Genomic DNA, 72089 nt, shown 5'->3' with positions numbered 1-72089 from the left:
GGCTGGGGGTGGGGGCGGGGCTGGGGCTGGGGCTGGGGCGGGGGCGGGGCTGGGGCTGGGGCTGGGGGTGGGACTGGGGCTGGGGGCCTTCTTATTCCAAACCTAGTGCAGCATCTTGTGCCACTTGGCAGCTCCTGGCGGCTTTGTGACTCAATCAACACAAAAGGAACCTGTGGCTGATTTAGCTTCTGCTCTCCAAACCCTCCCTGGAGGAGCCCGCCGCTGTTTTCATCTCAGCGGTCAGGAGACTTTGGCCAAAAGGAGAGCTGACCTGGTCTGACTATCGGCTCCCCCTTTGGGTGACCTTCAAGGAAACTTTCACTTACCGTCTTTTTTCTTCCTGTTCTCGCCTATAAAATGGGAGCCATGGGAATACTCCCATGGAGTCGTTCTGCAGAGGAAGTGAATTAGCTGAGCGAACCCCTGACTGCTCATGGTCTCCCCTCCGGACACAAAGGCCCCCACCCCTTGGTGCTGCAGTGTGAAGTCCTAACTCCAATAAGGCTTACAAATGCTAGTGGGTTTTTTTGTTTTTTGTTTTGCTTTGTTATAATTTCAACTTTTATTTTAGATACAGGGGGTACATGTGCAGGTTTGTTACGGGAATACTGCGTGATGCTGAGGTTTGAGGTACAAATGATCCTGGCACCCAGAAAGTGAGCATGGTACCCAAGAGTTTTTCAACCCTTGTCCCCCTCTCTTCAGCCCCCCAATAGTCCCCAGTGTCTATTATTCTCATCTTTAGGTCCATGGGTACCCAATGTCTAGCTCCCACTTATAAGTGAGAACATGTGGTGTTTGGTTCGCTGTTCCTGTGTTAATTTGCTTGGGATAATGGCCTCCTGCTGCATCCATGTTGCTGCAAAGAACATGACTTTGTTCTTTTTTTTTTTTTACGGCTTTGTAATATTCCATGGTGTATATGCACCACATTTTTTTCACTTTTATTTTAAGTTCAGGGGTACAAGTGCAGGTTTATTACATAGATAATCTTGTGTCGTAGGAGTCTGTTGCACAGACTATTTCATCACCCAGGTATTAAGCCTAGTACCCATTAGTTATTTTTGCTACTCCTCTCCCTCCTCCCACCCTCCCCCCTCTGAAAGGCCCCAGCGTGTATTGTTCCCTCTATCTGTCCATGTGTTCTCATCATTTAGCTCCCACTTATAAGTGAGAACATACAGCATTTGGTTTTCCGTTCTTGTGTTAGTTTACTAGGGACAATGGCCTCCAGCTCCATCCATGTCCCTGCAAAAGACATGATCTTGTTCTTTTTTATGGTTGCATAGTATTCCATGGTGTATGTGTACCACATTTTCTTTATCCAGTCTATCTCTGATGGACACTTAGGTTGATTCCATGTCTTTGCTATTGTGAACGGTGCTACAGTGAACATGCACATGCATGTATCTTTATAATAGAATGATTTGTATTCCTTTGGGTATATACCCTGTAATGGGATTGCTGGATCAAGTGGTATTTCTGTCTTTAGGTCTTTGAGGAATCGCCACACTGTCTTCCACAGTGGCTGAACTAATGTACACTCTCACCAACAGTGTATAGTGTTCCTTTTTCTCCACAACCTTGCCAGCATCTGTTATTTTTTGACTTTTTAATAGTAGCTATTCTGACTGGTGTGAGATGATACCTCATTGTGGTTTTGATTTGCATTACTCTAATGATTAATGATGTTGAGCTTTTTCCCATACATTTGTTGGCCACATGTATATCTTCTTTTGAGAAGTGCCTGTTCATGTCTTTTGCTCACTTTTTAATGGGGCTGTTTTTTTCTTATAAATTTAAGTACCTTAAAGATGCTGGATATTAGACCTTTGTTGAATGCTTAGTTTGCAAACATTTTCTTCCATTCTGTCGGTTGTGTGTTTACTGTGTTGATAGTTTCTTTTGCTGTGCAGAAGCTCTTTAGTTTAATTAGATCCCATTTGTCAATTTTAGCTTTTGTTGCAATTGCTTTTGGCATCTTTGTCATGAAATCTTGGCCCATGCCTATGTCCTAAATGGTATTGCCTAAGTTGTCTTACAGGGTTTTTATAGTTTTGGGTTTTACATTTATGTCTTTAATCCATCTTGAGTTAATTTTTGCATATCATGTAAGGAAGGAGTCCAATTTCAGTCTTCTACATAAGGCTAGCCAGATATCCCAGCCTCATTTATTGAACAGGGAATCCTTTCCCCATTGCTTGTTTTTGTCAGGTTTGTTTAAGATCAGATAGTTTTAGGTGTGCAGTCTTATTTCTGGGTTCTCTATTCTGTTCTATTGGTCTGTGTGTCTGTCCTTGTACAAGTACCATGCTGTTTTGGTTACTATAGTACTGTAACATAGTTTGAAGTCAGGGAGTGTGATGCCTCCAGCTTTGTTCTTTTTGCTTAGGATTGCCTTGGCTATTCAGACTCTATTTTGGTTTCGAATGACTCTTAAAATAGTCTTTACTAGTTCTGTGAAGAATGTCAATGGTAGTTTAATGGAAATAGTATTGCATGTATAAATTGCTTCAGGCAGTATGGCCATTTTACTGATATTGATTCTTCCTATTTATGAGCATGGAGTGCTTTTCCATTTGTTTGTGTCATCTCTGATTTCTTTAAGCAGAGGTTTATAGCTCTTTATGCAGAGATCTTTCACCTCCCTAGTTAGCTGTATTCCTGGGTATTTTAATCTTTTTGTGACAATTGTGAATGAGAGTTCACTCCTGATTTGGCTCTTGGCTTGGTTGTTGTTGATGTATAAAAATGCTAGTGATTTTTGCACATTGATTTTGTATCCTGAGGCTTTGTTGAAGTTGTTTAATCAGCTTCAGAAGCTTTGGGGCTGAGACAATGAGTTTTTCTAGATATAGGATCATGTCATCTGCAAACAGGGATAACTTGACTTCCTCTTCCAGTACTATGTTGAACAGGAGTGGTGAAAGAGGGCATCCTTGTCTTGTGCCTGTTTTCAAGGGGGAATGCTTCCAGCTTTTGCCCATTCAGTATGATGTTGGCTGTGAGTTTGTCATAGATGGCTGTTATTATTTTGAGGTATGTTCTTTAAACATTTTGTTTACTGAAAGTTTTTAACATGAAGGGATGTTGAATTTTATTAAAAGCCTTTTCTGCACCTATTGAGATAATTATGTGGTTTTTGCCTTTAGTTCTGTTTATGCGATGATTCACATTTATTGATTTGCCTATGTTGAACCAACCTTGCATTCCAGAGATGAAGCTGACTTAATTGTGATGGATAAGCTTTTTGATTGCACCACATTTTCTTTATCCAATCTACCATTGATGAGCACTTAGGCTTATTTCATATCTTTGCTATTGTGAATAATGCCATGATGAACATATGAGTGAATGGTAGAACACTTTATTTTCTTTTGGATATATACCCAGTAATGAGATTGCTGGGTCAAATGGTATTTCTGTTTTCAGTTCTTTGAAAAATCTCCAACTGCTTTCCACAGGGGCTGAACTAATGTACATTCCCACCAGCAGCATATAAGTGTTCCCTTTTCTCCTCAACCTCATCAGCATCTGTTGTTTTTTGACTTTTTAGTAATAGCCATTCTGATGGGTGTGAGGTGGAATCTCATGGTGGTTTTGATTTGCACAAATGCTAGTGTTAAGATTGTCATCTCTGCTAGTTTCCCCACCATCCCTGCTGTTGCATGGCCATATTCTTCATTTTATAGAATATTGAATGTCATTTATTTCAGACCTGACCATTCCTTGATTGGCCTAATTGTACAGATCAGGGAAGAGGATCCCATAAAGTTGCCCAGGGCAGGCTTAACCTACAGGCAGGGCTGGGATTAGACTCCAAGGGTGGGGTTTTCCAAACAGTGCTGTGTTCTGGGGTAGCCAGTCATCTGGGTTTGCTGGGGTCTCTCACAGTGTTAACACTGAAAGTCCCTCTCTCAGAAAACCCCTTAGTCGCCAGCAAATCAGGACAGTTAGTCACCTTAAGCCTCTGGTATTTGTGAGCTTTGTCACTTTATTAATCAAAAGAGTATATTTGCTGTGCTTTTTACACAGCTTTTTACAGTGGGGAAGAAACTACCAATGCCAACCTTGCATATCGGCAATTATTTTAAGCCACTGACATCTAAAAATTCATAAAATAAACATTTTCAATTAGCCAAGCTGCTTTATTTTTAATACTTTACTTCCATGTCATATCTCATTAGTTTATTCCAAATCTAATGAGTAATCTGTTGCTGGCTGTTCAGAAGAAGGAAATGCACTTTGAAGTTGACTGAGAGTGATTTCAACACTGTTAATAAAGAAATTCCACAAAGTTCTAACTAACTTTTGGGAGTAGCTTACAATCCATCAGACTTAATCCTCTATGTTTGAAAATGTTTGGCCCTCTGGAAAACATTATGAGGAGCTTTTGTGGTAGAGCACACCGATCGAGTGGAAGTGCTATGCAAACTAAAACATCAAACGATGCATTAATCCTAACATCTTACTACAGTGCTCGTTTTTTTTTTTTTGGAAGAAAGTGGATAAATCTAAGACTTCACTTAGACTGAAATATGCAGATACTCAAGAAAAGTGATTATTGTTCCCCTTGTTTCAATCTGTAATGAATGTTTATTGCATGCTTAATAGAGGCTTGTCCCAGGTATTGACCATTGAAGTAAATTATATTGAAACAGACAGAGAATGGCTACTATCCTCATGGAGCTCCAGTCTAGTGGAAAAGAGAAAATTATATAATTACACAAATAGGGATGGCATTATAATGGTGATAAGTGCTTTAAAGCAGAGTGCTGGGTGCCCTGGGACTGTCTAGCAGGGTACCAAATCTAATCTGAGAAAAAGACATTTAAATATAAATCTCAAGGATCAGTTAACCAGGTTCAGACTTTGGAAAATGGCATTCCAGGTACAGAGACTAGCATGGATAAAGGCCCTGAGGTAGAGAAAGGGGTTGACATGTATTAAGATACTGAAAGAAGGCCATCGGGCCACTGACTTGATAGTAGCGGGAATAACATTTTAATTCTACAGCTGGAGATAACAACGACTTTGTGAACTCTACAAGCAATCAGAGCCTCTTTGGTAGTTCCACCAATGCCACACCCTTGCAGTAAGAGCTTCCAGTCAGTCCCAGTGACGTCATGGTGTTACCATTCCTGAAGACCTTGACATTATCAACTTCCTCAAGCTGTAACTGAGGCTCAACAGGGACAAGGCTTGCCAAAATGCACACAGCCAGTTAGAGGCAGTGGGAATTGTGAGTGAGGTCCCTTGATCCGAAGTTCAAAGGCCTTTCCACAGCTCCTCTATTGCCCTCATCTTAAGACAAATTTTTCTTCTGGAGTCTTCCACTCCCAGAGCCCATTTGGATTTGCCGACCAGAAGAACACCTTTTCCCTCCTTTTCTCAGTGCTCCCAGCACCATGAGAGTCTGCCATTGGTGCAGTTCCTTTGCTGCCAGAGATGCTGTCCTCCACAATTGTTACCAACACCCCAGCACCTGCAGGGGTGGTTGTGTCTCCAGTGGGAGCCTCAAAAGAATTTCTTGCAAAATCACCATCCTTGGTTCTCCTCCCAGCTAGTATTTGGAGGCTGCCATTCATTTCGCTTGTAGTAACCACGATGGGAATTGTCATAAATTCATTTGCTTTGAAAATCACTCGCCACTTCATCATCCTCTGGGGCTCTACTGCTCATCAGAGCCCAGTCTCAATGTTCCTCCTCACCCTGTTGCCATGGGTGACCCAACCACACAGTCACCATACACTGTGTTAGGATAGTCCCTTGTCATTCACTATCACAGAATGGATGGCAGGAAAACTCCACAGGCCCTCAGACATACGTCACTGGGAAAGCTTTGAGCATCAGATTAAAAAAAAATTTTTTTTTAAAAAAAGAACAATCATGCCTTTGAATGTAATGTATCCCTGCAAGGAAACCGTGGTACATGTTGTCCCACCGAGAGAGACAGGTGGAGGCCACTGCACTTTCTGGTTGGAAAGGGCTGGCTGCCAACACTTCTTAAGGATATGTGTCACTTTGTGGTATCCCTATTTCCCTCCCCAATAAAATAACAATTTGGAAGGGTTTGAGATGAAGAGAGTAAATCAATACCAGATTACAAAAGTTGCAAAAATGTTCCACCAATTCATCAAACTGCATCTGAGGGCTTGAGAACTGCCCTGGGAAAAAAGCACCCCCATACTTTGGGAAATCAATGGGCACCCCAACATTCTTGTCAAGTAACGAAAAGCCACAGAGGAGCAAGATTTGTTTTTAATCTTCAAGGTGATTATGTAAATGTTATGAAAGTAAGAATATTTCTGCAAGACTGTGCTTTTGAAATCGCTCTTTCAGCAATCTTTCAATGTTGCCATGCTGGGTCTGGAGAGTCAGGGCCCTGTTGGAGTTTCCTTATAAATCTTAGAAACAGAGGGCAAGGTGAGTAATGTCACTAACACATTCTTACTAAACTTTTAAAGTCAGAATAATTTCTAAGTGTAAGATCAATTTATCTTTAAGCCATCACTATAAACAAGTTGATTCCCATACAACATGGACCCTTATTGAAAAGAAATAATACCTCCTTTCAAGGCTGAATTTAATTTTCAAGGTAAGACAGAATCTGTGAATATAAACAACTGCTATTAAGGAATGATGCACATCCCAATTTTGAGGAATTTTATAATAATCCTTATGGAAGAGCTGAATGAGATTCGCCTTGTAGTAACATGAATACCTAGTGGGTTCATTAACTTACTATAAAGCATCTTGGAGAAAAGCAGCAAAAAATTGCTACTGGAAAGGAAATTAACTGGGCCATAGCCACACAGGGCTGTCAATGGCCACTCACAGAAAGCTGGCTTGAGAACTGACTGCATCTCCAAACCTAGGCTATCTAGCATAATGGCACATCCATCCAGAAATGTCCAACACAGTCCTATGATGCCAGTCTGAAAGAGAGATTTTCCATACCTATTCTCATTTATTTTCTTCATTCTCATTATCTGTCTTCTCCTCATTCTTCTCACCTTCAAAAAAGTTTTAGAAGTTGCTGGTTTTCTTATTGATTACTGAAAATATAAAGTGGTTCTCTGAAATAATATTTTAATATTGTACTTCACATTATTTTTAATGTTTAGCATTAGTGCATACCTTTTCTTCCAGATTAACTTTAAAATTATTTCTGCAAGTTCCTCCTCCAATGTCATGGGGTATCAATCTACTTTTATGGATATTAAGTTAAATACATAATGTAAAGTTACACATTTATTCATCTAATATATTGATATCTATTTTTTAGATGAATTAACTGAGCCTCAGAGAGTTAAAATTACTTCTTGCTAAAGATCACACAGCCAGCATTTTCAGAGCCAAAATTTAAACACAGTTCTGTCTGATGCCAATTAAAATGAGCATATAAATTATTTTTAATATAAAAATCTGAAACCATTTCATTGTTTTAGATAATTACAGAGTTCTATGTATGATTGAGTCATAAGGAAACAGATTTGTCATGACAATTACTATAATCATACCAGTAAGGCACTTAAATAATCTTTTAATTAGTAAAATAGAGAATCGTCTTGAAATATGTCACATAAAAAGGCACATTAATATATTCTGATTATGATTTTGGTGAAATAAGAAAGTACTGGCTGGGTGCAGTGGCTCATGCCTGTAATCCCAGCATTTGGGGAGGCCGAGGCGGGTGGATCACATGAGGTCAGGAGTTGGAGACCAGCCTGACCAACATGGTGAAAGCCTGTCTCTACTAAAAATACAAAAAATGAGCCAGAAGTGGTGGTGGGCACCTGTAATACCAGCTACTCAGGAGGATGGGGCAGGAGAATCACTTGAACCTGGGAGGCGGAGGTTGCAGTGAGCCAAGATCATACCATTGCTCTCCAGCCTGGGTGACAAGAGTGAGACTCTGTCTCAAAAAAAAAAAAAAAAAGTATTGAAATATTCACCAAAACTTGTTTTTAACAAAAAGTCAAAACAAAACAAATGACCAGGTAAGGCCATCTGATTTCAGCTTAGTATGTATTCACCTAGGTAAGAATATACCAAAAGGACAGTAGAGTAGAAGTGATTCTGTTATTATTGTGATTACATTAATGTTCATATTTACAGAATACTTTTATTCACATTGTTTCATTTGATTCTGTTTTACAGATAGATAGTAAAAAGACTCAAGAGAAGATTAGTTACTCCTGAAAGGTAATGGTACCAGTAAGAGGAAACTGATATCAAGACTTATACACTGATCTTACTTTAAAATTGTCTTCAAACACAGATTTTTAAAAAAAACAGACAGTATTTTTTAAAGCAGTTTTAAGTTCTGCAAAATTTAGCAGAAAGTACACAGTTCCCATATACACACATGTGCACCTTTCCCCCCTGCCCCTGCCTTCCTCCGCGCACTATCAGTATCTCTCACTAGAGTGGTACATGTGTTACAGTGGAGGAATATTCACTGACACATCACTACCCAAAGCCCATCATTTACCTGAGGGTTCACTGGTTGTATTGCACAGATTTTTAGATTTTGACAAATACATAATGGCATGCATCCACCATTGTAGTTTCACACAGAGTAATTTCACTGCCCTAAAAATCCTCAGTGCTCCACTTACTTCTTCCTCTCCTTTTTCCCTTTCCTACCCCACCCAATCACCTTGTAACCACTAATCTTTTTGCTGGCTCTATGGTTTTATCTTTTCCAGTATGTACAATCGTACAGTATGTAACCTTTTCAGACTGGCTTCTTTCACTGAGAAATATACATGTAAGTTTCCTTCATGTGTTATCATGGCTTGATAGCTCATTTCCTTTTAGCACTGAATAATATTCCATTGTATGGATGTACGACAGTTTGTTCATCTGTTCACCTATTTAAGAATGTTTTGGTTGCTTCTGATTTCTGGCAATTATGAATAAAGCTGCTATAAACATCTGTGTGCAGATTTTTGAGTGGACATAAGTTTTCAACTCATTGAATAAATACCAAAGAGCATAATTGCTGAATTTTACGTTAAGAGTATATTTAGTTTTGTAAGGAACTGCCAAACTGTTTTCCAAAGTGGCTGTACTATTTTGCATTCCCACTAGCAATAAATGAGAGTTCCTGTTGCTTCACTTCCTCACCATCATTTCATGTCAGTACTTTGGATTCCTGCCATTCTGATAGGCGTGTAGAAGTATATAATTTTTGTCTTAATTCACAATTCCCTAACAGCATATGATGTGGAACATCTTTTCATATGTTTATTTACCATCTATATATTTTCTTTGCTGTAATGTTTGTTCAGATCTTTTGCCCATTTTAAAATCAGTTTGTGTGTTTTCTTATTGTTGAGTTTTAAGGGTTCTTTGTATATTTTGGATAATAGTTCTTTATCAGATATGTCTTTTGCAAATATTTTCCCCCAGTCTGTGGCTTGCCTTCTCATTCTCTTGACAGTGTCTTTTGCAGAGCAGAAGTTTTTAATTTGAATAAAATCTAGCTTATCTGTTATTTTTTTCATGAATCATGGCTTTAGTGATGTATCTTCAAAGTCATCTTCAAACTCAGTATCATTTAGATTTTCTCCTGTTATCTTCTCAGAGCTTTATAGTTTTGTATTTTACAGTTAGATCTGTGATTTTTTTTTAGTTAATTTTCATGAAGTTTATAAGGTCTGTGTCTGGATTCTTTTTTAAAATTTTTAAATTTTTAAAATTTTTCCCCTCCTCTCCTCTATTCTTTTTTCTTTAAAAAGGATTTCCAGTTGTTCCAGCACCATTTATTAGAAAAACTATCTTTTCTGCATTGTATTGCCTTTGCTTCTTTGTCAAAGATCGGTTGAATACGTTTGTGTGGGTCTATTTCTGGGCTCTTTATTCTGTTCTATTGATTTATTTGTCTCTTCTTTCACCAGCACCACACTGTGCTGATTACTGTAACTTTACAGTAAGTTTTGATGTTTGGTAGTGTTAGTTCTCCAATTTTGTTCTCCTTCAGTATTGTGTTGTCTATTCTGGGTCTTTTTCCTCTCCATATAAACTTTAGAATTAGTTTTTTGATAGCCACAAAAAATACTTGCTGGGAGTTTGACTGGGATTGTATTAAATCTGTAGATCTAGTTGGGAAGAATCATCATCTTGATAATAGTGAGTCTTCCTATCCATGAATATGGGATATCTCTCCACTTAGTTCTTTGATTTCTTTCATCAAAGTTTTTTCTCATATAGGTAATAAATATGTTTGCTAAATTTGTACCTAAGCATTTCTTATATTTTCCTCCGTAAATTTTTGTAGTTTTTCTCATATGGACACATTTCTTTAAGCTTATTCATAGGTGCATTATATATTTTGGCTGCCACACATTCACTTTTCAAATATTCAGTAACCTACTTGGTAGCAGGCCCCCTATTGGTAGCAGGTATTGGTGATTCTATGCGAAACAAAAATAGATTTGGTAACTGCCCTTGTAACATTTACAGTCAAGTAGAGGATGCACATACTAACAAATATCACATAATGTAAAACATAACTGTGATATAAGCTGTAAAGGAGAAGTAAATGGTAATATAAGATTATATAATAAGGAAATTTGACCTGGGAAGGTCAACACAGATTTCTCTGAGGAAAGGACAATTGACCTTTGAAGGATCAGGCTTCAAAGAAGAAAGAAAGCTATATTCCAGGCAGAGGGAAGAGTTACGTGCAAAGGTGAGGTAGGAAAGCAGTACGAGTTTCTGGGGGAAAAAATGAGAGCACGTAGAATGAGAAGGAGTGTGCTACTGGTTGAACTTGGTAAGGATAGCCTAACCTTATAGGGTCTGGTTATGGGTCTTTAATCTAGGAGTGATAAGGAGCCACTGGGGGATTTTAGGCAGAGATCACTTGATAAGATTTGCTTTTCAAAAAATTTCACATTGCTGGTGGATGAAAAATCATCAGAGGTGGCATGAGTAGATGTGACAAGACACAAATGAGGCTGTGGCCTTGTATGTGCATAAATATGTACATATATATGTGTTGAATTTATCAAATCAATTAGAACGCCACCTTATTCTTTCCCACAATAGGCCCTTCAAATCTGTTCTTTTGACTTGTTTTTTCCATTGCTAGCTTAATCACAAGCGTGTCTATAGTTTTCTGGTCATTTTTTACATAATAGAAGTTCAGCCCTATATAATAAGTGCATAGCTTAAATTTGTTGTCTAATCAAAAACATGTTGATATAATTTGGGTGTTTATTTGTCCCTGCCCAAATCTGATGTTGAAATGTAATCCCCAATGTTGGAGGTAGGGCCTGGTGAGAAGTGTTTGGATCATGGGGGTGGATTCCTCATGAATAGCTTGGGCCATCCCCTGGATGATGATTGAGCTCTTGCTCTGAGTTCGCATGAGATCTGGTCATTGAAGTGTGTGCCCCACCCCCACTCACTCTCTTGCTCGTGCTCTGCTTTCTGAGGCACTGACTTTCCCTTTGGCTTCCATGAGTAAAAGCTCCCTGAGGCCTCCCCAGAAGCTGAGCAAGTTCTGTCACAATGCTCCCTGTACAGCTGACAGAACCACCAGCTTATTAAACCTCTTTTCTGTATAAATTACCCCAGCCTCAGGTATTTCTTTATGGCAATGCAAGAATGGCCTAATACACATGTCTCCTTCCCCAGTGGTTTGGAAACCTGCAGTGGAAATAGGCACTTTGGCCAACTTCTTTTCCCATGTCTGGCTCCACCAACTCACCTATTTGCAAGCTATTGTTTTAACCATCTCCAAGGTTGGGCACAGGCTAGGAGTTTAGGGGAAAATAGGAATAGAGAGGACAGCTAAAGGACAGAAAGGTCTTACCTGGCTGGTGCAGTTGTAACCTAGAATAGATGCCCTCTGCATATAGCAGACTCCTTATGAAGATGCACTCTTTTTTGGGGTGTTCCTATGAGGTCCTTAGGGTCCTCTCATCTGTAATTCTCCTTGACTATTGCTAGGATCTTTCACATATAGCTACCTTCACATAGGCAATGCTCCTCTTACTGGCTGCTAATGACTAGCACCATGAATTCCAGGAGTTTGTCTCTCTGTTAGGAGTTACACTGGTCATAGTTCCTCTCAAAATGATATAATACAGCTTCATTCTTTGGACCCAATATTTGGCCCATAGGAAATTTACACATTCTTTCCCCTTCCCAACTGAGGAAGTCAAGCTTTTCTAATCAACTTCTTCCCTTGGCTTTGTTATCTTGGAGCTCCTGGCCAGTCATAGCCTCTTACCTTTAAGCTTTTCAGGGATCAATCAGATACCAAGCCTGTCTCTCTCTAACCAGGGAACCCATGTCAAGCTTTTCAAATAGTACTCTTAAAACCCTACTTCGAAGACTCTCTCTTTTTCTTCCATGGGTGAAATACATGGCCCATTAGCCATTCTTTAAAAAGAAAAGAAAAGAAAAAAAAAAAACCTCAACACAGACCTCTTCAATTACAATGAATTCTTTGTCTTCTCTTTTATATCCTAGAGGGGAGTGATGGGCCAATTCTGGCAGAGGGTTTCACAATTTCTTAGCCTGTCCTGCATGGACAGTCTAGTGCCACCCAAGAGGTGCAGGATGTGGAGATATTAAACAACTCTTGTATTTGTTCTCAGATCTGGGGGACTTAGCTGAAACTCTGAGTCAACAGGAAAGTCCCATCTTAACATAGTATTATATATATGTCATGAGCTCCTACTGGTAGCTCTTCAGTACATTGTAATTTAAGTTATGTACCTTGGCAGAATAAATTTGGAAAACACTCTATTGTTTTGCTTTTAAATATGATGTAAGCTACTGGGTTGAGATAATTTTTTAATCATTTTCAGGGACTATTCTATATGTAATTTGTTTAACTTTTATCAGAAATGGATGTTGAATTTTGTTAAATGTCTTTTAACATTTATTAAGGTGAACATAAAGTTTCTCTCTTTTGGCCTATTGATGGAATCAATGACATTTCTAGATTTTCTAGTATTAAGTCATTCATGGTTTTCTAGAGCATTAATCCTTTAATGTGATGCTAGATTAGATTTGCTAGTGTTTTTTAAAAATGTTTTGTATCCGTAGTCATAAGCAGGCTTGGCCAAAAATGTTTTGTGCCATCTTTGTCAGGTTTCACTATATGCTAGCTTTTTAAAGAAAATGTAAGGAATTCCATATTTTATTTAAATTATAGCCCTCTTTACAATTTTTTAGTTGAAGTCATATGTATATAGAAAAGTATATATATCAACTAATTTTCACAAAGTAAACACAGCTGAGTAACAAGTATCTCCAACACTCCCTCTTTTACTACCTATCCCCCAGAAGGGTAACCACTACTCTTATTTTTAACAGCATAGGCTAATTTTATCTGTTTTTATATTTTATCTAAAGGGACTCATACATATGTATTTTTCTGTGGTTTTCTTTAACTCAATATTATGTTTGTGAGATTCAGTCTTATTATTGTGTGTGACTGTATATAACTCATTCTGTTCAAAATATAATATTCTGTTGTGTGAATATACCAGAAATTACTTCTTAATTCTGCTACTGATGGCATTTGGGTTGTTTTCAGTTTGAGGCTATTACAAATGCTGTTTTTATGAACATTCTAGTACATGTTGTTTCTTTAAATATATGCACATATCTCTGTTGGGTATATACTTAGGAGTAGAATTGCTCTTAACAAATGCATATTGGTTGTTGGTCATTTTCTGATTGTTTTGTGGAAGTCTTGTATATATTTAGGATGCAAAGTAAAAGGATGAAAAAGATATATCATAATATATCATACAATCAGTAACCATAAGAAGCTAGAGTGGCTATGCTGATATTGGAGAAGACAGACTTTAAAACAAAAATTGTCACTAGGGACAAATAAGAACATTTTACAACACTTAAAGGGTCAATTCATCAGGAAGATGTGACAATTTTAAACATACGTGCACCTAACAACAGAGCCCCCAGATATACAAAGCAAATATAGACAGAATGGATAGAAGGAAAAATAGATAATTCACAAGTAATAATTGGAGACTTATACACCCCACTTTCAGAAATAGATAGAAAAACTAGAAAGAAGATCAACAAAGAATAGATGACTTTAATATAGGAGTGAACCTTCATGACTTGAGGTTAGGCAAAACCTTCTTAATTAAGACACTAAAACCACAAGTGACAAAAAAAGGCAAATTAAGTTTCATAAAAATTTAAAACTTTATTGTTTCAAAGAAGATCATCAAGAAAGTGAAAAGATAACTCGCACAACGAGAGAAAATATTTGCAAATCGTATATCTGAAAAAGGGCTTGTATTTAGAATATATAAAGAACACCTACAACTCAATAATAAAAAGAAAAAATAACTCAGTTGAAAAATGGGCAATGAATCTGAGCAGACATCCCTTCAAAGGTGATATACAAATGGCCGTTAAATATGTGAAAAGATACTCAACATTCTTAGTCATAAGAGAAATGCAAATCAAAACCACAATGAAATAACACTTCATATCCACAGAAATGGCTATAATTAAATAAAAATATAAATAATAGCAAATGTTGACAAGGATGTAGAGAAATTAGAGCCCTTGTATATGGCTAATGATAATGAAAATAGTGCAGCCACTTTGGAAAACAGTCTGGCAGTTCCTCAAAGTGTTAAACATATAATTACCATGTAACCCAGCAATTCTACTCCTAAATACACATGCAAGAAAAATGAAAACACACATGTACATAAAAACATAAGTTTTATGTACATTGTTCATAATAGCACACAACCAAAATGGCAATCAACTGATGAATGGATAATTTGTTGTATATCTATGCAATGAAATGTTATTCAGCAATAACACAGAATGAAATACTGATACATGCTACATCATCAATGAACAAAACCTTATGTCCAGTGAAAGAAGCCAGTCACAACTGACCACATATTGTATAATCTGATTTACAGGCAATGTCCAGATTATGCAAATCCGTAGGACAGAAAGTAGATTCATGGTTGCCTGGGTTTGGGAAGTTTGAGAAGGGGAAGATGGAGAATGATTGCTAATTGCAAGATTTCTCTTATGGGTAATGAAATATTCTAAACTTGATTTTGATAATGGTTGTACAACTCTGAATACACTAAACACCATTGAATTGTACACTTCAAATGTGTGAATTGTATGATGTGTGAATTGTATGATATGTGAATTATAACCCTTTAAAGCTGCTAAAAAAGAACAATTTTGATCTTAAGCCATTCAAGCTTCCATTCTTTAAAGGATTATTATTCTTTTATATTTCCCACAGTGCTCAGAATACACTGCTAAGTGGTTAATAAATGCTACTGAACTGAGTAAAACGTTTAGTGAAACTGGACTGACTGATTCAACAGGGTGCTTTTAGATTTCTCCTGTGCACACAGAATTAGACCATCCCATGGGCTTGCTATGATGAAGAACAGAACCCTTCCCTGGGATAGATGAAAAGGAGAATCACCCCAAACAACAAGACAACCAAGCTACGAGCAGGCACGCTCCTATCTGCATGACTGATAAAGACCATCTGATGCCGCCAGTTACTCAGTGAGGCCATTCTCTCGGCAAAGTCACAATATTTATTTTAACACCAGTGACTATTGAGTGTGTGTGTATATCTATGTAGTGATAAAACACTGCTGTAATATGTACACAGGATCTGAACAAGATCAATTCTTCAGGACCATCATGCAGTCTACATATGAGAGAGGTTGTTTATGTAGTGGGTTGATAGAATACCGTGATACAAGCCACAGAAAAGCACTGTCTAATGTTCATAATGCATGCTATGTATTTCACAATATGGGCATTATGTAAATAATTAATAGCATGGACTAGAGATAGCATTGATAGGAAGGAGAGAGACAGCATGCAAGAAAGTCTGCTCAAATACGCTAATGAGTAGGATAGAAATATTTCACCAAGCACATCACACATTTTAGGGACTCTTGTTATCAAGCATTGTCTTGTGGGATGGCTGATTTTTCTTCTCAATGACTGCCAGTCCTACAGATACAATTTTGAAGTATTTTATTTGTAAATTTAAAAAGCTGTTTCCACTGTCTATGTGTATGAAAGTCAATGTGGAAAGAAATTGCCCCATGAAATACGACAATAAAATGCAACTATTTGAACTGCTTAGATGCCAGTCTTTTTCTCAGAAATGTTCTATTCAGGAATACAGTAAGCTTAATTGGCAAGATATTGACTAGCCTATATGTAATTTATCTTTCAACCATTACTCAGTGTTTCTCCAAGTACCCTGTTGTCTACCTAGAGAGGAGCACTGTACTGATGAGCTGGAGCTCAGGTCCCCAAGGATGTCTCCTTTTCCTAATACATATGTATTAATTCCCATTAACCTCATTTAGAGTAAGGAGTAATGTGGGCATGAAGAGGAGGCCAGACAGCCAGATGGCTGTGAGTGTCTGTTACGGTATATGAGTAACTCTTCCCACTATTCAGCCTTTATTTACCCAATGAATTCACATGATGAGTAACTCATTTTTGAGGACTGGTTTGCTTTCCTCCAGGATAACTGACAAAGACATGAACTCTCTCATACCCTTTCCTAGAGCTAGAAGTTACAAAAGCTGTGAAAGACACTGAAAAAAGGTAACTCTCCAAGTGAAGGCAGCCATTTACAGAGGGAAAGTGCACTGGAGGAGCATTTGTGAAAGTGCAGTCACCAGCGATAGCCCAGTGAGCTTCCCTCCCCAAACGGAGAGGACAATGAATCATGGCTGCTCCCTGTCCATCAACACCCCGCCTCACCCCCACCCACTTAGACCTTGGTGGAAATGGGAAGAAAACCAAACAGCTATTTATACATTTCTTTTTGAAGTCCTAAAACTCAGTGGTGGCATCAATTGACTTCTCTCTTCAACTCTCAACCCTTAAAGAATAAAAAAGAGGAATCAGCTGATGGCCATCTCTGAGGCTGACCCAGAGAGTTAAGGAGACTGCTGGCCTCACCTCCTCTGTCTTTAGGTGTTCAGGGAACACAGCTCTAGGGCTCCAGGATTTGCAGTGATGATTTAGGTCCTCTGATTAGAGGCAGGGTTGGAGTCTCTTCAGTAAGATCATCATGTCCGGCTTCTAGAAAAATTATTATTGCAGCCCTTTGAACAAGAAAAAAAAACCCTCTATTTTTAATTTGAACAATAAAGCAAAGAACTTGAAGGTATATCTCAAAGTGGTGTTAAGAAGCCAAGAAGTGTTAAGAAGTGGTGGTGGTGTTAAGAAGCCAAGAAGATGGTGGCCAACTGGGTCAAACGGCGCTGTGAGCACAAGGCAGATGCAGGTGGAAAAGTGTGTTTTGTGATCCTGTTGGTATGAATGATTTCTCTCCCAGAAGAGTAGCTTGGTGGATCCATCTTAGGCTGGGGGTTTCCAGGCAAGTACAATGGAGGGAGAGAAACAAGAGAGCTTTGAGGGTGCTTGTGAAGATGGAGCCAACCATTAATTAAGCCATGAATTAATTAAGCCATGAAAGGAAGGATGAGAGAACATGGGGACCTGATGAGTAATAAGAAAATTAGGGAGTTAGTGAAGTGGCCATCGTGGGTTCATTTAAACCTCAAAATAACCCCACAGTGTTACCGGGGATTAAAGAGATTAACTTGCCCAAGGTCACACAGCTAATAAAAAGCAGATTGCAGATTTCAACTTGCTTTGTCCGACATGAAATCTAGTGTGTGAGGCACCACTATACATATCCACAGACACTGTAACTTCCCTTCCGCCTCTGGGTAATGTGCCAATTCCAGTCTACCGTAACTGAAACCAGCAGGGGAGAGTTCCAAGTGTGGACTAGGCCGAACTGATCCAACTACAAGACAATCTCCCTTTGGGGTGTCCCGATCCCACTGTGAGGTATGATCCTCTCACCCAGAGCATGTCTACAGAGCATCAAGTAACAGGATGGCTGAGAAAGTCCACATTTTATATGAAGCTTTTCTGTTTTAAAAATCTTTCAGCACTGTGTGCATACAATCATTTTTCATTATAGTTTTTAGCTCCTAAAAACTATAATGCATATATATGCTTTGGGATTATAGCCATCTGTTCTAAGTCTCACAATATATTCCAGACATAAAAAACAAAACAAAACAAAATTTGAAGAAGTCAAGCCAGAGTTTGTATTTGCATAAAAAGTCTCTTAACTTGCTTGATGAATGATAGTGACTTATGGAATTATTCAACATCTTCATCCAGGTGTTTTTTTTTTTTCCGTTAATAATAGTATAGCAGCTCAGATAGTTTACCAATCTAAGATCATTTTAATGGTGATGTGTCACTTTTCTCTTGCTTTGGATATTTAAAGCAAGATTTGCAAAGTTGTTTCTTCGTTTGTTTTTGCAGTTCCATACTTTTTAGTCTTTGGGATGCCCCTCATGAGCAGAGTGTTAAAGGAAAACCCTGTTTCTCTATGTAATTGTAAATGCATAAGCTTGTAGCATCTCAGATTTAGAACCACATTGGAAATCTGGTAGGCGTCCCACGGGGTACAGGAAGCCTCCAGGAGGGGTCCCTGACAGCAGTTACCAGATCCTTCTTAGCCACTTCTGACAACAAACTGCGGAGGCTTAGCCCATCTTTTAACTGCTCTGATTACAGCTCCCAGGGAGGAGACAAACCTTTAAGAGGTCTTCCTAAACCTAGGTGTCCCCCTTGCAGGTCACTTCAGGATATAACTGAATCCAAATTATTAACTAAAGATGTAACGTGTTTTCTCTACTCCCAACTGCTCTCCAAGAAATGTCTTGACTTGCAGCTGCTACCAGAAAGAAAAAGCGAGAACGCCGGTGGCGCCTTCTCACGGACTCTATCAGAGCATGGATAGATTGTGTGCCCTGGGGGGCTGATGTGGACAGGAACACCAGGTTCTCCCTCGTTTGTTCTTTATCTGTACTTACTGCACGTTTTTCTGCCATGGACTTTTTATTATTCTAAATTGTGAGTGAGATAATAGTTGGTTTCTCAAAGTGCAAAGGCTAAACCTACTGATAAACTTCAGCCGCTACCAAAGGATAAACGCCACCCAAACTGCCAAAACAATCATGACCTCACTTCCTGCATGGAGTCTGAATGCTTCACCAGAAACTCAGAGAACCCGGCAGGCAAGGCTCTGGCACGGGTCACAGGCAGAGATCAATGAGTCATCCAAGCCGTTCCTTGGCCAATTCTTTTAAGGAAGGAAGATATGGAGCAAGTTATTTTGCTCCATCTCCCGTATCACTACTTGTGTCTCGGGAGACTTTGCTATCATCAAGCCTTTCAAAGAGATGAGTTTGATTCCCACTGTTCCTACCAGTAAAATTTACTTGTGGGATTTTCTAAAAGTCTGGGCCAAACATCAAACAACTTAGACGTTCCTATCCTCCCCAACGAATGGATTTTCAGGTCTGGTGTAAAAAACCTCCATTTGGGGCCAGGCATGGTGGCCCATGCCTGTAATCCTAGCACTTTGGGAGGCTGTGGCAGGCAGAACACCTGAGTTCAGGAGTTTGAGACCAGCCTGGCCAACATGGCAAAACCCCCGTCTCTACTAAAAATACAAAAATTAGCTGGGTGTGGTGGTGCATGACTGTAATCCCCGCTACTCAGGGGGTTGAGGAAGCAGAATTGTTTGAACCCAGGAAGCAGAGGTTGCAGTGACCGGAGATCGTACCACTGCACTCCAGCCTGGGAGACAGAGCAAGGCTCCATCAAAAAAAAAAAAAAAAACAAACAAAAAAAACAAATCCTCCATTTGGGGTGTGGTGGTGCATGCCTGTGGTCCCAGCTACTCCAGAGGCTGAGGTGGGAGGATCACTTGAGCCCAGGCGGTCAAGGCTGCAATGAGGCATGATCACGCCACTGTACTCCAGCCTGGACGACAAAGTGAGACCTTGTCTTAAAACAACAACTGAAAAAACACCTCCATTTGTATAATAGCCAGACCAGAAGAGCGTACATTTAATTTGCAATACTAATTAGAATTTTCTAAGATGAATATTTAAGACTTCCTGAAAGCATAGGCTTGGGAGTTTCTGAAGGTCTGAAAAAAAACCAGTAGCATTTGTGCGATTCTTGAAGTTCTAATGGTCCTAAAACAGATAAAACCGTTCCCAATGCCCGATAGGCTGTCAAATTGCTCCAGGGAAAGGGAACAAATATTGTTGGAAGGGCCACGATGGAACAAGTCTTGTTGGTTCTACAGACACAAAGTTACTAAGGCCTTGACCTATCCGTGATTCTCAAACACAGTGGGAAGGACTAAAAGAATGCACAGGATCCGAGGGAAGCCCAGAGGAGAGCCCTGAGCCCAGCCCCGCCTTGGAAAACAGGGTCTGGAAGGGCTTTTCACGGTGGGCACCCTGATTGGGTTTTAGAAGGCAAGTAGGAATTAATGAATCCAGCTACAGTGTAGCAGGATAAAAGGAAATTAGAAATTGAAATGAGAAGGCCTGTGTTTAAGACTTGATTATTGTTATGTACTGAACGTTTGTGTCCCTCCCTCATCACTCATATGTTGAAGCTCTAACCCCCAATGGGATGAGACCTTGGGAGGTAATGAGACCTTGGAGATGGACCTTTGGGAGGTAATGGGAGTTACATTAGGTCTTGAGGTTGGGTCCTGCATGATGGGATTTGTGACTTTATAAGGAGAGGAAGCACCCACTGAGGAAGGGTCATGTGAGGACGCAGCAAGAAGGTGGCCCTCTGCAAGCCTGGGAGAGAGCCCTCCCCAGCACCCAACCCTGCCGACATCCAGATCTCAAACTTCCAGCCCCCAGAACCATGAGAAAACAAATGTGTGTTGCATAAGCCACCCAGGCCATGGTATTTTGTTATGGTTGCCTAAACAGACTAATATAATTTTTCTCCCTTATTACCTGTGTAACCTTCTTAGAGAAAATAACTTTACATTTCTAAAACTGTTTCCACTTTATAAAATGGTGATGGGAATACCTAGTCTGCAGCATTGTTTAAAAGTTAAATGAAGTAGTATTTCCATTCCAGCCAGAAACTGTGTGCCCATGACCTGGGGATGAGAGAGACTGAAGAACTGAAATCTCACCATCCTAAAACAGATCTGTTTGCACTTTGATCATTTCTTAAATACAAATATTTCTCCCAATGACTGCATACATTTAATGTGGTAGTGTTTTCTTTCTTCTAGAAATCTGTTATTAAACATTATTGTCTCTTCAACAAATGGGATCTTAGAATCAGGGAAATATCTGGTCATGGTTTTGCCTGGAACAAGGAGCAAAGAGAGACCAGGCTGTGGCAGGAGAGGGGGCTGCAGAGGTAAGCATGGGCCATAATTCATGGGGGCAGGCAGGCTTGGAAAAGAGCAAGGACAGGATAGAGTTTATACGTTGGTAGCTGGGAAGACAGGCTGAAGGCTTGGGAGTCTTACGGAGGCAGGAAAACACGTGGTGCAAATAACTGGAGCAAGAGTCCAACAGACCCAGTGCAGACAGAAAGTGGTTATTTGAATCTGGGAATTCTCATATGGGGGAGTTTTGGGGAATGCATGGAACAAGCATAGCCAAGAGGGTGGCTGGTTGAAATGGAATCCAAGTAAAGGCCACTGGAGTCAAGGGGGTCAGGAAAATATTGTCTGGAGTGTTGGACCCATCTGTACATTGGCCTTTGATGTTCTGCAAGATGACAGGACACAAGGTGCAGAAGGCTGCTGCCAAAGCCTCCACAGCTTCTTCTCCTGAGTTGCTAACATGGGTGAGAGGTACCACTGTCTACCCAGTGATCCAAGCCAGGAACCTGGTATTCATCCTCATTTTCTCCCTCCCCTTCATCCCTCCATCCCACCAAGGAGGCCCCTCACTCACAGTGGCTACTTGTATAGCAGCTCTGCACTTCTTGCCAAAGGAGAGGCCTCACAAACACTGGCTGTGAGCTTGTGTGGTGAGGCCATGCAGGCCTTGTGGAGTCTTGGCTCTTCCTTTTGTAGCTTGGTCAATGAGGGCTGTTGACCCAAGCACTGGGCTTCATCTTCCTCACTTGTAAGAGAGGATAATAATTGTACCTGCCTCAGAGGTAGTCGTGGCGGATTATGAGATTACACAAACATGGCATTGTGTGTGCATGTTGCACAGCCTGGCATACAGGAAGTGCTCACTAATTGCTAGCTGTTGATGAGGTGGTATTAGTGGTGTTTTAGAAAGCAGGACCAAACACAGGAAAACCCAGTTCTTCTTTGGTGGTAACAGAGGAAGAATGCATATCTCAAGTCAAAACTTAAGTGTAGTAAGAAGACAGTACAAGATTGAATATAAAGAACGGTGGGAATTGAGGACTGAACAGACAGAGGGGACCTTTGAGAATTCACTGGGGGTGGGAACTGATGTCAGCCCACATGGGAACCCTAACAGATGGGAAACAGAAAGGTTTGGCCAGCAGGGCAGAAGGATGGAATTCATGTGCCCTCTGGAGACCCTGTCCAGGAAGGGTGGAGGGGGTAGTGGACCACCGCTACTGCCTAGCCTGAGCAAGCAGAGGGCCCAGAGGCAGGGTGAAGCCCAAGGGTCTTTCAGGCTTCCTCAAACCAGCTCATGTGGAGGAGTCCTGGGAAAGCTGGAACTCAAAACACTGATGCCAGCGTCCATGAAGCATTGTGGGGACTGGTGAGATGAATGGGCTCTGCACCACGAAGTTACCAGGGAATTCTCAGTGTCTACAAGCACTCACTTGGTGTTTGACATCCCGAATTTCCTCAGCTCCATCTTGTAAAATTTTCCACACATTCCTTTTCTGAAATTGGAACATGTCTTGTTGTGGTTGTTTTCTTTGTCCCCAAAATGCTATGCATTCAGTCCATAGTGCTACCATTAATGGCACCATAGACCCAAGGAAACAAAATGTCTCATGATAGTATTGGTGAATGAAATAAGAAATGCTAGTTAAACTTCTTATGTAACCTTATGGTATTTGACCTGTAAGTCACTTACTCTGATGCATGCTAGGAAAAGTAAATACTCTGACCAATGATACACAATGCAGCTCATTACCTAGGGAAACTCACGTTCAAATAAATTGATTGGGAGGTTACACACAGTCAGGAAATTGGCTCATTGGAGGTGATCATAGCTGAGGCCCACACTGCCTGGCCAGCTGGAGTGGATGTCTGACTGCTCCCAGCCCAGGGCAGCCTTTCCAGTAAGCCCTTCTGAGTATCTCCAAATTCAGTGCTCAAAAGCTTTCCACATTCATCCCGAAACCTTGACAAATGTGCCTTTGCTTACTGAAGCTTCCAAAAGAAAAGGTTACATGAAATCTGAGTGGAATACAAATAGTTCTTCCTTTCAGGGACTTCATTCTCTGGGAGCTCATGTCAGAAAACGAACTTCCTCCGTGACCACTAGGGAACTCCCATTGGTGTTTGGTGTTTTAATGGCTGGAGACGTCCCTTAGGTTCCCTCTATCATTTCATGTGATTGCATCTATATTTAATCAGTTTTCACCATGTTCCTGGAAAGGCATTTAACCGGCTGCCAGCAGACTCCTCCTGCTCCCCTGCACCATGAAGTCAGTTGGCAGAGCCCTTCATTCAGCCCCAGGGCTCGGTCACCCTCCCTGCATTCTCTGCTGGACAAGCCTGGCTTCTCCTCATGTGTTAACTCCTTGTTCTGAGAGGGCTTGCTACCTTTCAAAGCTTACCTACATAAAGTCACTCATACCCTTTTCATGCATAGGCCGACCAAGCCAAATATTTAAAAAGAAAAAAAATTCACAGAGGCTAGCACCGTTCAGGAAATAGAAGACCCTGAGTAGAAATGAAGTGAAACACAATGAATCCTGGCTGAGTCTGCAAATGGGATTGTGTTGCAGCAGGGAGACGCAGCCCCACAGAAAAGGAAAATCAATTTTCATTAATGATTTTGAATGTGCTATTGGCCTTGGGTTAATTATTTATTTGCATGAGGGTTTAGATTTATCTCACGGATATGCCAGATTATTTGAAAGAGTTTTAGTGCCTTTGACCTATGCTCAATGAATCCTCTTGACCCATATTTTATTTCACATGCAAAAACAGTAGGCAGTATATTGGTCATTTGTTTTCTAGTTTATTCATGACTTCAATCAACTAATAATTAATGAGGCTCTGTACTGGACGCTATTCTAGGTTCTGTGAATAAAACTATGAACAGAGCAGACAATGTTCCTACCTTCGTGGAGCTTAATATTCTAACAGTGGGAGGGACAGTTAAGCAACGAATAAAAAATGAATGTGAACCCTTGATATGATGCAATGAAATGGCACTTTACCTCTGTGCTCTGTCTCCAAAACACCCACAGTTCCAGTCTAATCGTGAAAAAAAAGAATCAGACGAATTCCAATAGAGGAGCATCCCACTCCTCAAAAACGTCAAGGTCATCAAAAACAAAGAAAGTCTGAGAAACTGTCACAGCCAAGAGGGGCCTAAGGAGCCAAGACAAGTACATGTAATATAGTATCCTGGATGGGATTCTAGAAGAGAAAAGGACATTGGGTAAAAGTAAAGGAAATCTGAGTAAACTATGGGCTTTCATTAAATTTTTAAAAATGAATGTGTCAGATAGTGATCAATGAGGTAAGGAAAGTGAGAAGGAGGAGGTTAAGGAGCAACAGTGTCGTGGGGGGCTGTCTCGGCCAGGGAAACTCACTGAGAAGGGGACAGCTGTGGTGCAACTTGAATGTTGGGAAGGCACCAATCTGCCAAGCAGGAAACTGCATCTGAGGAATGGGAACACATGGAAAAGGCCCTGAAGGAGGAATGAACTGTTGTGTCCAAGAAGCACACAGAGGTCTTGTGTGGACAGAACCTCGCAAGCAAGTGGGAGAATGGTACCAGACGGCACCGAAGAGGTAGACAGGGGCTAAATCGTGAATGGTTTTCTAGGTCAGGCTAAGGAATTTAAATGTTATTCAAAGTCATTGGAGAGTTTTAAGCAGAGAAGTGGCATGATCTGATTTATCTTTGAAAAATATTACTCCAACTGCTGTGCTCAGAATAGATTGTATTAGTGGTTGTCTGAGGCTGGGGAGAGGAGAAAATGAGAAATGATCATTTACTGGATAGGGGGTTTTGTGGGGGTGATGATAATGTTCTGGAAGTGGATAGTGGTGATGGTTGTGGAACACTGGCAATATACTAATAACCACTGAATTATACACCTTAAAATGATTAAAATGGTAAATTTTATATTATGTAAATATTGTCTTAATTTAGAAAAAGAACTGGCTGTAGAAGTTCAGACAAGCATGAAGGGTGGTAGTTTAGCTGTGAGGCTATTGTGATACAGGAGAGAATGATGGTGGCTTGGATTTGGGTGACAGCAGTAGGGATGGGAAGAAGTATTTGGATTCAGAGATATTTTGGAAGTAGAGCTGATAGGATGACTTCAGAGATGGGTTAAAGAGAGGAGGTTATTGAGGGAAATTAAGGGTGATGTTGGGACCGTAAAAAAACATGTCTGACTTTTTCTAGTTTATTTTAAGACATTTTAATGTGGATTTTATATGCTGGGTATTAGTACACTTTGGGCTATAAATAATACAAAGCCCCAACTCAAGCTGGCTTAAATAGTTGGAAATTTATGATCTCACACAAGAATCAGTCCAGCAGTGGGCATGGGCTTTATGCTGGAGCAATCGGGAGCTTCGCATGTCATCAAGGGCCCAGGTTTGTGACATCCTCCCACTATGCCACCCTCAGTTTTGCCCTGACAACATGGTCTATGCTCATGGTTTTCAGATGGCGACAGAAGTTCTAGGTGTCACATACAAACAAAACTACGATGAAAGGAAGAAATGGCATCCCATCTAACATATCCTTCTTAGAAGTGAAGAAAGTGGAAGATCCAGATGACTTCTCAGCATGTTACATGTCTATTTCTAAATTAATAATCAGCATGGGAAATGGGTTTACCATGGTTGGCTTAAACTACCCAGGATTCATTCCCTATAGCTGAGGCTGAGGTTCAGTTTTCCCTGAAGTACACAACAATGGGAGGATGATCAGCAGTTCCATTAAGAAGGGCATAGGGATTGTATGCATGTTGGATAGGCAACTAACAGTATGTACTTCATGGTGGTGAACTAAACATTTTTTTTGGTCCAAACATTTGTTCATTATAAATAGGGAGGAGTTGAGAGAATATAAGACATATTATTATATCACCAGAATTTTGTCTGAGGGACTTTACTATCTTAGATCTTCATTAGAACTAAAGCCAGCTTGGTGACATGAGCCAGCTTTGGCTACTTGGGAGGCCAAGATGAGAGGATTGCTTGAGCCCAAGAGTTCAAGATCATCCTGAGCAACATAGTGAGACCCTGCCTCTTAAAAAAAAAAAAAAGAAAGAAAAACTAGAGAAAACACACTTTGAATACCACTGAACATTTTACAAGAACTTGAAGTGCCAAGAACCTGAAGTTCCTAGAAAGATTTAATAGAACAAGGAAAAAGTGGGAAGTCAAAGGATGGTGTTTAATAATAGCTACCATCATTGCACATTTCTTATGTGTCTAACACTTTTCTACTTAACATAAATTATATCATTTAATTCCCACGATACCTTATAATGAGGTCTTATTACGACATCTTTACTTTACAAGTGAGGAAATGGAGGTTTAGAAAGTTTAAGGCAAATTGCCAATGTCACAGACAGTAGAGCCAGGACTTGAACCCAGACAGTCTGGCTCCAAAGCGTGCAAGCCTAATCTCTATGCTTCCTACACACTGTGTTCAATCTAGACTTGAAAGTTTAAACTTTATAGCAATATTTCTCAAATCAGCAACTCCCCCTTTTGAAAAAACAAAAATGTCCTGCTATCCTCAAAGAGATTTTGATTTTGATTACTTATCTTTATGTGTGAAATCAATAGGCATTTTCTTTCCTTTTTCATATGTAAAATCGCATCATGAAATTGACTTGCATTTTCAAACTTTCCCCCTTTCCCAGATATTCTGATATGCCTAGACCCCAAAGTAAGTGATCTTCTGGAGTGCAAATCACTCTTCTGGAGCATTTGGAGGGATGCCAAAGGTTTGAGGTTCCAGTGGAATTCTGGTCCTGATGGCGTTCTGGCCCCAGTGACCTGTACTGGCTGTCTGTATAGTACGAATGCAAGCTAGATCATTGCTCAACCTTGCACGAAACTTCAGCTGAATAGGTCTGGTTTTGGGGTCAATGAACTGCTGGAGCTGACTTTCCATTGTGTAAGGGAGGTCACGCCAGTAAGATTCTCATTTGTTAAGTGGGAAAAACACATAACATGTAACATTCCCCCCAAATAAATGGGATTAATTATGGGTCAACTACCATTTGGAAATAGAGTTTTATTTCTCAGAAAATCACCCCAAAGGATAGAAAATACATTTTTATTTTCTGCAAGATGACAGGTGAGATGGAAAGAGTACTTTTGTTTGTTCCTTCTCTCTCTTTTTGCATAATTATTTCTTCAGGGCAAGGAGCACATTGCTAATAGTCAGCACTTGTGTGGAGTTGAATCATAAATACGACAGATAAGACATGCAGTACTAGATTGGTGAGTTTCCCCCACTCAGTGTAGAAGAACCACATATACCCACAGGACTGACCCCTGCCTCGAGATCAGCAGTTTTTCTGTGTCCCAGTTAAAGATCATTCAGAATTGCCATCCAGGCTGCAAATGTCATGTGGGGCAGTAAATATTAATATCATGGCTGCTCGTCAGCCTCCACAGACTGGGACTCAGCACAAGCACCTGTCAGGCAGAGATGACGCCATTGCAGTCACATATTCGAAACCCAGTGTCATCATTTCTCCCACCAGCTCCCCCAACCTCCACAGAACTGTGGATCACTGTCGGCTGTGTAGGGCTCTGGGAAGAGTCATTGTGCTAATAAAAGAATAAGGGCGGCCAGGCATGGTAGCCCACGCCTGTAATCTCAGCACTTTGGGAGGCCAAGGCGGGTGGATCACTTGAGGCCAGGAGTTCAAGACCAGACTGGCCAACATGGTGAAACCCTATCTCTACTAAAAATACAAAAAATTAGCTGAGTGTGGTGGCAGGCACCTGTAGTCCCAGCTACTCGGTGGCTGAGGCAGGAGAATAGCCTGAACCCAGGAGGTGGAGGCTGCAGTGAACCTGAGATCACACCACTGCACTCCAGCCTGGGCAACAGAGTGAGACTCTGTCCCAAAAAAAAAAAAAAAAAAAAAAAAATTACGCCAGTATCTGGAGATTGAGTTCTTGTTTCTGACAACAGTACTGCACTACATATGAATTATTGCTTCATTTTGTCACTTTAAATGCTATCTCTAAGTCAGATTATGGAGAATTAAATGAGTTGATGTAACTGTTTTGAAAGCTGCTTGGCACATATGGGCAGTATGTGAGTATCCACTGTATCGTTGCTGTTACCACCGCTATCATTAGGCCAAGAACTTGGACAGTAACACAAGACTATTTGTCAAGCATCTCTGAATGGCGCCTGTCAATGGAAGCTATTCCAGATTCTCTCTTGGCTATCGGGTCCTCTCAGGAAGCATCCGCCATTTCCTTCAGCTCTCTCCTGAGGTAAGCTGTGCACCCATGGGTATTTTAGAAGAATGATGTTTACCCAGCCTTATTGCAATAGGACTGTTCTTGTAAAAAGAAAAAATAAAATAAAATAGAAAACATATTTATCCAGCTTTGGCCACCCGAGTAAAACATTAGCTGTCACATTCCCCTTTTCCCTTCTGAGCAAAGGCAGTCTGGCTGTTTTCCTCCTTGGTCATCCTGTCTAATTGGCAAGGAATCATGGGAATTTCCGCAGTTTGCTTTGTGGAAGTTTTCCAGCTTTAATGTTTGTCAAACTATCGGCACAGGGCGAAGGCTGCCAGACTCAGCTGGAGCAGTAGCATGCGCTCTGAAGGGCCCTCACCTGGACACAGGTCCAGGCTCTTTGCTCTGGCCAAATTCGTGACCTTGAGCAAGTTGCTTCACCTCTTCTATCCTTAGTTTTATCTTCAGTTTACCCATGTAAAATGGAGGGAACAGCAATTTATAGGATTGTAGTGAGATTTAGGATAATGTCTGTAATACACGTAGGACACTAGCCTGGCAAATAGTAGGCGCTCAATAATGGAGATGTTATAATCTCTTTTCAGCTTTTATACCTTTAAGTTTCTAAAAATGTTGCATTCAGACATTCATACACACACACACACACACACACACACACACGTTAAAATATGAACAGGAAGAAAAGCAAAAGGAAAATATCAACATATTAATAATGACTAGCTTCAGATGAACCACTGTACAAACAAAAAATAAAATAAACTTTAAAAAATAACTGCAGGGTCATAATAATTTTTAGCATCCAGGTAATACCTAATAAATGTATTCATCTCATGTTCCCCTCTTCTCCTGACCAGATGTGAGCATGGTTAGGCTTTTGTTTGAAGTATTTACACCTTTGATCTTGACATTTTTATAATTCATATATATGTGCCTAAAGAAGACTGTATTGCTTTATGTGTTTCCTCTAAAAGTATTATCTCTTATGTGTCATTCTGTATCTTGCTTTTTTCATGCAACACGATGTTTTTGAAATCTCATCATGCTGCTACAAGTGTATCTAATTAATTCCTTTTAATTGTCATATTGTATTATATGAATATACCATAATTTGTTTATTCCACTTTTGATGGGCATTTAGGCGATTTTAATTTTTTCACTCTTACAAGCAATGCCACAATGAATAGTCTTGCATGTCTCTCTCCAGTGCACATCGGTGTTTTTTTCAGACAGAACTCTTAGAATCTCTTGGAAGATTGTGCATGTGTTAAGCTGTAATAAACACTATCAATTGCCCTTCAAAACGACTATCCTTGTTCTCTAGAACTTTGCTCACACTTAATTGAATCAAGCTTTAAAGTGTTCTCCAATCTGATGGATAAAGAATCATACTGCTTGAGGTTTTTTATTTTGAAATAATTATTGATTAATAGGAAGTTCAAAGATAGTACAGAGAGGTCCCTTGCCTCTTTTACTCAGTTTCTTTCAATGGCTACATCTAATATAATTATAGTACAATATCACACCAGAAAATCGACATTGGTATACAGTATGTATAGTTCTATGTCATTTTACTATACGCGCAGATCCATGGAAACATAACCATAATTAAGATATGGAACTATCTCATCCCCCCAAAGATCTCCCTCTTGCTACCCCTTGATAGGCAGACCTGCCCGTCCCCACCAACTCTAACTACTTATCTGTTCTCCATCCCTATAATTGTGTCATTTTCATATGATTATATAAACACAATCAGACAGTGTGTGACCTTTGGAGACTGGTTTTTTTCACTCAGAATAATACCCTTGAGATCCAGCTAAGGTGTTGCATTTACCGATATTTTTTTCCTCTTTATTGCTGAGTTAAATCAGCAATAAATCATGGTAGGCATTACTGCAGTTTGTCCAATCTTTCACCTATCATAGGGCATTTTGGTTGTTTCCAGTTTGAAGATATCACAAATAAAGCTGCTATGAGCACCATGTGCAGGTTTTTGTGGGAACACAAGTTTTTGTTTCTCTGGGAAATGCCAGGGGTGTAATGAGGGCTAGGTCACATCATAAGCATATGTTTAGTTTTTTAAGAAACGGGCACACCATTTTCCAGAGTGGTTGTATCATTTTATATTCCCTCCAGTGATGTGTGAGAGATCAATTTCTCCACATTTTTGCCACCATTTGGTGTTGCCACTATGTCTTATTTTAGCTGTTCTAATTAGTGTGTGGTGGTATTGTTTGCTGGTCTTAATTCACATTTCCCTAAATGCCACTGATGCTGAACAACTTTTCATGAGCTTATTTGCAATCTGTATGTCTACTTTGTAAAGTGTCTTTTCATATCTTTTGCTCATTTTATAATTGGATTGTTTGTGTTTCTTTTACAGTTGATATTTGAATGTCCTTTATAAATCTGTGTATTCTAGATATGAGTCCTTACATAGCGGGTGAGAGTTCAGGCTCCCCAACTGGTCCTGATGAAGGACATGAAAGTGGTTCATTACCACCAGGAGGGGACAAAGTCCAGACCAGACTCCTCCCTTGGCCTTCTCTGACATCACCTCGACAAGGTGTATTAGTCTGTTCTGACACTGCTAATAAAGACATACCTGAGACTGGGTAATTTATAAAGGAAAGAGGATTAATTGACTCACAGTTCAGCATTGATGGAGAGGCCTCAGGAAACTTACAATCATGGTGGAAGAGAAAGCAAACACATCCCTCTTCACATGGCAGCAGGAAGGAGAAGTGCTGAGCAAAGGGCAAAAGCCCCTTATGAAACCATCAGATCTCATGAGAACTCACTTTCACAAGAACAGCATGGGAATAACTGCCCCCATGATCCAGTCACCTCCCACTGGATCCCTCCATTGGGGACTACAGTGCAAGATGATATTTGAATGGGGACACAGCCAAACCATATCACGGGGGAAGGGTTGTGGGGAAGCAAGGGGTGTTCAGTAGAGCTTGTCCGGAGTGGAAGTTTAAGTTACCCTCTTGCACTTTGTTGGTAGAGGCGGAGTGGGCCACAGTTTTTTTCTGTGGTGTCTGCTGGGAAAGATCAGTTCATGCCTAAGAGTTTTCTGTCTTGCTAGCCTGCCCCTCTTATGGGCTTTTGACCAGAGAGACAGGCTTTCCCTGCTCTGTGTCTATGGCATTTACTGGTTGCCCACTTCTTTAGCATCTCGTCTTTGGGACAAAAATAAAACCCACGGAACTCACCGCCATATTGTTTCTTGGGTTTTGAGATCTCTAGCTGGTCTACCTTCTTCTCTCCACTGTTCAGTCTTCTCATGTTGTTTTATATCTACTGTCCAAGGTTTTTAGCTGTACTTAGCAGGAGAAATGGGGGAAATACTTCTACTTCATCTTTCCAGAAGTAGAATGCATACCCTATTGTTCTAATTTGCTTTTTTTAATTAGTGAAGTTGAGTATCATTTTATCTGTTCACTGGACATTTTATTTCCCTCCTCTAGAATTGCCTGTCTCTTCGTATATACTTTTGTCTACTGTTTCTACTCAATTAACTATATTTTTATTAATGATTTGTAGTTCTTTTGTTTTTTCTTTTGAGACAAAGTCTCGCTCTGTTGCCCAGGCTGGAGTGCAGTGGTGCAATCTCAGCTGACTGCAACCTCCACCTCCCAGGTTCAAGAGATTCTCCTGCCTCAGCCTCTTGGGTAGCTGGGATTACAAGCGTCCACCACCACACCTGGCTCATTTTTGTAATTTTAGTAGAGTCGGGGATTCACCATGTTGGTCAGGCTGGCCTTGAACTCCTGACTTCAAGTGATCCTCTTGCCTTGGCCTCCCAAGGTGCTGGGATTATAGACATGAGCCACCACACCCAGCCTAGTTCTTTATATATTCTGAATATTATTCCTTTGTCAATTTATATGTTGCATGTATTTTCCAAATCTGTTACTTATTTTGCTTATAACGGTTTTGTCACCCAGAGGCCTTTAAATTCTAATGCAGTCAGCTTGTTGTCTTTTAATAATGAAAATATAAGAACTATACAAATATGCGGGCGGAAGATGGCAAAGGGAGCTGGTGCTTGTGCAAGTTGTTGAGGTGTGCTCTGTGGAATGATCGCTATCACAGACACTGTCAAGCAGGAGGTTGCCCTGGCTGTGCACATGCTGCAAAGCATGCGTGTGGACATGATTCTGATCACGGGGGACAACCGGAAGACAGTCAGAGCCATTGCCACCCAGGTTGGCATCAACAAAGTCTTTGCAGAGGTGTTGCCTTCGCACAAGGTGGCCAAGGTTCAGGAGCTTCTGAATGAAGGGAAGAAAGTCGCCATGGTGGGGGCGGGGTCAATGATTCCCCGGTCTTGGCCCAGGAAGACTTGGGCATTGCCACTGGCACTGGCACGGATGTGGTCATCGAGGCAGCCAAAGTCATCCTCATCAAAAATGATTTGCTGGATGTGGTGGCTAGCATTCATCTTTCCAAGATGACTGTCTAGAGAATACGCATCAAACTGGTCCTGGCGCTGATTTATAACCTAGAGGGGATACCCATCGCTGCAGGAGCAAGCTTTCCAGATGAGTTGAAGATATGTGCATGGGCGGGAGATGATGACTTACTGCAGGGCAAGGCATCATCCGTGTTGAAGGAGTGCCAGTGTTTCAGAAATGGACACAGAGCAGGTAAGTTTGATGGACAGGTAAGAGAATCACTCTCTATATGCCAGCACTGTTCTAAGTGCCTTGGATCTTCTGGGGATGAGATTAGCGTTTTTCAGTTGTACATGGGACAGTTGAGGCTCATGCTAGGGAGTGGTGAGCCCTTTCCTGGAAGAAGTTAATCTAAAAAGCATAATCTGTCTCATTTGGGAGGAGCTAAATAAATATCTCTTCAATGAAGCAAAGGCCAATCCAGAACTTTTACTTGCCCCAGAATTATATAGATCGGTTTCTCCTGACTTCTTTCCCAACCTTTACCTCTGTTGGTGTTCTAATAGTTTTAGTTTTCTATAATTTCTAATAGTTTTAGTTTTAGCATTCTGTATCTTGCTAATAGTTTTAGTTTTATGTTCTGCTTTTCTCTTGCTGTGGCAAGGGGAAGGAGTAAATCTAAGATTGTGCTTAATTGCAGTTGGTGAATTTGATCTCTGATTGAGCTCTCTTCTCTGGAATTCTGTTAAAAGATGAAATGTATCTTGTTCCCTGAGAGATGCCCTCAAATTTTGGATTAGTCCTTCATGCAAGCTGGGCCACCAAGCCATTGCTTCTTTTGGGGACAACCTGCCCTCACTTTGAAAAAATATCCTGGCTCACATGCCTCCCCTAGCAGTTAATGCCACTCCAGTCTCTGCTTGAATGTAATAAAATAAAAGAAAAGTAACTATTTGGGACATGAGGTGCCCTTATTGTACACTGGGGCTTCCTATACATTTTCCATCTTCCCTTGAACCACCACTATCCTCAGCTACTTCATGCTGCTGTTCTGTTAAAGCCCTATTTGCTAGTGGAAAAATTTAACTCCTGGTGATTTTTTTTATACTAGGCCTCTTGCCTTCCTTCCAGTGAGAGAAAAATAGAATGGTAAGCCTAGTGGTTTCTTCCTTCACTGTTGAATACTATTTATCCAAGGTATCAAGGAGAAACTTCTAATCAGAAAAGACATGTATTATTTTCACAACTGGGTAGCATATCTCACTCCCAGAATGGAAGTTAGGTGGGGATTGCAAGATTAAGGAGATTTTTCTGGATTTCTGTCTATGTATCATATCCACAGAACTCTTTCTGGAGGAATTTTATGTTGAGCCAGGCATCCATTTCCACAGTCTTCCATTTCTAGATACTTCCAAAGTTATAGCACTGTTCCTAAATCATTTATTGGCTTTATTTATTAATTTATTGTTCACTTCATTTCATTAGGTTCAGTATGAAACAGGTATTGTCATCTCTTTGTGTCTACTTTGCCATCTTTCCCCAGAATAGGCCTGAATGAGATTGAAAACGTTACTTCAATTCCTTGTGTCTGACATTGCTTGTTTGTAACTAAGAAAAATAATGTTTGCTTTTGTTGAATGACTACTAATTTTTTCCATGAACCTAATAAACTAAAAAGAAAGTTGAAATAATAAAGAGTGAATAAGTATAAAAATCCATGTTGAGTCAATCTTCCTTCAGAAACTTTTTCCTCAAACTCTCTTACCAAATTTGAGGTAACACATTACCTGTGAACCGGGTTGCCAATCCTCGCCAATCGTTAATTTTCTTTTCCTTTCTTCCCTCCCTCTTTCTTTCTTTCCTTCTATGTCTCTCTCTTTCTTTTTTCAGGGGAAGTATCTCTGCATGGAGATCTCACTTCTAAAGGTGTGGAGGGATAACAGGGTGACTTTCACTAAGATACAGTTGACTTAAACCAACTGAGCTGCCTGATCTTACTAACATTCTGCATCCATTCTCTCCTCTGCAGTTTTAAAATAGCAGCCTGTGTCCACTGTATCCTTATCAAGTCCCATTCCTTCCCCCGGTTGACTTCTACTAGTCCTGAAGCTACCAGTTAAAATATCATTTGATGATTTCTCTGGGAAGCCTGTCTTACTCTCCAAGACTGGATGAGGTGCCTCCCATGTGAATCCTCTCCCATAACATACTGTCTCTACCCTTATCTGCAGTGATCAGCCTGTATGGTGATGAACTATATCTTTTTATTTCCTGTTGGATAGTAAGCCAGAAGGGCACGGACTAAGCACCCAGTTCAGTCCTTTGCACATCATTGCCCTTCAATGAATATGTGTTTCATGACTAAATTTTTTAAAACTTAATAATATTTCCAGAGTTTTTAAGGCATTTTGAAGCTCAAAATAGTGGTCAAGTTGGTTCTCATCACCTCATCTTTTGTGGTTTATTGAAAGGAGTGCATACATGCTCTCAATTCACAAACGTATGATTGTGTGGACCAAATTTTTAACAGAATTTGGCAAAACACCAGAGCTAGGTTACATTCTTAAGCAGCTGAGCAGCCACAGGTTTCATCACACTATTATTAATGGCTTTATTTTCCCATCACTGTTGCACCATTATGCCCTTTGCAGAATTAATCAAAGGCACAATCTCTGCCCTGAGGCTTTGGATTTTATCATTCCACTGCCTGAAGTCATCCATCTGAGAAGCCAGGTAATACACTCCTACCTCTGAAGGGTGTTGAACATCAATTAAGTAATGCTCAGCTGTCTTCAATACGAAGATTGCATTCAAATGAACATGTCCCTCATCTGTTCTATTAATAATTACACCCCATGTTTGAGCGAGGTGGCTAAGACCACAGAGCATTCGGATTTGCAAGGATTTTGCATGCAGTGCAAAGCTTGTTGTCTCTTAATGTAAAGTGTCAATAGGAGGCATTAAAATGTCAGCACCTTTTCAGGAATTTTGCTCATGAAAACGACTGCAAAAGAGTCCTCTGAATACATCACTGTAGACCAAGTTATAGTCTAAGCATTAGATCAGCTAGGAGCCTCCAGAGAGTTCCTGAAGTGTGAGGAACAAGTGTTTTAAATGGTGGGGTGACATGGTGGGAGGGGGTCCTGGGAGAATCTGAATTTGCCGGACACTTCCATCCCCCAACTTGGCAGTCGATCAACTTGACACTTCCCGGCTCTAATTTTCTTCCTCCTCATTTTTATTTCACGGCATTCCCAATTATGCAGCTGCCAGGAAAGGAAGCAATGGAATTTCAATATAGAAAAGACTAGGCCACTTCTTTTCGGACTAGACACTTATGCACAAAGAGCCAGTGGGTCACATCTTCTGCTGGTTCGGAGATGCTTCCAGGACAACCAAGCAAGGTCGAGCGACAACATCAGCCTCTTTGGCTTCGCTCTTTCCTCAGCAGCCACACGATTTCTCAGCTGCCCAGGGGATCATCTATAATAGGCCATTTTATTTGGTAAATGTTTCCCTACTTACTGAAGACTGTTCATTATTAATGACCAGAAAGGGAACTCCTGCCTCCCATGGCAGAAGTTGATACATTTGCTTTGTATAATTGCTGTGTATAGTTAGCCATGTGGTTGTGCAGCTGAAATAAATTGCCTTCTTCCCATAAGAGCCTCCCTGAGTGTCACGGGAGAGCTAGAAGGAAGCTGGCCACAGAGACTAATCTCTTCGCTAACGCCGTAGACGATTCCAGAAGCTGAAGACAGATGGCAAGTTTGAGATGAATAGCATTTTTTAATGGCTTCAAAATAGCTCTGTCTGTAAACAGCTTTTCTGAATGACAGCACGTAGTACAATTTAATTTATCTATTGCTGCTGTTGTTAGATCTTCTGAGAACTTTCCCCCAGTCCCTCTATTAGAACAAACACTAATCTCACTTCAAAGGGGGAAAATCTAGAATGGTAGGAGGCAGGTGGAACGAAAGGGTAAGAAGAATTTCAACCTACAAATAAATGACAGGTATCCTCCAAACAGTGTCTTGTAGCCTGGAACTTGAAGAAAGTAACTCTGTGTTGAGATTTAAGAGCAGAAGTTGAACTCTGAACTCTGAAATGAAATAGGCCCAAAGACTAGGAGAAAAGGTCATGATAAGACAGCACACCTTGGTCTGTTTCTGATTAGTAAGAATTCACATCCCACCAATGAGATTAATCCTTCGTCATTCATGTAATTGGTTTGGGAAATGCTACTATGGGCGAGAACACGGGTATTCTTTATAGGCTAGCAGGGGAAAAAATGAGTATAAAAGGTAATCGGAGGCAGGCATGGTGGCTCATACTTGTAATCTCAGCACTTTGGGAGGCCAAGGCAGGTGGATCACTTGAGGTCAGGAGTTTGAGACTAGCTGGGGCAACATGGTGAAACCCCGTCCCTGCTGAAAAAAAATACAAAAAAATTAGCTGGTCATGGTGGTGCGCCTGTAGTCTCAGCTACTCAGGAGGTTAAGGCACAAGAAGCGCTTGAATCCAGGAGGTAGAGGTTGCAGTGAGCTGAGATCATGCCACTGCACTCCAGCCTGGGTGACAGACAGAGACTCTGTCTCAGAAAAAAAAAAAAAAGGAGTCAGTGCTAATAATTAAGTGAAGAAATAAGTTCGTACCTCTAATTTCCAATTTCCAATTTCTACAAATGTCTATTAAAACGGCATGTTTCCCATAAGAAGCCACTTTAAAGGGGCATAGTAGAGTAGTTAATAGAAAATGCTAGCATTTCTTACAAAGTAGTAGATGTAATAAGCCTGAAATTAAGAGTGAGAATTAAACAGAGGGGAAGTTCAGTAGGAATAATGATTTTATGTTCAATAAAAATAGTCACAAACCAGTTACAGAAAAAGACCATGGTCAGACATTTTCCTTCTGTTCTGATATTGGAGGTGAAATGATGTAAAATCTGCTCTTTCTTATTCTGTATTGCATCATTCTTTCAAAACACACACAAGTGCTAGCAGTTGGTGACTACTTGAAATTTATGCTTGTTTTAATAAAGCATTATAGTTGCATTGGAATGATGCTCTCAGTCTCTGAAATCTGAAATAAACCTGGCTTGTTTTCCCATATTGTTCATTCAACTTTACAGATATTTATTAATTGCCTGCAATGTCCAAAGCATTTGTAACAATGACCACACTTTACAAGCCCCAAAGTGGGTCAACAGTACTTATTTGCATAGTAGGATGAAATATTTAAAATTGAGACTGTCTCCAAAATTCAAACTAAAAGCTTGGTGCCAAGAGCTGAAAGGAAAAATAAGAAAATTACTCAAAAGTTTATGTGCAGAGGAATTAAATGCACACACACACAATATTCAGTTGCTGCAAAAGTAATTGAGGTTTTTACTATTAAAAATAGTGGATGGCAAAGTAAGGCAGGTGACTCAAGAAGGCACAACCAGCACTGTGTGGCCATCATGTATCCAGAGTCCCAGGTCCACCACTTGCTGCTCTTGTGACTCTGAGCAGGTCCTGGGACCCCTGTGAAGCCTGGTTTGGAGAGAACACTATCCAGTCAACAGGTGTATTGTGGGGAACCTGGAACTGTGTCTGTCACATAAGAGCTCGTCTAAAAAAAAGTTTTAAGTACCCTGTGGATTCAAAAGAGGAAGTCGCATTAGCCTGGGGAAAGCTAAACAGGAAAGGATCCATTCTTCTTTGAAGGTGGTACATGAGAGCTCTGAGGAGTAAGTTTTCTGTGGCTTGAGGCTATGCTGGGGAGCTAGGAACTTTGTCTGTCTAGAGAAGGGAAAGAATCAGTAAAGCTTCCAATGCTCCTACACCATTAGCAGTTCTGGGGACAAGCACCTGCACAGTGGAGGAAATTAGTTGGGAAGCTAAAGAGAAGAGAGCCAAGAACAAAAGTTTGGGCAATGCTGACATTTAAAGGAGGAAGTATAGGCAGCAAAGATGGAGAGAAAGTGGTCTGAGAATTTGGAGGAAAACCAGAAGTGACAGTGTCACAGGAGCCAAGCGACGAAAGAGTGCCAAAACGGAGCAGTGGTGTCCAAAGCTTCAGCGAGATGGACGGGAAGGAAAACCAAGAGGAGGTCAATGAGTTCAGCAGTTATGGGGTCAATGGTAGTATGGTGGTCTGTGACAGTAACCCTATAATGACTTCACCATGGTACTAGACGTGTGTCTCTTAAAGAGGTTGGGTTCATTATGTTGTATTCTGAAGGCCACGCCAATTCAGGCCATGGATCAAGGCCTTACTCATGTCTCTCAGGAACAGGGTGGACATTAGGATGTCAGGAAAGCTGGATTTTCTGTGAAGACATTCCTACTCAAAAGGTAAGCAGGAGGCAAATCTCTCTGGGTCTCACTTTCTTGAATCTGGACTTCCAGAGTTTAAAAAGAACTTGAAGAAGCTCCAACAGAGGAGGAAAGATGTTCTCTGCCACAGGGAACTGGGCAGGGAAGCATCCTCATACTGAATGCTGTAGGAGAAAGCCCTACTTTGTTGGATGGTATATTCGTCCATTCTCACATGGCTAATAAGGACATACCCAAGACTGGGTAATTTATAAAGGAAAGAGGGTTAATGGACTCACAGTTCCACATGGCTGGGGAGGCCTCACAATCATGGCAGAAGGCAAAGGAGGAGCAAAGTCACATCTTACATGGCAGCAGTCAAGAGAGAGTGTATGCAAGGGGAACTGCCCTTTATAAAGCCATTAGATCTCATGAAACTTTTTCACTATCATGAGAACATCATGAGAAAAACCTACCCCCATAGTTCAATTACCTCCCACTGGGTCCCTCCCATGACACGTGAGGATTATGGGAGCTACAATTCAAGATGAGATTTGGGTGAGGACACAGCCAAACCATATCAAGTGGATAATTTGGTTTCAGGTTGTTTCTTCAATTTGTTTAACCCAAATCTTCGGTCTCATTTAAAGGGTTCTGACTGGTCTTAGTTGTGCCGGAAGGGAATTAACAAAAAGTGTTGTCTGGCCTCAAGTAGACTGAGGTGTTAAAGAGGGCACAGCTCCTCTTGAGGCCCATGTGGGGATGACACCCTCTAGGACAGGAAACCAGAGTCCAGGGGAGGCTAGAAACAGGAGAAACCAACAATCAGAGGCACACGGTTTAGAGATGAAGAGAAGGTGAGAGGCAGCAACAACTTTATTCCTTCCTCCCTGAATCAACGCTTATGCACACTGCAGATGAGGAAAAGCGTGGGGAGTAATTAGGGCTGTGGGTTTATCATGGAGTAAGGCACTGCTGCTACTTGCAAGGAACCTAAGAAAGTAACAGGGTTTAGAGACACCCTTGGGTGCCTGGAGAAGTGGCATGTTTGTAAACAGGGCAGAGGGTTCTGTAAGTGAGTGAGGGGGAGCATACAAGACATGGAGAGGCTGGGGGAGGTGCTGGGAGAAGTGAGGTCCAAGGCTTAGGTGGGTGGTCACCCTTGCAGATTCCTGTTTTGCAGCAGAAGGAGACACACACACAAGGAATATCAGTGATTTTTGAGGAAGAGAAAGGAGAAGCAGTGAAAATCGGATGGCAGTGGCCCTTTATGCAAAATAGAAAGTGAGATCTGTGGAGGGCAGGGCCAGGGTGGAGAGCTGTGAGCGCAGTTTGGAAAAGTAGGAAGGAAAGGGGTGCCACGAAGTCCTGAAGGCTGCTGTTTGCAGGAGCACGTTGCTCATCGCCAGGTGACAGCCACCAGAACTACAGGTGCCAGACCTTCAAGGGAAGACATCAAGGCCTCCAGCACACCTGCTGGCTGAGCTAGCTTAAACTCACGAGGGGCAACTGCCATCAGGTTGTGGCCTTGGAAACCATGTTGAGCTGCAAGAGAGAGTGATGTGACCATGCCAAGAAAAGCTCACTGGTCCTTGGCACTTGCCAGTCACTCCCTGGACTGCCTCTCAGGTGCTTCTCTGCCTAACATACTCCTACTCAACCATGAAATCTCAGGCAGAGCTAGTCTTCCTTTTCTGCTGCACTCCCATTTGTAGTTGTATATCCTGCCATTTTGCAAGATTGAACCTGTGTGTTCCACCCCTAGACTGTAAGCTCCCTGGGAGAGCATGTTAAAAATGCAGAATCTCAGACCCCTCCCCAGACCTAGAGTCAGAATCTGCATTGTAACAAGATCCTCAGCTGATTCAGGTGCACATTCAGAATTGAGAAGCCCTGATATCAGTGGTAAATAACTCATATAGGTAATGTACTATTATGGAAGATGCAGTCTGGCATTTTTCTATTTTATTCTATTTCATGTTTTATTATTATTATTATTATTATACCTTAAGTTCTGGGGTACACGTGCAGAATGTGCAGGTTTGTTACATAGGTATACATGTGCCACGGTGGTTTGCTGCACCCATCAACCCGTCATCTACATTAGGTATTTCTCCTAATGCTATCCCTCCCCTAGCCCCCCACCCCCCGACATGCCCCAGTGTGTGACGTACCCCTCCCTGTGTCCATGTGTTCTCATTGTTCAACTCCCACTTATGAGTGTTCAGTTTGGTTTTCTGTTGTTGTGTTAGTTTGCCAAGAATGATGGTTTCCAGCTTCATCCATGTCCTTGCAAAGGTTTGCTGGAGGTCCACTCCAGACCCTGTTTGCCTGAATATCACCAGTAGAGGCTGCAGAACAGCAAAGATTGCTGTCTGTTCCTTCCTCTGGAAGCTTCGTCGAAGAGGGGCACCCACCAGATGCCAGCCGGAGCTCTCCTGTGTGAGGTGTCTGTCGGCCCCTACTGGGAGGTATCTTCCAGTCAGGATCCACGGGGATCAGGGACTCACTTGAGGAGGCAGTGTGTCCCTTATCAGAGCTCGAATGCTGAGCTGGAAGATCTGCTGCTCTCTTCAGAGCTGTCAGACAGGGACGTTTAAGTCAGCTGAAGCTGCGCCCACAACTGCCCCTTCCCTCAGGTACTCTGTTCCAGGGAGATGGGGGTTTTATCTATAAGCCCCTAACTGGGGTTGCTGCCTTTTTTTCAGAGATGCCCTGCCCAGAGAGGAGGAATCTAGAGAGGGAGTCTGGCCGCAGAGGCCTTGCTGAGCTGTGGTGGGCTCCGCCCAGTTTAAACTTCCTGGCAGCTTTGTTTTCTCTGTTTCATGTTTTTAAAATGCTGGTCCTGACCCACTACATTTAAATGACATTAGTTCATTTACTTTTCAGAGCTTGAGCTATGGATTATAAAGCTTCCTTCAACCCTTTTAGTGCTTCTCTGACCTCTCAAATCACCCCTAACGGCAAGAGACAGTAACTGTGTTGTCCCAGGTGCCTGAGGCATAAGGAGCAACTGCTGAAAGTTTGAAAATTTATTTCAGGTGTTTTTTTGTTTTGAAATATCATACAAATTATGCAAACAATTCTTATTTATGATATCTGCTTGCTTTGGTGTAAGAACATGGGTTTTGTGCAAAATTTCAAACACATAAGCACAGAGAAAATAGTAGAGTGAATCCTCTTTTAGTCATCACCTGGCTCTAAAAATTATCAACATTCTGTCATTTGCTTTCATCTTTCTGCTCCTTCTAACACACCAGACACATAGAGATGAAACATATGCACACTTATTTTTACTAGAGTATTTTAAAGCAACTCCTAGACAACATGCCACTTTACCTCAATATTTGCTGATAGGCAAATACTCTTTTTTCAACTATAACTCAGTATTGTTATCACACCTAGCAAAATTACCAATAAATCTTTAATATCATCTTTTTCCCAATTAGTTTTCAATTTTCCCTAGTTGTCTTGAAAATATCTTTTGATGGCTGGATTGCTTGAATGAGGATCCTAAAAATATCCACATATTTGCATGTGGTTGATATATCCTTTAAGGGAGTTCCCCCCTTTTCCTCTTTATTTTTAATGTCATTTATTTGTGGAAGAAACTGAGTAATCTTTCCTACATAACTTCTTTTGTTACGTATTTAGCTAATTGCATCCTCATGGTGTCATTTAACATGTTCCTCCATCCTTCATATTTTCTTAACCTGGTAGATAGGGGTCTTGGCAGGTGGTACCTTGTACTTTCTGTTGCATGCCACCAGGATGCACATACTGGGTGCTTATCCCACTTTGTGGGAGTGGAGTTAAGGTTGGCCGGTGTTTAGGAGGGGTTCAGGTGGTGTCAGTCTGATCCATCAATTATAAAGTTCCCATCAACATTTCACCCAATGGTGTTAGTAGCTGCTGAAGAAAGATTGTTTCCTGGGACCATTATCTCACAGGGGTGACAAATGATGATTTGCTAATTGTTATTTCTTTTACTAGCTATTAGATAGATAGATAGATAGATAGATAGGTAAACTTTCTCTTGTTAGTTATTTGATTACTCTGAAATACTCCCCCCAAAAACAATATTAATGTTAGAATTCTTTCCCATTATTTACCAGTTTTCAGAATAAATATATCCCTCTCAAGAACCCTCTGAGAGAAATGTTATTTATAGCCCCATTTTATTTTACAGACAGGGAAACTGAGACAGTGAAAGATTACATGAATTTTTCAATATCACAAGGCTATTGGAGGACAGAACAAAAATTCAAGTTTTAGTCAAACTGACTCCAGAGTCTCTTTAGATAACTTTCTCAACCTTCTACTTCATGTGTATAAATATATTAATATGTTAATATAATATAGAATCATGAGCAGGAATTACTTTCTTCCTTAAGAAAAGTTATCCTATTGACTTAGAAATACCTCTTCCCAATGTGATATCACATCATACCTGTTAGAATGGCTATTAACAAAAAACAAAAGGCAATAAGTGTTGGTGAGGATAGACCAACAGTATACACTGTTGATGGGAATGCAAAATGGTGTAGTCTCTATGGAAAATAGTATGGAAAAAAATTTAAAATCAAAATAGAATTACTATATGACTTAGCAATTCCTCTTATAGATATTTATCCAAAAGAGTTGAAATCAGGATCTCAAAAAGATAGGAGCACTCCTGTGTTCACTGCAGCATTATTTATAATAGCCAATATGTGGAAATGAACTAAATGCCCATCGGTGAATGAATGGATAAAGAAAATATGGCATATATTTACAATGGAATATTATTCAGTCCTAAAAAAGAAGGAGATTCTACAACAGGGAATAACATAAGTGAATCTTGAGGACATTATGCTAAGTGAAATAGGCCAGTCACAGATGGGCAGGTATGGCATGATTCCATGTACATGAAGTATCTAAAGTAGTCAAACTCATTGAAGCAAAAAATAGAATGTTGGTTGTCAGGGGTTGTGGGGGTAAGGGAATTGGGTGTTGTTAGTCAATGGGTGTGAAATTTCAGTTATGCAAGATGAGTAAGTTCTAGAGATTTACTGTACAACGTTGTGCCTGTAGATAACACCACCATAAAGTACACTTAAAAATCCATTAAGAGGTTTGATCTCATGTTAAGTAATTTTTCCACAACAAAATTTTTAAAAGAAGAATAAATACCATTACGTAAAGGAAAACCTCAGTGGAAGGATAAATGTAAAGAACTATTTGTTTTCATCAAGCTTTGGAAAAGTGTCAAATGCATTGTTACTGATATTAATGGAACATCTGTACTAATGAATCAGGAGGAGTTACCACTACTATCAACTGTAAGCTGATGGCTTTTTCAGATGATATCTGATTAACTGGTATTACATCAACAAACCCCTCCCCCAGACTTCCACATAACAAGCTAAAGATTGTCTGGAGAAGTTAACAACCAGAATAAGCACAGGGATTATCAACTGAAATACAGATAGTTGGAGGCTGAGTAGAGATTAGAAGGTGGTATACAGCCTTCTGTACACACACCACAAATGCCTAGAGTGGTGGCAGATAGTCAATTAGAAAAGAGTTTGCCATGGTTCTTGAGGAGTCAATTCAAAACTAGTGTCAGGTGCTTCAGAAGAGGTTCTAGGTCATAGAATTAGACAGAGATCATTGGCAGTCATTTTGTAATTCTTGTAAGCTTACCTGGTATACCGGAGTTTTTTTGTAGACAACTAATAACAAGAAAGATGTGGTGAAGTTGGAGGGAAGCCAGAGGTCAACAAAAACAACAAAGGTAAATGGGAATGCTAAAAATGCTCTCTGTTCACAAAAGGGTGAGAAAACACTTTGGATATCTGGGGACTATAAAACCCAAGGAATGGAAGAAACTATGTTAGTTTGGAATACAAAAATACTGCTAGATGCAGAAAAGCGTCTACACTTTGGTTCCTATCTGCATTTCCTTGTGTATTTCCTGGTGCTCCCCTTACAGACACTACTCTTTGCCTAGGGAAAGGATGCTTTCAGTAGGACATAAGCAACATAGGGCAGAGATTTGGTATGCATTGTTCCCTAGTGTATCCCCAGCACTGAGAACAGTGCTAAACCTTAGTAGGAGGAGCTAAATATATTTTTAGTGAATTAATTTAGAGCTTTTCCCTACTTATTTCAAGGTGAAACTTAATCCCATTTCTTCAAGAAGTTGTAATTTCTCCATCCAATGTTCTTTATAGTTTTATTGTAGTTTGTACCTTGTTTTAGTTTTTGTCTTTAATACATAGATTTCTTTGCGACTAGATCACGAGTTCTTGCTAGTCTTTGTCAGAACATAATCCAAAGATTTTCTACATCAATTTTACCTATAGCACTTAATTTAAAATGTTGTGTACTAGGCTCCACTCCAGATCTACTAAATCAGAATCTCTGGAGTTGGACCCCAGGAATCAACACATTTTACCAGTTCCCCAGATGATTCAGGTGTACACTGAGGTCTGAAAAGCATGTGGAGACCTTATGCATCTTCCTTTCATTGTGTTTTGAGTTCTCAGTAAACGCTTGTTATGTTAAATGGAATTGAATTGAATGAAGTGATTGCCATAGTGATGATGCAACTAATTTACTTGTTGATTTTGAAGTGCATCACCTTCACAGAGGAGACAATAGATGGAATTAAAGTTACCTGAGTTTCTCAATAGGAAAACAGAAAACACATTTAAAAACAAACAAAAAGCCCATGAAAATTATGCATGTCAGTTAATGATTTTAGTGTAAATTTCATTGACATGAGCACACAGAGAAAGCTGTGCAACATATAAGTATACATTATAATGAACATCTTCAAAATGAACACAACCACGTAACCAGTACCCAGTCAAGAAATAGAACATGACTCATGTTCCAGAAGCCCCTTCCTGTCCCTTTCCTGTCACTAGCCTCCTTTCAGGGTAGCTGCTAGCCAAACTTCTAACAACATGGATTTGTTTTACTGTTTGTTTGCTCATATGTATTTCTCTCTCTCTCTCTCTCTCTCTCTCTCTCTCTCTCTCTCTCCGTATTGTCATAGTTCATTCATTCTCACTGCTGTATAATACTCCATCATGTGAATATAGCACAGTTTGCTTATCCACACTACTATACATGAATATCTGAGTTGTTCTCAGCTTGAGGTTATTATGAAAAGTGCTGCTATTAATATTCTTGGATATTTCTCTTCATGAATACATGTATATTTTTCTGTTGGGTATATATCTAAGAGTGAAATTGCTGCATCATAGGGTATACAAATGTCTGTCCAGCCTGAGTAAATACTGGCCCAATCTTCACACTTCTTTGTATTCATGTCATCATAATGCCTTCCCACACTGGCTCGGGGCTTGGTCATTTGGCTTGCTTTGGCCAATGGACAGTGGAAAAGTTGGTACCAGTAGTGCTCCTACAAGCAAGCACTTGCTTTTTTCACTCTCTCTCTCTCGTCTGTGACTACCCCTCCAGGTGAGCCTGCCGAAGGATCTGAAGGACATGAGGAGAGCTGAGCCATCCTGGACAGGCCATCGCACTAGCCAGCCCCAACCATTCTGCCAGCTGCAAGCACAAGCCCAGGTAGAATTGACTGAGCTTAACCCAGAGCCGCAGAGCTGCCCACCTGATCTATAAACGTGTATAAAATAATAAATGGTTGCTTTTTTCTTTCTTTTTTTTTTTTGACGAAGTCTTGCTCTGCCGCCAAGGCTAGAGTGCAGTGTCACAATCTCAGCTCACTGTAAACTTCGCCTCCTGGGTTCAAGTAATTCTCCTGCCTCAGCCTCCTGAGTAGCTAGAATTACAGGCACATGCCACCACGCCCGGCAAAATTTTGTATTTTTAGTAGATACGGGGTTTCGCTATGTTGGCCAGGCTGGTCTCGAACTCCTGACCTCAGGTGATCCACCCACCTTGGCCTCCCAGAGTGCTGGGATTACAGGCGTGAGCCACTGTGCCCTGCCAAATATTTACTTTTTTAAGTCACCAAGCTTTAGTGTAGTTTTGCCAAACAGATTCCCAAAGGGTGACACCAACTGACACTCCACAAATGTCTGAAGATCTGAAGTTCCACATCCTCATCAGTACTTGATATCGATTACATTATATGATATTTGACTATTTCTGACCTGCAAAGATTGCAGTTTCATATGGTCCAATAAATTTATTTCATTTTAATTTTTCTTCTAAGTGTGTAATAAAATCAATTGAGGATTTAATTTGCATTTTCTTAATGACGAATGATGTTGAGCACCCTTTCATTTGTTTATTAGTATATCCTCTTTTTAGAAGTACCTGTTCAAGGTTTTTTTCTATTTTTTTATTGGATTAACTGCCTTTTTTGCCACTAATCTGTAGGAATGAACACACACACACACACACACACACACACACAGAGCCATGCTGGATACAAGCTCTATGTCACCACACATGTGTACAGACGTCTTCTCCCACTCTGGGACTTTTCCTTTCCACTTCCTTAATGGTACATCTTAATAAAGAAAAGTTATTACTTTTAGTATAATTCAATTTACCCATTTTAACCTTTACAGTTGTCAACACTTCTTTGCCTACCCCAAGATCATGTAGCTGTTCTTAAAAGCTTTGTTATTTTGCTTTTCACACTTAGATAAATGATGCACTTGGAATTGATTTTTTATGTATGATATGAGTAGGAGTCAGGATTCATCCTGGTGCCAAGTGGGTACCCAACTGACCTGGATGTTCATTGAAAAGGCAGTGGGTTGCAGAGTTTGGCTTGCATAGCTCTCACTGGGAGGTAGCACGGTGTCATCGGAGGAGTTCCTACTGGGCTCTAGTCCCAACTCTGCTACCAGCTCACTGGCTCTGTGACCCTGGGCAGGTCACCACAGCTGTCTCCGTTTACCCATATGTAAAATGAGGTTAAATTAGATCACCTTCATTGTTCCTTGCAGACGCATAAGATCAGGCAGAAGTGATGTCAGACTCCAAACATGACATGATTACTTCTGGGACCTCAGGGAGAGTATTTAACTTATCTGAGTCCCAATTTCCTTACCTAAAAGATGGGAGCAATTGTACCCATATCTAGGGCTGTTGAAAAATAAGAAAGAAGATGTACATGAAGTTCTGTACTTGGCACATTATGTTGTTCAACAAAAGGTAACACCTGTGGTTGTTAATAGTCATTCTGGAAATATTAAGGAGAATTTGCCTTTATTTAATTTCAGTAAAAATGTAATTGGTGTCTCTAAACTTAATTACTAATTCAAATTTGTTTATGTTTGCTTGGCATTAAAGTTAAGTAGCCCTGTGATGAGAACTTTGATTTTGCCCCATCTTCTTTAGTCCTAAGAGGTACTGTCCCGTAAAGAAGGCTAAAAATAAAGACAGAAGTTACACGGATATAAAATCAGCTTTCTTGAAATTGCTAACCATTAACCTTGAATTTAAGAGTTTTTCCTAAACACTTGTAGAACCCAGGAAAGAATGGAATGTCGCAATTATACAGCCACGATGATAGTTGTCCGTGATGGATTATTAGTCTGAAATTATTAACTTTCCACAGACAAACCCAGGATTTCCCCGATTTCCTGAGCCCCCGCCATTTAAGGTAGTACCCCTCCCTCATTCTTGTCTCACTCTGTTTTTCTTCATAGCAATTACAACTCCCTGACATATTTTCCTGTCTTTTTGTTAATTGTCTGTTTTTCCTTCAACTAGAACGTTAGCTCCATGGGAGCAGGAGCTTTGTTTAATTTACCTTGTATCTCAGCACCTAGAAGAATGCCTGGTACATGGCAGACATTCAGTAAGTATTGTGGAATAAATGAATGAAGGCAAAGTAGGAACCACATAAAATATGTATCAAAAGTAGTAATTATGTTCAATTAGGTCCATGCTGCATTTAACATGACATAGAAATCAATAATGTATTTGGACTGCAGCACCTCTGTCAACGCCAAACTCCAATTCTTATAGATGTTCAGTAATAACACTACCACAAAAATATTAGCTCTGTTAATAATCAACACATTTTGCATAAGTGTGCCTTTGGGAACTATGAGAAGGAAATTGATATTTCCCACATATATATGCTGTCATTGTTTTTTTAAAGAGAAACTCTTCAATAAACACAATTACCGAAGGAGAAAATTATTTAAAAAGCTGGGTGTTTTGCAAATAAAAGTAGACATGGAAATCATGTTTTTATTATAAACAAATATTAAGTTTTACGTGTTGGCTATTAAAAAGTTATTCAGTTTTTCCTTTACCAAAATAAATTGTTAATTAAGATAGACAAAAACCAGGAAACATTGAAGTTAGTCATTTAATTTCCTCACTTATTCAGAGCTGCCTGGAGTCATTTCCTGCAGGAATTCCATGTCTTCCCATTGAAGTGTTTCAGCAGCTGGTAACAAAATCATCCACACAGGCGGTGGGTGACACTCCAGGCTCCGATTGCAAATCAGGTTTTTATACTCACAATGGAACCAGATCGAGTTTAGAAATAAATCTAAATTCCTTCTAGAATGCTGTTTCTGCATTGCTCTAAGGGGGAATTTGGTCCAGTGGGAGGAACTGTAGACAAGGAAACCTGATTTCTACATTTGGCTCAGCACTAATTGTGTGACCTTAAATTTAACCTCCTGTGCACTAATAGCCTCGTCTATGTAAGGGTAATAACATTTAAATTTTACCTACCAAATTGTTTCTAAGATGGAAGAATCAGCCAAACTCAGAATGCAGCTATTTTTGTAGAAGTGCATGACTCCAATATATACTATTAATTTTTTTATTTTTTATTTTTATTTTTCTTAATATTTTTTGAGATGAAGTTTCACTCTTGTTGCCTAGGCTGGAGTGCAGTGGCACAATCTCAGCTCACTGCAACCTCTGCCTCCCTGGTTCAAGTGATTCTCCTGCCTCAGCCTCCTGAATAGCTGGGATTTACAGGTGTCCACCACCACACCCACTTCACTTTTGTATTTTCAGTAGATACAGGGTTTCACCATGTTGGCCAGGCTGGTCTCAAACTCCTGACCTCAGGTGATCCACCCACCTAGGCCTCCCAAAGTGCTGGGACCACTGTGCCCAGCCAATATAAATTATTAATGACAACAACACTCAAGTCTTAAGAATAGAGACCTTGTCCAATAGTTTTTAGGATAGAGACCTTCATAGGATTAAACCGTGGCCAAAGCAATGCGGTAGATGACCTGGAAATCAGATAAAACTATGTCTTTTGCAGTATCATAAGAAAATTGGTAACTGTTCTTTACAGATCTGAAATGTACAAGCTTTTTTCTCATTCCTAAGTTGCTTATGTGGGAAACAGAAGCCAGTAAGTAAATCACACCATTAATTTTTGGGAAGAATAGCAAGGGATTTGATTAAACACACCCAGTGTAACTATACCGGGGGTGGGGGTGTGGGAGGATGGAACTAAAGTTCTGTAGATTGAGTGTTTGCGTGCCCCAAAATTCATATGTTGAAATCCTAACCCGCTATGTGATGCGCTGGGAGGTGGGACTCTTGGGAGGTGATGAGGTCATGAGGGGCCAACATGGAGTTAGTGCCCTTATAAAAGAAGCCCCAGAGAGCTCCCTCATGTCTTCCACCACATAAGAACACCATCTATGAACCAGGAAGCAAGCCCTCATTAGACATTGAATCTGCCAATGCCTTCCCAGCCTCCAGAACTGTGAGAAAGAAATGTGTGTTGTTTATAAGCCACCCAATTTATAGTATTTTTCTATAGCAGTCCAAATGGACTAAGACAGAAATGTACAACTTTTTCTTGTCCAAACATTTTCTTGATTGGACCAGTCAACCAGATGAGAAAGCTGAGTTGTTTCATATTTTGGCTAGCAATAACTGCACCAGTACTTCTTGATTGGAAAATAATCTACAGGCATGATTACTGAGCATATAATGAATTCTGGGTATATAGAAATGTTTCTCAAATATTGAGGTAGGTTGACTCTCTGTAACACTTTTATTTTAATTTTGTGTTCATTTGAATGGTAAGCTGAATAAATTTTTTTTTTTTGAGATGGAATCTCACTCTGTCAACCCAGGCTGGGGTGCAATGGTGCGATCTTGGCTCAGTGCAACCTCTGCCTCCCAGGTTCAAGCAATTATCCTGCCTCAGCCTCCCATGTAGCTGGGACTACAGGTGCCCGCCACCATGCCCGGCTAATTTTTTTTTTTTGTATTTTTAGTAGAGATGTGGTTTCACTATGTTGGCCAAGCTGGTCTTGAACTCCTGACCTCATGATCTGCCCGCCTCGGCCTTCCAAAGTGCTGGGATTTCAGGCGTGAGCCACCACACCCACCCAGCTGAACAAATTAATAAGTATAGTATAGCATTCATGTTTCGGGTCAGATTTCATGGGTTAAAATTCTTTATAAGCAGCATGGATTTGAGAATGCTATTGAACTCTGAGGCACTGTTTCCTTGTCTATAAAATGATGATGATAGCACCTTTCTCAGAGAGTTATTGTAAGAATTAAATGAGATAGTCTACATATAGGAAAGCACTTGGCACATAAAAAAGTTTGTAAATAATAGCTATTAATATTATTATGAGTATTTTCATTTGGATGACCATCTATAACAAAGTATTGCCACAGATTTCATAGCATCTACGTTTAAGGTCACATTGATGCCAAGTGGTATATTATTGTCACAGGTAAATGAGAAAGAAGAGAGGTTGGAACTAACACAGCAGTGATGTACTTGTGCCAGATGAAGTCCAATGACATGATATTTTATTGCATGAATGATGGTTTCGTAAGGTTCAAATAGAGCAAATGGATGGAAAATTGGAATGGTCATATAGAAAACCACAATATGGGCATGATAAATTGTAAACAGCCTGCCTCACAGCAGTCATGACCGTATTCCCATCCTGAACAGTGATTTAGTTGCAGCAAAATAGCATCTGTCAGATTAAATTAATATTAATTTAAATATGTGGGTTTATTTGCATTTAATTGTAAACTGTTTTCATTTTATAGTTGTATGGAAGCTATAAGTGGCAGGAGTTTATGCTTTGTTTTATACTTAAGCATATTTAAGTCGACACTGGGTTTGTGCAGATTTCATTTTCTTTAAGGATCTCTACATTACTCAATTTGGGGAAACATTGGTGTTTGATAGAGTGGGGCTGTGAATAATGTTGGGGGCTGTGCCTAATTACAAGATTCTAACATATTTGCAAGAGCCACTGTGTATGAGGCACTTATTGGGCACAAACAGTAATAAAATGCAAATCTTATCTAGTTAGGGAAGATAGGAATGTGTGTGTGTGTGAGAGAGGGAATGTGAAAGAGAAAGACAGAGAGAGAGACTAACAATATAGGGTGGCAGTAAGTGTGAAATGAACAGTATAAAAATTTTAAGAATTTGAGAGGGGGCCCCCTAGCAGATGGCTGAGATGGTTAGGTTTAGTTTTGTGGGGACATGAGATTTGAGCTAGGCCTTCAGTAACGATGGTAGAAGGTGGATCCATTTCCAGACTCAGGAAATGAATGCATGGAAGTAAGTAATAGTGTAAGCAAAGAAGGCAGTTGTGTTAGTTATATTCAGTAGTGTATTGCCTGATTTAGTGCAAAATAGTAAAATACATAAAGTTTTCCTCATATAAACTATATGTATGTATAAGTATATATACATACATGTATACATATGTATGTATATGTATATATATAAACTATATGTGTGTATACATATATATGTTTATATATGCATACACAGACATATATACATAGTAGTCCCCCCTTATCCATGGGGGATACATTCCAAGACCCTCAGTGGATGCCTGAAACTGCAGATAATACCAAACCCTATATACACTATGTTTTTGCCCATACATACATACCTATAATAAAGTTTAATTTATAAACTTTTTTCCCATACATACATACCTATAGTATGTATGTATTTTTTCCTTTACATTTCTTCCTATACATACATACCTATAATAAAGTTTAATTTATAAACTTTAAATTTTAAATGAAGTTTAATTTATAAACTTTAAACTTTAAATAAAGTTTAATTTATAAACTTTAAACTTTAAATAAAGTTTAATTTATAAACTTTAAACTTTAAATAAAGTTTAATTTATAAACTTTAAACTTTAAATAAAGTTTAATTTCTTTAAACTTTAAATAAAGTTTAATTTCTTTAAACTTTAAATAAAGTTTAATTTCTTTAAACTTTAAATAAAGTTTAATTTCTTTAAACTTTAAATAAAGTTTAATTTCTTTAAACTTTAAATAAAGTTTAATTTCTTTAAACTTTAAATAAAGTTTAATTTCTTTAAACTTTAAATAAAGTTTAATTTCTTTAAACTTTAAATAAAGTTTAATTTCTTTAAACTTTAAATAAAGTTTAATTTCTTTAAACTTTAAATAAAGTTTAATTTCTTTAAACTTTAAATAAAGTTTAATTTCTTTAAACTTTAAATAAAGTTTAATTTCTTTAAACTTTAAATAAAGTTTAATTTCTTTAAACTTTAAATAAAGTTTAATTTCTTTAAACTTTAAATAAAGTTTAATTTCTTTAAACTTTAAATAAAGTTTAATTTCTTTAAACTTTAAAGTTTAATTTCTTTAAACTTTAAATAAAGTTTAATTTATAAACTTTATTTAAACTTTAAATAAAGTTTAATTTATAAACTTTATTTAAACTTTAAAGTTTAATTTATAAACTTTATTTAAACTTTAAAGTTTAATTTATAAACTTTATTTAAACTTTAAAGTTTAATTTATAAACTTTATTTAAACTTTAAAGTTTAATTTATAAACTTTATTTAAACTTTAAAGTTTAATTTATAAACTTTATTTAAACTTTAAAGTTTAATTTATAAACTTTATTTAAACTTTAAAGTTTAATTTATAAACTTTATTTAAACTTTAAAGTTTAATTTATAAACTTTATTTAAACTTTAAATAAAGTTTAATTTTTATAAACTTTATTTAAACTTTAAATAAAGTTTAATTTTTATAAACTTTATTTAAACTTTAAATAAAGTTTAATTTTTATAAACTTTATTTAAACTTTAAATAAAGTTTAATTTTTATAAACTAAACTTGAAATAAAGTTTAATTTTTATAAACTTTATTTAAACTTTAAATAAAGTTTAATTTATAAACTTTATTTAAACTTTAATTTATAAATTTTATTTAAACTTTAAATAAAGTTTAATTTATAAACTTTATTTATAACAAAGTTTAATTTATAAACTTTATTTATAACAAAGTTTAATTTATAAACTTTATTTATAACAAAGTTTAATTTATAAACTTTATTTATAACAAAGTTTAATTTATAAACTTTATAACAAAGTTTAATTTATAAACTTTATTTATAACAAAGTTTAATTTATAAACTTTATTTATAACAAAGTTTAATTTATAAACTTTATTTATAACAAAGTTTAATTTATAAACTTTATTATAGGTATGTATGTATAGGCATAGTAAGAGATTAGAACAATTGTAACAATGTACTGTAATAACAAATATGTGAATGTGGTCGCTCTCGCTGTCTTTCTCAAAATATCTTATTGTGTTGTACTCACCTATTTTCAGACCGCGGTTGACCACTGGTAACTGAAACAGCAGAAAGCCAAGCTGTGGCTAAGGGGAGCTACTTTATATACATAGCTCCAGTTTCAAGTGACCCCACAGAAGAGTCGAGTGTCTGCCCACTAGCTTAGTAGGCAACTCACACTTTGCCCTTACAGCACCTAGGAGGTGCAATCTACGAGATCTGCCAAGTCACCTGCAAACTTCCTAGTAGCCTGGAATCGTGAGATGTCCCTCATTTTGATTAGTGAATATTGCCACAAATTGGCATTGTAGCTGTTAGGTTGAACTTTTACATTGGTTCTCAAAGGCCAGTGTTTTAAAAATTACGTAGAAGTGTTTTGTCCCTGAAAGATAATTAGGGATTCTTTACTCTCAGGTTAGTGTAAAAATGGGTAAAATGTCACATGTGTAATGTTTCTCTCCCCTATTTTCATATACCCATGGTGCCTACTGTTGCTAACCTGCTAGTAAATTCCCACAGATAACAAGTGAGCAATGACCCAGTAAACAAATATTAATAGAAATTCATAAAAAGTCAGTCGTATTTGGTTGATGTGTGTGTGCATGTCCATATTAATAATTTCATAATATGGTCATATTTCTTGCAATAACTTTTTGTGTTTATGCCTTGAAATTGAATATATTGGAACTCTGGTGTTCTGGGATGATTGTAGTGTTCTCTGAAAAGAGTATCATTGTTTCCAGAAGCCCCTTTGCTTACTCTGAGAACCAGTCTAAGAGATAACCTACCTTGACTTGAAATGGAATGATAAATATATCATTCAAACTTAACTTTTAAGCTTCTTGTTACTGAAATGTTTACCATGCCAAAACATTTTGCCACATAAATTATGCCCTCATATCAGTTAATGGAGAAACAGCTGGCAGAGCAACCATGGGGAACACCAGCCAATACAGACAACATTTGTTACTTAACAACAAAAAAATTATAAGCAAAAACATAACCTATATTTAAAACCTAATTGGAGACCGGGTGCGGTGGCTCACGCCTGTACCCAGCACTTTGGGAGGCTAAGGTGGGTGGATCACATGAACCCAGGGGTTTGAGACTAGGCTGGGCAACACAGAAAGACCCTGTCTCTACTAAAAATACAAAAACTAACCAGGCATGGTGGCACATGCCTGTAGTCCCAGGTACTTGAGAGGCTGAAGCCTGAGAATTGCTTGAACCGGGGAGGCAGAGGTTGCAGTGAGCCAGGATCACACCACTGCACTCCAGCCTGGGTAACAGAGTGAGACTGTCTCAAAAAAAAAAAAAAAAAAAAAAAAAAAAAAAACCTAATTGGAGATTGCACTTACGTAGTTGTACCAGACACTATGTAAGTGTCATGCCTCCCCCATGCTCTTTGAAATAGAAATATACTCTACACAGTCCCTCAGAAGGTCTTAGGATTGTGTCAAGTTTGCCCACAGAGATATATTTTTATTGCCTTTTTTCTCTCTTCCCTGGTTCACTTCCTCACTGCATTTCCCAGGATCACCTTCCAAACAAACACTCTGCACACAAATCCTTGTCTCAGACTCTGCTTTCGAGAAATTCAAAGCAAGTTATTAGTATACCTAAAAAATATCTCACTGATCCCGGGAGTAGTCCAAGGGAAAATAATAATAGTGAATATGTCCTTATTAAAATAATAATGGCCATCATTATTGAGTGCTTACTATGTGCCAGCCATTGTACTAAAACCTCTACTTAGAGTATCTCAGTTGATCCTCATTGTAATCATGTGAATTAGGTGATATTATTTCCACTTTACACACAATAAAACTAAAGCATGGGGAGGTTTGGTCACTTGCTCAAGGTGACAAGTAAATGCCAGGGCTGGGGTTCAAACCCAAATCCTTTGTGCTTTTTTTTTTTTTCACTAGCTCATGCGAGTGTGGTTTTGTCATTTATACCACAATTATGATAATAATATTTTTTAAATGATCAACCCACAAGAAACACCTTTGTAGTAAGTATAGACATAGGAAGAGATAGAACCCCCTTGTTCTCAACATGTGTCTTTTCAATCTCAGAGAAAATAAATGTAAAGCAGTTATGCAATTTTTTTTTTTTGAGACAAGGTCTTGCTCTGTCACTTAAGCTGGAGTGCAGTGGCATGATCATGGTTCACTGCAGCCTCAACTTCCTAGGTTCAAGTGATCCTCCCTCCTCAGCCTCTCGAGTAGCTGGGACTATAGGCACATGCCACCACTCTCAGCTATTTTTTTGTATGTTTAGTAGAGACAGAGTTTTGCCATATTGCTGAGGCTGGTCTCAATTACGTGATTTTTTAAAAATCAAAATTAATCTGGTACAGGTTTTGTTTTTAATCCAAGCCATCTCCATTCTTTACTTTGGATCATAAAGATTAATCATTAAAGCATTTGCTTTCTTAAGTTTCCAAGTTCTCAAGAACAGGTCTGGAATCCAAGACATTTCTGCGTTGGCTCAGCCTCTGGGCTCATTGGCCCCCTTGCAGTTTTGCCACTGGTCACACTGGTGCATGTACCCAGCATCCCTAGGACTGAAGTGGAGAAATCAAGAGGGACAAGCTCTGGTCCCCACCCAGCCATGGGAGCAGGAACACACAACCTGGTGGTGCTCCAGCTGCCTTGTTTCCTCATTCATAAAAAGGGAGTTTTATGAGCTCTAACCGTGCTAAACTTCTCTAGAGGTCCCTAAAGGGTTTTCCTTTTCCTTATTGCACCAGTAAGATAGGAACAAATTTTTGTTTGAAGCAATACACAAGTATACAGAATAAAGTATGACGAGTCCCCAGGCCATCAACCCACCACCTTTCCCACTTCCTTCAGCAGAGGTTTCTACTATCGCTAGGGTGATGTGTATCATTCTAGTATTTTCCCATGCAAGGTGTCATGAATGTTTTTGTGGCATGATGACACAGAGCCCTTGGGATTGGCCGGGTTCCAGAGTGTGACCAACATGCATATCTTCTCCACATTCAGGGGAAATGGAGCCTGTAGCAAAAGAGAAAGTGAATTACTAATTGGATTTATGGCCATTACTCCCAGAGCAGCCCTCTGCCCTCAGTCATCTCGATAGCAGTTCAGATATAATCTCTGTCTGCAAAAGATCCAGAAGACTCAGTAAGGAGAAAGCTGGTACATCTCCTGTTCACCCAATAAAAAGTCAGATTGTTATTAAACTGTCCCTGAAGCTACTGTGATTTACATTCATGTTAATGGTTCTCTTTGTAGAGCAGTCCCTTTAATGGGGGATGCCCTCCGGTTCCTGTTAGTTGCATTTAAAATAAATATTACACCATCTCCAGCTGTCCAGCTCTCCTTGCATGCTTTGATTTGCCACTGAAAGTATAGAGACCAGATATTTTCCCCTGAGAAGTGCTCACACATTCAAGGATCCCAACACATTATTGATGTAGTAAAGAGATAGAGGTAACCCACTTGTCCATCACTGGGAGAATGTGGATGGATATTATGGAATAGGATAAACAATCGGAAGCAATGAACTAGATGGATATAAATAAATGTATGGAGAACTTAAAAGCACTGAGTAAAAAGCAAGAAATAGAATGAAGTGCATAGAACAATGCTATGTATATAATTCACATATGTATACATATGCAAATGTACTCATGCCTATGTAAAATAATGTTATGTACATTTTTCAAGGACATATGTATACCCAAGGACATATACCAAACAGAATAGTGTTATATCTCTGGGGCAGAAAGAAATGAGGATGAAAGAAGAAAGAGAAAAATTATCAACGAACACCGAAGCAGCTCTTACAAGGAATGATGAACTGAAGATGATGCTACGAAAACTTAATGCTTTGTTCCTGAGAGGCAGTGAATAAATACCAAATGAATAAAAGCACAAAGTCACCTTTTACTTTTCTTTCCCTTCAACTTAAATTCCATTACTAATAAGCATTTATAGACCGCTTTCTATCCATGTGACACGATCCCACCTTGAACAAGTCGCTTTACCTCGCTGAGCCTCAGTTCCTTTAATGGTAAAAATAACAAAGGAAAGGAAGCATGAACGACATTATTCCAACATCACAATGTTGTAAGTATAATTTCTAAGACTGAAGCAAGGCAACATCTGAGGCCTGGCACACAATGGGCACTGGGCAAGCACATCATTTTATTTTTAAAGTTCTGGGGTACATGTGCAGAATGTGCAGGTTTGTTACATAGGTAAACGTGCGTCATGGTGGTTTGCAGCACTTATCAACCCATCACCTAGGTATTAAGCTAAGCATGCATTAGTTATTTATCCTAATGCTCTCCCTCCCTCCACCCCACCCCCTAACAGGCCCCAGTGTGTGTTGTTCCCCTCCCTGTGTCCGTGTGTTCCCATTATTCAGCTTCCACTTATAAGTGAGAACATGTGGTGTTTGGCTTTCTGTTCCTGCATTAGTTTGCTGAGGATAATGGCTTCCTGCTCTATCCACATCCCTGCAGAGGACATGACCTGGTTCCTTTTTATGGCTGCATAGTATTCCATGGTGTATATGTACCACATTTTCTTTATCCAGACTATTATTGATGGGCATTTGGGTTGATTCCATGTCTTTGCTATTGTGAATAGTGCTGCAATGAACATATGCATGCATGTATCTTTGTATTAGAAAGATTTATATTCCTTTGGGTATATACATAGTAATTGAATTGCTGGTATTCAAATGGTATTTCTGGTTCTAAAACTTTGAGGAATTGCCACACCATCTTCCACAATGGTTGAAGTAATTTATATTCCCACCAACAGTGTAAAAGGGTTCCTATTTCTTTGCAACCAAGCCAGCATTGGTTGTTTCATGACCTTTCAATAATCACCATTGTGACTGGTGTCAGATGGTATCTCATTGTGGTTTTGATTTGCATTTCTCTAATGATCAGTGATGGTGAGCTTTATTTGATCTTTGTTGGCAGCATGAATGTTTTCTTTTGAGAAGTGCTTGTTCATGTCCTTTGCCCACTTTTCAATGGGGTTGTTTGGTTTTTTCTTGTAAATTTGTTTAAGTTCCTTGTAGATTCTGGATATTAGACCTCTGTCAGATGGATACATTGCAAACATTTTCTCCCACTCCGTAGGTTGCCTGTTCACTCTGATGATAGTTTCATTTGCTGAATCACACCATTTTTTTTCACCTATGGAGAATGGGAAAACAATCAGGCCCAAGCAGGGCAAAGTCAATTGCTCCTTGACATTTATCCCTAACTTACCTACAGGGCCACAGGAGGCAAACAACTGTGACTGCCACATGATGTTCAATTATCCTCTGCCCCTGTATGAGAGAGGTGGAGATCTGGCTACAACCATCACCCCATTAATGACCACCATCAATTTGGCATAACTAACACAGGTGCCCCCTTTCTCTTCCTCCCCTGCAAAGCTGCAAGCTGACTTGCAGGTAACCTACCCAATCTGATGGGCCCATTCTGCAGACTATGAGATAGACTCTTCTAAGATTTGAGGTTCAAGGTCTAACACGTAAAATCAAGGTAGCACTGTCACCCGCAAGGTTCCTGACCACCCCCACACCCAAATTCTCTGTATCCGCCTCAATCCAAAGAATCACTTAAAGCTTTGTTTTATGTGGCTGGAGAGGAAAGGCATGTGCCTCTGCCCTCTCTTTCTAAAACAGTCTATAAAAAGCCTGAGAAAATATTCTTGTTCACTGGCTGAGAAATCCAAGGTTTTCCTTGCAAACAAAAGTCAACAACCATGAAAACAAGCAAAGCAGGAAATTGGACTGGACAAAATGGTGGTCCAATCTCCTTGCTCACTCTGAGCAGATAAAGAGCAAGCTAGGGCTGAGCCTGGCCTCTTCAGAGGAACAAGAGATTCTTGGGCAGCTTGAGGGAAGGAGCACCTGAATGAAGGATGGAAATGAGTGGAGATCTCCCAGGAGGCTGCATCCTGACAATGGCATCATCAGCATACGCGCAAGAAGCCCATAGAACTCTCTCCAGCCTCAGGGTTGACTTCACGCTAGTGAGTTTTAGGAATTCTCTTGAGTTGCACTTTAAGTCAAATAAAATTGCTATGGAAAAACTGAGAGGACATCAGAGAGCAAGAGAGAGCTCAATCACACTGTTTGATTTTCTTTCCCTCCTTAAAAGGGTAGCAATCCCAGAGTTTCAATGGACCACAAATGACAAGTCTGCATGAACACAAGGTTGAATTTTTCACTGAAAAAAAAATGTATCACTGTGGCTGTCTGTAATCAGATGGCCTTCCATGACCAGTTTGACCAGTTAATCCTGTGGTTCAAGCGAAAACCTTTGGTTTTCCATTTTACATATGTAGCGGACCCAGAAAGCATTAAGAGGAAAGCTGTCAATGGCATTTAAAGTAAACCCAGGGTGAACAACTTCAAAAGAATAATGTATTATTCCTGGCCTCCTTCCCCATGGGCATTTTGCACATACTTCCTGATTTGCACCCAAGTATGCAGATTTCAAAGTCATAATAAAGGTCTCACTTCTCTACCCTTTAAGAAAAATAAAGTCAAGTGCACCGGCCTAGATAAAGTCATTTTAGTTGTTCAATCCCCACCTGGCCTGGGCACCAATGTAGTTTGGGACCATTTTTTTTTCTTTTAATCCATCATGTCCTCATGGTAGCCCCGAGCTTTTTTTGGAAAATGGTTAACAGATGATGTGAGGCCTTGCTGTTCATACCCTGCCATCCAGAGAGGGAAGCAGAATAGAAGGTGTTAAGTTGAAAGAAACCAACATTTGTCAAGTGCCCATTATGTGCCAAGGAAGGGGGAAGGGAGGCTTTTTTTGAACTAGAAGAAAAGAAACTGGATCTTAGGAGGCCCAGGATAGAACCAACTGGGCTCAGCTTCATCTGCTCATCACCTCCCTACCTACCAGGCCCTTGGGGGAATTTAGAATCAGGGGAAGGATAGAGATCATGGAGTGCTCACCGTTGGCCAAGAGACACACTATTTCAGGAATATACATAATCCCAACATGCAAAAATGTCAAGAGGAAGAAATTGGAAGGATGAAGCCATTGAAGAATCCATTAGCAAGGGTCTGTAGAGCCTGGAAAGCACAAGGTTGTATAAATATGAAACTCACGAGGCAACATGGAGGAGCAATGAGGTGGCTGGGCAAGCTGCCATATCCCAGCACCTGTTACTCCAGCAGAGACACAGGAAAGACACAGCCAGAGAATTCCATCACACAAGAGTTTATTAATTAATTCATTCATTCATTAAATGTTTTTTGAGCATTTACTATGTCTTGGTCACCGTGCAAAGGTACAAAAGATATTTAAGATATAGTCCCTGCCCTTAAATGAGCTCATATTCTGATGGGGAACCACCTATTTTAAAAGATAAAATGCAGTGCCAGCCGGGCGCGGTGGCTCACGCCTGTAATCCCAGCACTTTGGAAGGCCGAGGTGGGTGGATCACGAGGTCAGGAGATCGAGACCATCCTGACTAACATGGTGAAACTTCGTCTCTACTAAAAAATACAAAAAATTAGCCGAGCATGGTGGCGGGCGCCTGTAGTCTCAGCTACTCGGGAGGCTGAGACAGGAGAATGGCGTGAACCCGGGAGGCAGAGCTTGCAGTGAGCCGAGTTCGCGCCACTGCACTCCAGTCTGGGTGACAGGGCGAGACTCCGTCTCAGAAAAACAAAAGAAAACAAAACAACAACAACAAAAAAAACGCAGTGCCAGGTGCTCATGTCTGTAATCTTAGCACTTTGGGAGGCCAAGGAGGGAGTATCACTCGAAGCCAGAAGTCTGAGAGTGACTTGGACAACATAGTGAGATCCTGTCTCTACCAAAAAGAAAAAAAAATTAGCCGAGTGTTGTGGTGTGCATCTGTAGTCCCAGCTGCTCGGGAGGCTGAGGTGGGAGGATTGTTTGAGCCTAGGAGTTTGAGGCTGCCGTCAACTATGATCATGCCACTACACTCTAGCCTGGAAGTCAGAGTAAGATCCTGTCTCTAAAAACAAAACAAAACAAAATACAAACTAATTGCAAAAATAGAGTATTGCAATGTGTATTCAGGGTATAATCAGAGGCAGCAAAGCCAGGAAACTCTTCAAGTAGAATCCTTAGGAGTTTTTCTAAACGCAACTCTGATTTTCTTAGAATTTAGACATCTTACTTCCTGCTTCCGGAATTATAGTGCCTGTTACCTTAGACTGTTAAATTGCTGAGAGTGTGAAGATTTTTCTGCATCTTCATGGGTATCTGCAACATGAAAATAAAAGGATTAAAAATATCTTCAGAAACAATAAACAAGCTAGAAAGCCAAATGATCTTTGGAAAGAAAAGTTGAGAGTCTCTTATTAGACATTAAAACCTCCTACAATGTTAATTAAAACGTGGTATCAATTGAGCAATGGATAGAAAATTCAGTGCACAATATATAGCATGCCCAAAAACATTCACAAATACATGTAGTAGTTTAGTATATGGAAAAGTTTCCAACTCAAATTAGTAATGAAAGTCTGGGTTATTCAATAAATAGCGGTAAGTACCATTTGCAAAGATATCCATTTTATAATATAATGACACATCTTTCCCATCTATATCAAAATTAATTCCAGATGGACCAATAATTTAAGTGTTTGTAAAATAAATCTTCAAGTTGCTAAAGTAAAATATGGGTGATGATTTATGAAACCCAAGCACAGAAGGATTTCCTAAGAATGACTAAGAATTAATCAGCATTAGAGGATAATGCTGATAGATTTTACTCCGTGTAAAGAAAGAATGTATGGTGTCACTGCCTCCCATTGACTTGAGGCAAAGGGTGAGAAAATGTCAGGGAGACACTCTGAGCAGACACGTTGACACTGGGGGAGGGCGGGTTTGCTGTCTTCATTTTCCAACAATAATCATGTATTATTGTGTAATAAATAAAAGGATATTATTTTTTACAGTAAATATCTGAGAACTCAATTTTCTTTTTCTTTTTTTCTTTTTCTTTTTTTCTTTTTCTTTTTTTTTTTTTTTGAGATGGAGTCTTGCTCTGTTGCCCAGGCTGAAGTGCAGTAATGTGATCTCTGCTCACTGCAACCTCTGGCTCCCAGGTTCAAGCGATTCTCCTGCCTCAGCCTCTTGAGTAGCTGGGATTACAGGCACCCACCACCACATCCAGCTAATTTTTTTTTTTTTTTTTTTGTATTTTAGTAGAGATGGGGTTTTTCCTTGTTGGCCAGGCTGGTCTCAGACTCCTGACCTCAGGTGTTCCACCCACCTTGGCCTCTCAAAGTGCTAGGATTACAGGCATGAGCCACCAAGCCTGGCCTGAGAACTCAATTTTCGAAGTATTTTTCCCTTGACTCATCTAAAAAACAAACAAAAACTAAAGTTGATATGTTCCCAGTTAATTATACTCTTTTTAAAAAATTCATTTGTTTATTTATTTAGAGATGGAGTTTTCCTCTTGTTGCCCAGGCTGGAGTGCAGTAGCGCAATCTTGGCTCACTGCAATCTCTACCTCCCGAGTTCAAGTGATGCTCCTCCCTCAGCCTCCCAAGTGCTGGGATTACAGTTGCCTGCCACCATGCCCAGCTAATTTTTTTGTTTTTTTAGTAGAGACGGGATTTCACCATATTGGCCAGGCTGGTCTCGAACTCCTGATCTCAGGCGATCCACCCTCCTTGGCCTCCCAAAGTGCTGGGATTACAGGCGTGAGCCACTGCACCCAGCCAATTATACTCTTTTGCATACATTAGGGTGCAATTTTTCAAAGTAACCCAATGAGGTAAATGATTTCATTTTATCTCTACCTTTGGTTAATGAAGATATTAGGACTCAGTAGTGTAGAGAGTTGTCCAACATCACACAGCTAACAAGAAGCAGTACTGTACAGCATCCCCAGGCTTCCTGCTCCATGAGCTATGCTATGCCCCTGCCGCCACCGCTGCTACTACTGCACAAACAATTTCTTCTTGCAGAGCTACCTTTAAAAAGAAAACAAAAAACAAACAAACAAAAACCAGTCCTTTCAAAAACCACATTTTCAAAAATGCCATTTTAATAGTATTCTTTCTATATATCCATATGCTCAGGCAAAATGTACTACTTCTATCAGTCTTATCCCCAACTTTTCCTAAATGATATGCAAAGAAAACACATACCCTTGAATAAATAATAATTTAAAGGGATAGGTCATTCAAATTCATACATGAAAAATTGTGCATTTCTGTAAGAAGTTACAAAGTCTAGAGCCATAACTCTGTATGCTAAAATACATATATATATAAATATATATTAATCAAAACACTTAATCTCTCAATTCAATATATCCGCTGTTCCATTTATTTTTCCAAGAACCTGTGGGTGGAAATTAGCTTCACATTTATATAACTAAAGGACCATGTGTTGGCTTTGCCAAATCTAAAGAACACAAGCTCTTAGGAGCTACATGAGAACCAGGAAAATGTCAGTTTTTCTTTTCTTTTCTTTTTTTTTTTTGAGACGGAGCTTGCTTTGTTGCCCAAGCTGGAGTGCAATGGCACAATCTCGGCTCACTGCAATCTCTACCTCCCAGGTTCAAGTGATTCTTCTGCCTCAGCCTCCCTAATAGCTGGGATTATAGGCGTAAGCCACCATGCCCAGCTAATTTTTTCTATTTTTAGTAGAGATGGGGTTTCACCATGTTGGCCAGGCTGGTCTCAAACTCCTGGCCTCAAGTGCCAGGACTCTCTATCTGCCCATCTCAGCCTCCCAAAGTGCTGAGATTATAGGCGTGAGCCACTGCACCTGGTCCCTTGTTAGTTTTAAGTTACCGTTCTATCCTGAGCCTTTAGCATGGAAGGGACTCAACAAATATGAATGAAGATCTGGTTCAGAGGGAGACAGGCCTCCTGTCCTTAAGAAGCCAAAATGTGCTTACAACTTTTATTTGGCATTATTTTCAGAAAGGGACCCTCTTCATATTACAGTGGCTAAAAATAGAAAACTACCTAAATGTTAAGTCACAGGAGATTCATTAAATATATTACAGTCTAGACATGTTCTACAATTAAAATAACATTACAGAAGTCAAGTTGATGTATCACTTAGAATGTTTTCAGTTTCAAGTAACATAAAACCCTCACTGAAATTGATTTTAAAATAAGGACTTTTATTATTGCACATATCAGGAAGTCCAGAGATAGAAGTTTCAGGGTTGCTTGATTCCAAGTCTCAATAATGTCATCAAGGGCCAGGTTCTTTCCATCACCCTTGCTCTGCCACCCTCATGGGTCACATTTGTCGTCATGTGTATCTTTTTCTCAGTTTCAGGATGGCTACAAAGCTCCAGGCACCACATCCAACAAATGCAATGTCCAGAGGCCTCAAGGACTTTTTCTTCGGGTCTCTTGTCTAGGATCTGGGAAGCTTTTCTCAGAAGCCCCAGCAGACCTCTCATTATCTCTCAAAAGAGCCATGTGCCCACCCCTAAGCTACTCACTGGAAAGAACAGCAGATGACAATTATTGCTGTAGACTAATTAGGATGAACCCCTATGATCATGGATGCAGTCACCCTCATCTGATGAGGAGGAGGAAGCCTCTGAACTAAAGTGATGAAGAGGTATCAGATGTATCCATGAGGATAGACCAGGCTATGCAGTAACAAACCACCCTGAGGTTCCAATGGTTTAAAATAACCAAAGTTGGGGCTGGGTGCAGTGCTCATGCCTGTAATCCTAGCACTTTGGGAGGCTGAGACAGGAGATCCTTTGAGCTCAGGAGTTTGAGACCAGCCTGGCAACATAATCAGACCTCGTTTCTACAAAAAAAATAAACAAAATTAGCCAGGTGTGGTGGTGCGCACCTATGTTCTCAGCTACTTAGGTGGCTGAGGTGGATGGATCACTAAAGCCCAGCAGGTCAAGGCTACAGTGAGCTGTGATCACACCCTTGCACCCCAGCCTGGGCAACAGCAAGACCCCGTCTCAAAAAACATATATAAATAATAAAATAGATAAAATAACAAAAGTCTACTTCTCATGTCACGTGTACATCATATCAATAAGGTCCTCTTTTCACCGTGGTCTCTCAGATACCCAGGCTGATGGAGGAGTTCCACCTCAAACGTTGATGATCACCTTACTGTAAGGAAATAGAGAGCCCTGAAAGGGATCAGATCAGTAATTAAAAGGTCTCACCTAGAAGTTACATGTTCCTTCCACTGTCAACTAGGCACAGGGCCCCACTGGTCACAGGGATGTCAGGAAGTGCAATCTTACGACATGCCTAGAAGTGAGAAGACCCAGAAATATTTGGCAAATAGCATCATATTAGGTAAGCAATGGAGAAATATCCATGAAACCCAATATTAACTTTAAAAAGCATGTGGAGAAATACTATCCACTGTTTTATCCCAAGTATCACTTGGAGTATGTGGGTATATAATAAGCTGGAAATAAGAATTATCTTAACAAACGGCAATAAAATTTCTCTTAGAGACTGTACTATATTTGCTTAGGAAGACACTTCATTAAATATCTTGGGGTGGAGGTATGAGCCTGAAAGCAAGGTCTATTGGAGGATGAAAACATAAGGGAATAGCTAGCTAGCTCTGTATTAGAAATAAAGAGGAATTATGGATGAGGAAAAGCAATGAAGAAGGAACGTAGAAAGGAATCGGAGGGAACTGCCAAGCACCATCAAGTATGGCCCCAGGACTTCCAGATATCTTAAAGCAGAGCTTCTCAACAAAGACACATAGAGAGGATAACTCATTTGGGGAGGGCTGTCCTGTGCCTTGCAGCATCCTTGGTCTCTACTAACTTAAATGACAGTAGCACTTGTAACAACCAAAAATGTTGTAACAACCAAAAGCGTCTCTAGTTGTTGCCAAATGTCCTTCGAGCAGCAAAATCACCCCTGTTGAGAGCCCTCCCTCCTCAAATGCCCTAAACCTTAAGTGGAGTCTACCAGATATGCAAATATTTTATATGAGTTGTTTCTCTTGGGATATGCAAGGAAGGGGCAAATTCCACAACTGGGGTCAGTGCAAGTCACAGAGTAGAGAGCAAGAGTCCAGCAGAAGGAGGAAGGAAGAGCCCAAAGTGGCCACCTTCCCCTCACCTCCCAAACCCCAGAAATTCATGTAGCTTGCAGTGGGCATTGTGTGTTTATCCTGAATGTGAAAAGGGGAGGGAGGCGAATTAAATTTCCAAGATTTAAAGAGACAGGGAGAATATAAACAGATATATACATAAAGTAAGAAGGCATAGGATAATACACGTTAAGGCTTCCTCGCCAACGTCCATGCCATCTCTTAACACCTCCACCACTGGGTGAAGACATGGTGTTTGGGTGCATCCTCCCGCCCCTACCTCCCAAGGATCCAAGTTTTTCAAACAGGGTATTCTCAGGTCCCTTGTTTTAGTGATTAGTTCACAAGTGGGCCAATCCAAGTAGAGCTCAGGACTCTTATGCAAAAGCTATGAGAAGTGGGGCTCTTCCTCCCTGTGAAGATGGATGTGAGAGCCTGAATCCTAGTCTTGTTGCCAGAAGGGAAGCCAGCCCGAGAATAAAGCCAATCAATATACAAGAGTCACTAGAGAACGATGAAGAAACTGAGCAGGACGTCTAATCAAGCCAGGCATGAAACCTACCCTGCCACTGAATGTTTCAAGTATATAAGCCAAAAAAGTTCCACTTCTTGTTTAAGCAAGTGTGAACTGGGTTTTCTGTTACAGAAGGCCTTCTCACTGATTAACATACCGATAGATAGGATATATTAAATATATATATTCACACATACACGTAATTTAAAGGTCTAGATCAAAAAACATCAAAAATTAACAGTGATGTAGATTGTAGGAGTGTGGGCAACTTTAATTTCCCCTTTATGCTTATCTGAATTGTCTATAATAAATATTCATTAGTTTCACTAGCAGGAAGAAATCATTCATAATAATGTAGCATTTATGGGTGAAGTGGCATGGTTCTGGGATTTATTTTAAACTACCTTAGCAAAAAGAAAAGGTTGGAGGGAGATAGATTGAACAAATTTAGCAAGATATCAATATTGATATTGATGCTAGGTGACAGGGACATAAGGGTTCATTGTACTATTCTGGCTTTCATAATTTTGAAAATTCACATAATAAAATGATGAAAGAAGGAAGGAAAGAGGGAGGGAGGGGGGAGGAGGGAGGGAGGGAGAGAGGGAGGGGGAATCTGCAGAGGTTGTTCTAATTACCATTGTCGGCTTTGCACTGTGCTGCATCTGTCCCAATGGGTCCTGAGTGTGCCCGTCCATTGCCTGGAGACTTCCCGTTGGTGAACGCATCCTTCATAACTTCTCTGTCCTTCATCTGGATTGCACTGCTTTGGAGGTGGCTGTGAAACCTGTTGAACATCAACGCACTGCTCAGCAACCTCCCCACCCACCCCACTCCATCACCACTGACAAAATGTGTATATTTATATTTGTATCAACTCTGCAAAAAAAAAAAATATATATATATATCTCTTCAATGTTGGACTTGTTGTCTTATTTTACAGTAGCATTTGAAATAATGTCAGATGTCCCCACTGTGACGGGGAGCTTCCATGAATGAGATTAATTCCGTGAATTGGATAAAATAAATCCAGACATTACTGAAATTAACTAATTTTCTTTATAAAGCATCTGATGACAGTGATGAAAATCTGGCATCATTTGACTGTGTGCAAAGTTCTTTTCCTGCAAATGGAGCAATTCATTTAGAGTACAGCTTCATTTTCTTACATACAAAGAAAATTTAGAATGAAAAGGATTAAGTGGATTTAGAAAAACAGATACGTAGTCAAAGTGAGAAATTATGCTTCACGGGGTAATATGTAACCTTCCTGCTGTAGGTTCATGTGTTGAATCATTGAGACTACTTGTTATTTGTTTTTTAAGTTTGCATAACCAATTGCTACAAACATGGTGGCTTAAAAGAACAGAATTTATTCTTACAGTTCTGGAGGTCAGAAGTCCAAAATCAAGGTGTCCACAGGGCCACACTCCCACTGAAGGCTCTGGGGGACAATCGCTCCTTGCTCCTTCCAGCTTCTGGTGGCTGTCAGCTTTGCTTGTGGCCACAGCACTCCATCTCCATCTTCATCTTCATATGGCCTTCTCCTCCATGTCTCTGTCTCCTCTTCTCTGTCTTATAATGACACTTGTCATAGGATTTAGGGCTCATCTGGATCATCCAGAATGATTTCATCTTGAGATCCTTAATTGCATCTGCAGGTAAGACCTTTTTTTAAAAATTAGGTCACTTTCACAGGTTCTGAGTATACATACATTTTGGGTGGACTACCATTCAACCCACTACACTACTTAACTACTAACTTGGAAGCAGATGTTAACATTTCTTCAGCAGTTTTGACAATGTTACCACTGTAGCACTTTGAATGCCAACCAGTAGTTTGTGTCACTTAACCTTTCAACATCAACTTTCTTAAGAAATAGAAACTCAGCACTCAATTTTTTATTAATCATGCACTTAATTTTTAACCTCCTTGCTGCTGAAAGCATTTATTGTAAAATTTTAGAGAAATATTAACAAATAAAAATAAAGCAATATTTGTGATGCCCCCCATACAGTAAGTAACAAGATTACTCTAACAAGAGCATTTGGACTATGCCCTACAGACTGACTGCTCAGACCCTATTTCCCCCACATTTTTTACATACACATAACCTAAAATCTGCTTTATTTCCATTGGATGGTGCAGACTAATGATCTACCAGCTTTGCACATCTCATAAACTGCAGCTGGAGCCATGGCACAACTAGATGGCACACCAAGTGACCAGCAGGGGCAGTCACATCAAATACCTCCCTAGATCTGAAGGAATTAGCTGTTCTGAGCTGCTTATACCCCACTGCACTTAGTTTTATCACTGAATGCCCTGCATGCTATCCTTGAAAGGGAGATGCTAGTTATATTCCATCTAGAAAGAATGGGAAAAGAAACCCAGGAGAAGAGAGTGGGATTATTTCTGGTCCTTTTTCAAAATTACTAACATATGAAAGTGAGAATTCCAATCACTGCTATACAGCCTTGAAAGAAGTTCTTCTAATCAACAGGTTTACCAAATACTTGGCTTCATTTAACTCAATTAATAATAAAAATACTTTATTTAAAATAAAAAATCAGTCTGGGTACAGTGATGCTCACCTGTAATCCCAGCTACTTGAGAGGCTGAGCTGGAAGGATCGCTTGAGGCTGGGAGTTTGAGACCAGCCTGGGCAACATAGTGAGACTCCATCTTTAAACAAACAAATAAATAAATAAAAATAAAAACATTAAAACTCAGGAAAATTACAAACTACATGTAAAGGCAGGATAGCAGAGACAAGTTAGGACCATCCTAGGCAATCAGAGACATGAATTATGTTACCTAGAACTCACATAGGTTTTCCATCTCTATAGTTTAACCTTTTCAAGAAAGTCATACATGTGGAAACTTCCTTCTGAGTCTGGCTTCTTTAACGTGGCATAATGCATTTGAGATTCATTCATGTTGTTGCATGTATCAATAGTTGATTATTTTTATTGCTGAGTATGGATGTATCAAAATGTGTTTATCCATTCACCTGTTATAAGGCATTTGACTTGTTTTCAGTTTTTGGTGATTACAGATAGTACTGCTATAAATATTCATGTACAGGTTTTTGTGAAAACATAAGTTTTCATTTCTTTAGGTTAAACATTTAAGAGTAGAATTGCTGAGTCATATGGAAAATGTATATGTAATTTTATAAGAAATTGCCAAACGGTTTTTCAAAAATGGTGGCTGTTCTTTGGCAGTCCTACCTGCAATATATGAAAATTCCAGTTGCCCTGAATGTTCACCGGCACTTGGTACTGCCAGGCTTATTTGATTGTTTGTTTTTTAACCACTCTAATAGGTATGCAGTGGTATCTTTTATGGTTTTCATTTGCATTTACCTAATGAATAATATTGAGCTTCCTTCCACATACTTATTTGTCACGTATATGTCTTGTTTGGTGAAGTGTTAACATTTTTTGCCAATTATATAATTGAGTTTCTTTCTTTCTTATTGAGGTTTGAGAGCTCTTCATATATTCTGGACATAAGTTTCTTATCAGATATGTGATTTTCAAATATTTTCACTCAGTCTACAGCTTGTTTTTTTATTCTTTTAGCAGTTATTTGCTCAGAGCAAGAGATTTCAAGTTTTATGAAGTTCACTTATCAATTTTTCAATTGATCATATTTTTAGTATTATATCTGAGAGAAAGCTTTCACTG

At 39.7% G+C, this 72089-nt stretch overlaps 1 long non-coding RNA gene and 1 pseudogene across 1 annotated transcript; both read left to right on the top strand.

Moving 5' to 3' along the window:
• The first annotated feature begins 32610 nt into the window (after window positions 1-32610).
• LOC101127859 (copper-transporting ATPase 2-like) lies at window positions 32611-36725 on the top strand (annotated as a pseudogene).
• Window positions 36726-46663: 9938 nt separating this feature from the next.
• LOC134757395 (uncharacterized) lies at window positions 46664-58632 on the top strand. Its single transcript, XR_010131280.1, has 3 exons — window positions 46664-46850; window positions 48975-49062; window positions 58512-58632. It is a non-coding gene; the product is annotated as an uncharacterized lncRNA (long non-coding RNA).
• The last annotated feature ends 13457 nt before the right edge of the window (window positions 58633-72089 follow it).

This window comes from Gorilla gorilla, chromosome 17, assembly GCF_029281585.2.
Source record: "Gorilla gorilla gorilla isolate KB3781 chromosome 17, NHGRI_mGorGor1-v2.1_pri, whole genome shotgun sequence".
NCBI classification, from domain to species: Eukaryota; Metazoa; Chordata; class Mammalia; order Primates; family Hominidae; genus Gorilla; species Gorilla gorilla.
This window is presented reverse-complemented; position numbering and strand designations above follow the sequence as displayed.